At 39.0% G+C, this 72089-nt stretch overlaps 1 protein-coding gene and 1 long non-coding RNA gene across 2 annotated transcripts; both read right to left on the bottom strand.

Moving 5' to 3' along the window:
* Window positions 1-33100: 33100 nt before the first annotated feature.
* LOC137622102 (uncharacterized) lies at window positions 33101-36085 on the bottom strand. Its single transcript, XM_068352570.1, has 2 exons — window positions 35842-36085; window positions 33101-35705 (listed from the first exon to the last, which is right to left on the bottom strand). The coding sequence occupies exon 2, from the start codon at window positions 34889-34891 to the stop codon at window positions 33101-33103; it is 1791 nt and encodes a 596-aa protein (XP_068208671.1). The 5' UTR covers window positions 34892-35705; window positions 35842-36085.
* Window positions 36086-37952: 1867 nt separating this feature from the next.
* On the bottom strand, window positions 37953-48880 carry LOC137622101 (uncharacterized). The gene is made up of 3 exons (XR_011040363.1): window positions 48742-48880; window positions 39368-39442; window positions 37953-38530 (listed from the first exon to the last, which is right to left on the bottom strand). It is a non-coding gene; the product is annotated as an uncharacterized lncRNA (long non-coding RNA).
* Window positions 48881-72089: the final 23209 nt, after the last annotated feature.

Genomic DNA, 72089 nt, shown 5'->3' with positions numbered 1-72089 from the left:
AGGAGGTTGATGTTGTGTTAGGGAATGATGTGGCTATGAAGAATAATAATTGTCCGATATTGATAAACCCTGATAGTGAAGTAGCAGCAGTTACTCGTTCTAGTGCTAGAATTGTTGACGCTGCAGAGTCAACAATTGATGTAGATTTAAGTAGTTTAGATCGTAGTGATAGCCTAGCTGTAGATCTTGGAATGTTAACGGACAAGTTAAATTGGACCACTGAAGAGCTAATCAAAGCCCAGAAAAAGGAGTTTCGGGAACTCCCTATCGAGTCAGGGGAGGTGTCTGATATGACTGGTCCCAAATTTAAGATATTTAATAATATTTTATATAGGTTGAGTAGGCCTATTGGGGTGGATAATGTTGATTATGAAATTGTGAAACAGATAATGGTTCCTTTTGGTTACAGGAAGGAGTTAATGTCATTGGCGCACGAAAGTGGTCTGGCCGGCCATTTTGGAATTCATAAAACTTCTTGCAAATTGTTAGGGAATTATTATTGGCCGAAGTTGAAGGCAGATGTAAAGAAGTTTGTCAATAGTTGTGATGTGTGCCAGAGGGTCGGTAAACCCAATCAGCGGATTCCAAAATCGCCTCTATGTCCTATTCCCGTAGTTTCCGAACATTTTAAGGAAGTCATTATTGATGTGGTTGGACCATTACCGAAGACGCGTAGTGGTAATGAGTATATTTTGACAATCATGGATAGGATGTCTCGATATCCCGAGGCAATACCACTACGTACAATAAAAAGTGTTAAAATTGTAGATGTACTAATTGACTTTTTTACCAGGTTTGGGATGCCTAAGATTATTCAATCGGATTGTGGTTCTAATTTTGTTAGCAGGTATTTCAGAGATAAAATGGCAGAGTTAAATATAAAACATGTGACCTCTTCTCCATATCATCCGGAAAGCCAGGGAGCTCTGGAGAGATTTCATCAGACCCTGAAATCCATGGTAAAGAAATATTGTTTGATTAATGGTTCTGAATGGGATAAGGAATTACCTTGTTGTTCGCTTTTCGTTCTGTCCCAAGTCAGTCTTTAGGTTTTTCGCCTTTCAGCCTTGTGTTTGGCCATTGTGTTCGAGGTCCTCTTGATGTGGTTCGTGAGTCTTGGGAGGGAGACGTCCCTGAGGTTAATTTATTGGATTATGTGTCTAATCTAGGCGATAAATTAACCAAGGCTTGGAAATTTGCGGGTGAAAACTTATTATGTAGCCAAAAAAGAATGAAGTTTTTCTTTGATAGGAGGTCCAAGGCACGCGACTTTGCGGTAGGCGATAAAGTATTGGTTTTGTTACCCTTCCCAGGGAATCCATTGAAAGCTTCTTTTTCAGGTCCTTGGAAAATTTTGAAAAAAGTAAGTGAAGTTAACTATTTAGTGGAGACACCTCAAAGAAGGAAACCTTTTCAACTGTGTCATGTAAATATGTTGAAAGCTTATATGGAACGGGAAAAAGTCATTCCTGTGGCAACTATTGGGAACACGGTAGATTCTGAGAACAATAACCATTTTTCTTTTTCAGAGGGGGAGGGTATTGATGATAATTGTTTTAATGGATGTGAATGGCGGTCGGATAATAGAAAGTCTTTGGAAAAATTTTCGGGAGTAATTTCACATTTAGGTAAGGAAGAACAAAGGTCTTTGAAAAATTTAGTATCTAATTACAAAGAATTATTTTCGGATGTACCGGGTAGGACTTCGGTTCTTGAACATGATGTAGAGGTAGGTAGCGCCACTCCTGTGAAACAATCTCCTTACAGGTTGAATCCCTTCAAAAATGAGGTTGTAGCAAAAGAAGTGGATTATATGCTAAAACATGACCTAATTGAACCTAGTCAAAGTCCTTGGTCATCACCTGTTGTATTGGTCAAGAAATCCGACGGTGATTTCAGGTTATGTTTTGATTACCGTAAGTTGAATGAGTTATCTAAATCTGATTGTTATCCATTACCTCGAATTGAGGATTGTATTGATCGAATGGGGAAGGCCAAATACATTAGCAAATTCGATTTGTTGAAAGGTTATTGGCAAGTTCTCTTTCAAAGCGGGCAAGGGCCCTGTCTGCTTTTGTAACACCACAGGGATTGTTTCAATGTAAAGTTATGCCGTTTGGTATGAAGAACGCGGCTGCTACCTTTCAGAGGTTAATGAATACTTTAGTCCATGGTTTAGAAGGATGTGTTGTGTATATTGATGATATTGTTATTTATAGCGATGATTGGGAAACCCATTTAAAACGTATTAGGGCACTATTTGAGGTGTTGAAAAAGGCAAATTTGGTAATTAATTTAAAGAAAAGCGATTTCGCAAAGGCGAAGGTGGTATATTTGGGTCATGAGGTTGGTAATGGTAAAGTTGCTCCTAAGCAGGCCAATATCGAAAGTATTGAAAATATGGTAGTCCCTAAATGTAGGAGGGATGTCCGAAGATTCCTTGGTTTGAGTGGGTACTACCGAAGGTTTGTTAGGAATTTTTCGGATATAGCCGATCCGTTAACAAATCTCTTGAGAAAGAATGTAGCATTTGTCTGGACGAATGAAACGCAAAGGGCTTTTGATAATTTAAAAAGAGTTTTAATTAATTTCCCTGTCTTGAGAGCTCCTGATTTTGACCTTCCTTTTTCTCTTGCCACGGATGCAAGTGACGTTGGTGTGGGAGCGGTGTTGTTGCAGAATGACGAGCAGGGAGTTTCTCATCCTGTCGCATTCTTTTCAAAAAAATTGTCCTCCGCCCAACGTAGGTATTCAACTGTGGAGAAAGAGACACTTGCGTTAATATTCGCTATTAATCATTTTCAGGTTTATCTCTCCTCCTCAGATACACCTATTAAGGTCTTGACAGACCATAATCCCCTGACCTTCATCAGCAGATACAAAAATAAAAATCAACGATTGATGAGGTGGAGTCTCATGCTGCAAGAGTGGAATTTAGAATTTTCCCACATCCCAGGAAAAGATAATATTGTTGCCGATTTTCTCTCTCGCAGCGTTGAATATTAGTTGATTGACAGAGGGCTATGCAGTTATTAAAGGTAGTATCTGTATCGTTCTAATTATGGTGTGTGTGCTGTTGAAGTGGGCACGTAGTGAGTAGAAGTAAATGTATATTTAAGATTTATTAATCATGGTTTGTTTACAGAAGACTATAATGTTCTGGGTATATGATATATGATCTTTAAGGTTAAAAGGTGAGGGTGATCACTGGTACTTTCCAATGATTGATTAATTAGATGGGTCATGGGCTCACGGGTCTGTAGCACAACAGCCGTTTTTTAGGCGCTACAGGCTGGTGTATGAGTGGTACCCTAGACTGAGTTAAGGTTAATCTACTAAGGTTTAGAGGTGTCAGGTACGATAAGGTTTATAATAAGCTAAGAAAAGAGATAGGCACTAATCTGGTATTCTGTATTTTCAGGCTAATAATTACGCTTCATCGAGTTTGTTTGTTTGTTTGTGCAGGGGAGTCTTGTGGTGGTCTTCTCTGTGTCGTTCGGTGTGTGTGTATGTATTGGACACTATGGTGATAAGTGTGATATATAACACTGAAATAGACAGTGGTTTTTGTGATCAACATTTAATGATAGTGAGTGATGTGTATCCCTGAAAATGAACAGTGTATTGAGTGTGGAAAATGTTATAGCTTTTGGACTATAATTACAGAATCCGGTTGTTAGTGCAATGACTCTTAATTAAGTTTATTAACGATATGAGTGATGTGAAATTTTTAGGTTGGGTACCTATTTATCAGATGGTGATGTTTTGGTTTTCTGGTTTTGGAAAGTTTACTTGTGATTAATTTAGGTTCAAGATTTTTTTTAGTATCGGTTATATATTGCTATCCTTGTGAGCTGCAAACCTTGGTACTTGCCCCCCTCTTTCCTTTTGTTTGTCATGTTTTTGCAGTTTGTTTAATAATTATTTTTGAGTGTTGGTTTAATATTTAATATTTTTGAGTGTTGGTTTAATATTTCATAATGTGATAACCTGTATGTTGTAATTCAAATCGCTTAAGAAAAAAAAAAAAAATTGGAAATTTTTTTTTTGGTTGAGTGAGGAGGTGCAACATTATTGCTTTAATATTTCTAAATTATTTAAGTTTTTATAGATGTATAAGGTTGAATATACTGTAGAATTATTGTTTGTCTTTGCACTGGTGGTTATGTTAGTGGTTATAATGGACTAACGGCTGTTTTATATTTTCAAGTGGTGTTGGTTACGTGGCTGCGCTCCTGCGTGAACGGAGTTTTGGAGGGGCTTTTTTTGAGGACGGTTCCTTAGTGTGTTTCTGAGCCTCCAACATTGAAGGGCACGACTTTTGCTTCTGGATTATATTTACTCCTCGCCATTGCAGAGCTACAGTGTGAAGCTATTTAGCTTTTTGGATATCCATTCTCTGCAGCAAGGATCCAGTTCATCTTAACATTTTGTTACTGCCCTTGGTTCAGTAAAAGCCAAGGGGACCTCTCTGTCCCAAGGTAATAATATTTATGCCTATTTAAGTATCGCGATCACGACTTGTCAGCTGACGTCATTACTGGAGCTTGTGAAAGCCTTTCAATCAAACCAGCCATCGTCCACTAGATAGGGATATTTAGTTTGTATTTGTTAGGTTGTTCTCACTTTTCGTTGGCCTTCTCCTTTCTGGACCCTCTCTCCATTTAGTATGCATGTGTTGCTGACCTTTCCGTAATTGTATAATTGTTTTCTTTTACAGGGAGTTAAGATTGAGTGTGTATCATTTATTAATGTATTATTGTGGTTCAGGTGTTATTTCTGTCTAAATATTATGTATTAAAATTAAGGAGATTTTTGTGGTATTTTCTTTGTCCCCTTGAGTTGACTTTGCACTCGTATTAATGTGTGGATACTATTCCACCTTTAGTGGACTTAGTACGTTATGGTGGTGAATACTATTTGATAAGTGTAGTGTTTTGTGTGGTGGTCAAAGCCAGCCATCACAGTATATATATACATTATATACATATATATATATATATATATATATATATATATATATATATATATATATATACATACGTATATAGTATATAGTATACACACATATATATATATATATATATATATATATATATATATATATATATATATACATACGTATATAGTATACATATATAAATACTTCAAAAATACTAAATGCAGCAATGTGAAATTGGATAAAACCAACAGTTTTCATAAAGTTAAATATAATTATAACGTCATATGCGTTATTTTTGTCTCTTTTGATGTATTACTGCAGGAGCTTAATATTCTGTGATATTCTATTTTCAGGTTGGCCAAAGTGAAGTACTGATAACTATGGATGCTGACAAGTGTGCTATTTGCAACAATGAACTGTCCAGTAATGAAGAAACATTCATCGTCAGCCAGACGGGAATCTATTCCATTAGCAGAGCTTCTGAACAACGTTGAGAGAAGATCATAATTCAGATTGGTCAACGTCTTCACAAGAAATGCAGACAGCGTTGGATCAACCCCAAATACATAGAAATTGACCGTAAAAACAGGTCTACCCATGATGAAATGCCATCCCGTGCAAGCCGCTCTATTTTGTGTTCAACTTTAAGGAACATTGTCTTTTTTTGTGGTTCTTGAGCAAAATCTGATAGAAAGAAAAGAGGAGTTGATGTTTCCCATGTAGAAACTATTGAGTTTAAGGACAGTGTTAAAAGTTTGTGAGAAAGTCCTAAAAAATGATGGCTGGGCATCCACTGTTAAAGGTAAAATAGGTTATGTAGCTGACCTTGTTTCAGAAGAAGCACGTTATCACAGAACATGTTTTGCAAACTTTGATTCCAATAAAAACATTCCTAAGGTATTTCCTTTTGCTGATTCTTCTAAGAAACAAAACCTTGATAGACCAGAGGATTCAGAGTTGCTAATTATTTGCAGCAAAATGACGAGGAGCAAATCACCATTATCGATCTTGTTAAAAAAAATGGAGGAAATTCTCGAGGACACTGGCTTTGAACCATACAGGCTCTCATACATGAAATATCGATTGCTAGAACATTTCAAAGACAAAAACATTGTGACTGAAATTAATGGGAAACATAATGTTGTTACATTCTAAAGTACAGCAAAATTTATTCTCCATGAATTCTATGCACAGAGCCGCTCAACAGACAATTCAGAATCAGAGGCCATTAGAATCATAGAGACGGCAGCCAAGCTTATCAATAATGACATTAAAGGTATCCAGACAAGTTCAGAATATTACCCGTCTAAGAATGATCTTAAAGAGGATGCGATTCTTGAATATGTTCCTAAAACATTGTTGATCTTTCTCAGGTAGATATTTGCAGAAATTGCAGGCAAAGACAATGATTTCAAACTTGCATCAGTTGGTCAAGCTATAATGCAGGCTGCTAGACCCAGAGTTCTCCTTGCACATTTACAGTTTGGTTTAGCAGTGGAAATGCATGACCAATTTGGATCGAGGTTCTAAATTGACACTCTGAATAAGCATGGCTACTGGGCTGGCTTGTCGACGGATCTGGTTATTGAGCAGGTGCTAATGAGAAGCATGAAGACGTCTGGAGGTCTTACTCATGGCAGAGGAATGGACGAAATTCAACAATTGGTTTGGACACTATCACTGCCAGCGTGCGCTGAAATCAAGTTTACAATGCAAGAACTAGCAAGCATTCGTTATGGCACTAGTATCCACCACCAGGAGGCTACTTCAGCAAGAAAAGTGAGAGATATGAGGGATACATGGAAGCTCCTTGCGTTTCTCCGGACATATGACCCTTTCACGGAAGATCCGTCCATTCACAGCTTTTCAAGTGGAGTAACTGGAGACAAAAAGATGAACGTGGACAGACCAAACTCCATAGGAGAGGCAATCATAGCTTCAATGGTTGGAGAAAATGTCCATGAGTAAACTTTTAAAAGAAAGGATCAGGCAATTACACTTGGGTCAAAAGTTTCGCTCCGCAAACATGAATCAGTTGAGACTGATCCACAACTCCTCTTCCAGAGACTGTGTGTGCTATATACCAATGAACCCTTAACTCAGCATCAGCAAGAACATTTTGAGTATGAGCATTGTGGTTACCCATGTCACGTACACCCTGTTTGTGAATCTCTATTTGAGGTCATGTGAATGACCTCTGGTCACCGGCTCGCTTGGGGGGAGTGTGATTTATCAGCATCCACTGGAGAAGAGGTTGTCTCCATGCCAAACTGCCAACGAATGTTTTTCTGCCTCCCTCTTTATCTTGCAGATTTTGTGGGGGAGCCGTAAGGCGGGACTTGAGGGAACAACGGCTCAGGAGGGCGTAGGCCTACCGGTTGTATCTGGATTGCTGTGACGATTACGGCTATGATTGGTCATTCTCTTCTGACGTCATGAGGTCACACCCTACAATGCCGGTGAAGCCTTACAATGCCCGCAGGACTTACATCAGTCGGGCCTAACATATCATACGGATAAGTTGTAACAATTATTGCCCCTTTGCCATAACCAAAACCCTCATTTTTATACAGAAATTATTTTGGACTTTTATACTGCCTTTGAAAACTGTACTAACGTAAATGTTAAGTCTTCGTCCCCTGACCGTTATTCTCACAAGTTGTTTTTTGTAAATCGCTACCATGAAATGAAGAGCACGTATTTTATTTAAACATTAAAAGATTGAAATTTATAGACTTAATTAACAGTGCTCAGACCTGTGTATGATTTATTGTGAAAATACATAGCTCAATACAAATTAAACTTTGTCTAACCCACCTCTTGAATATTAATGATTTAATTAATTACCATTGTCGTGACACCCATCTGCACTTTTTGATTCTTTCAGACTACTGCGAGAGGCAAAAAAACCGGCTTTGGCAGACGCAATATGGGAACTGACTTCCCCTGTACAATCAGATCCACAGTCTTCAGATCCACAGTATCTCTTAGATGGTGGAGCACTACTTCAATGCCTCCTATGTCAAAAAGGTCACACAATTGATGAGATCTGTGCCCAATCCGCAGATATGTCACAGCTAGATACGGAAAAGCATGCATTGTCTTTGATGGGTATGAAAGTGGTCCATCCATAAAAGATGCGACTCACCGACACTGAGCAAGGGGTTCTCTTGGTCTTAATGTGTCACTAACCCCTTTAATGGTGTTCAAATTAAAAAAGGATATTTTCCTAGCTAATCAAGAAAACAAACAATTGTTTATCAAATTGCTGGGAAAGAGTTTGGAAGAAGCAGGTTGTAAAGTAGTCCATGCATCTGGAAACGCTGATGTATTGATTGCGAAGACTGCTCTAGAACTGGCACAGACAGGAGAAACCATTTTAATAGCAGATGACACTGACCTATTGGTCCTTCTATGTTATCATGCCAATAGAGATGATGGTTACAACATCTACTTCACGCCACAACCAAAGAGTGTGAAAGTCTGGAACATCAAAGAGATGAGGACATCTTTGGGAGATGTGGTCTGTTCCAGCATTCTTTTCATCCATGTGCTACTGGGTTGTGATTCTACATCCAGTGATCATGGAATTGGGAGGGCAGCGTCCATTCGAAAGGTGATGAACAATAGAAACTTCCTTAAACTGGCAGAAGTGTTTGGCAAGGATAGTAGTGCAGAAGAGGTTATTGAAGCTGGGGAGAAGGTTTCAGTGTGCTTGTACAACGGTAATGATGGGGAAAACATCAATCTTCTCCGACTGAGGCGCTTTAAGGAAAAGGTTGCAAAAAGCTAAAAGTATGTTGAGGCCAAATCATTGCCACCAACAAGAGCAGCTACGAAATTCCACAGCCTTCGAGTTTACTTCCAAATTCAGGAATGGAAAGGTAGAAACCAGCTAAAACCTGACGAGCGGGGATGGAAACTTTCAGATGGTAAATTACAACCAATTAAGACTGATTTGCCGGCTGGTCCTATAAATTTGTTGGATATAATTATGTGTAACTGTACTTCAGGGTGTACTACAGAAAGATGCAGTTGCAGGAAATATGGCATTCACTGTTCAAACTTGTGTGGTAATTGCAAAGTCCTCCACTGCACCAACTCATCACAGCTAGATCTTGATGGTGATGAAGTTACCTTTGACTAGTTCTTGACAAGAAATGTTCTTTGGTCCGTTCATGAACTTGTTCCATGGTGATTATGCAAGAGCCTTGCCCCAGCATTCGACTAACTGACCATTCCTTTATTGTAAATTGTACATATTTTGTACTTATTTTTTATGAAATGTCAAGAATTAATGTGAAAATTGTTGCTATGAAAAAGGCTACTTAGTCTGTCTTTTTACCTTTTATATTCATATTTGTATAAGAAATAAAAAAAAACATAAACAATGGCAGGGGCTAGTCATTTTCTGGTGTTGGTTTATTATCAAGCATATAGCTACTTATCATTACAATTTATTACAATTTAAAACACCAAGAAAATGTCAAGCTGGCTTGAGGTAGACCCTGTGTGGGTTTTCATGCAAAAATATTTTTCTATTTCTAATTTAACAAAGGGTTTTTTTTTGTCAGGAAAAAAACGTTTATTTTTGTCAATAATTGTCAGGAATAATGGACATACTTGTCAGGAATTGTCAGGAATTTTATGTCTCGAAATTTTAATATTGTTAAGTTGGATTTTAAAGATGGCGGCCGTTGACCCGTTTCCGCAAGGTTTATTTTGGTAAACATTTTTCTTATCTGAAAGAGAGGTTATTCATGCCCATTATGCAAATTAAAAACCTTTGTTAGCAATTTGTTTGAGGTTCAGCCACATTTTGACTGGACTAAACGTTCTCTCAGTCTTGATTCAAATAAGCTTAACTCTGTATGATAAAGTCCCTATTTACAGTGATCAAGTGCCCGAATTACCACAGCTATGTAGTGTTGGATATGGGCTCTGGACCGGGTGAATTACTCTAGGTATATGGGCGCTTAACGAGAGAAAAACACATCACTATCCGTGAACCTCTAGTTCGGAGTGTTCGAGCAATAGCCATCCATACCAGCTCCTCCGCCCATCAAGATATAGTAGTTGAACCATAATTTATACAGCTGATGCAGTAAGAGGGAAAGGGAAAAACCAAATATTAAAATATCCCGAAATTAAATGTTTGATTGTCCTTTTAATCACTAAATCACACAGCTGAGGAGCGATACCCTTGGATTCCTAGATATTTTCTCTCATTCCTCAGATTTTATTTTCTGAGCTTCTTCCTCTATCCCTTGACATGTCTTGTTAGGTATTTATTCTTTAACATTTTTTGTTCTCCTTTTTCATCCTTTATCATTTGTGGTCCTTTCTTTCATTCTTTAATCATATATTTATCAAATATTCTCATTATTTTCAAAATGAATGGCCTTCCCCTCCAGAAAAGAAATCTCCCGAGCGGCAGCATGAAACACCTTCACTGGACCATTCCAACCTAGAATATTAACAAAGATCATGCTACAACGAATAGAAAGTCAGCTAAATTTCATTAAACCAAGAGAGTAGTTAGGCTTTAGAAAGGGTATTCACCAACTGACAAGCTAGTGGAAAATTGAAGACAGTATAAGAAACCACTATATGTGACATTTCTATGCTCTGTCAAGCTCCAGTAGTAATTAAAGCTCTTGAAAGACAAGGAATAGATAAATCTCGTGTTAGAACACTTAAGGATATATATACGACAAATACAGTAAAACTATAACTGCGTAAAGATAGTGATGAAATTCCGATTGAGATGGAGTTAGAGAGAGAGCCCCAGTCTCTTCTAAATCATTCACAGCATGTCGCCAAGATATAATTATAATTTAGGTGGCAAATTTGTAGGAATTAACATAAATGGGAATACTTCAACAACTTAAGATTTGCAGATGAATATGATAAGGAGTTTGAAAATTAATATAAGTAAACCTAACATAATATACAACAAAAATGCAGAGAGAGAAAAATAAGGGTTATGGAGTAACCTTTAAAAATTGGTAATGAAAATATATACTTAGGATTGTCAGTGCTTTCCCAAAATCTGAGGCTAAAATTATAAAAAAGGATAGGCATGTTTTTTGTGAGCTTTTGTGATTATGAAAGATAAAATACTATATATATGTATATATATATATATATATATAAATATATATATATATATAAAAATATATATATATATATATATATATATATATATGTGTGTGTGTGTGTGTGTGTGTGTGTGTGTATACGCACATATATATATATATATATATATATATATATATATATATATATATGCATATATATACATATATATGTACACACATATATACAGTATATATATATATATCTATATATACGTGTGTGTGTGTGTGTGTGCAGAATTTATCATATATATATATATATATATATATATATATATATATATATACAGGTAGATAGATATATATGCATATACACATAGATACATACATAGTTGTCGTACAGTTTGGAGTATTGGCAGTAGCCTACTAGACACAGATCCTGATATAGCAAGGATAAATTGACCCTCAAAGGGCATATGCCAAGCAATATTCTAGAAAAAAAATCAGAATCTCGATGCTGTAATTTTCAGCACAGTTTGAGGGCTCTATGATGGTTGGTTCTTCAGGTCGTTTTCTCCGGTAGTATGGTGGAAACTCTTAAACTGCACTTGTAAATCTTCTCAGGAATGGGTTCAGTCATACGAGGAACTAAATTCTGGCCATCATCTTTACAGAATCCAAATTCTTTCTCGTAGATTCCAACTGTGCTTTGAACTGATCCAGTTCCATTAACATCAGACACCAGCAGATCAAAGTTGTCTCAGTCGCCATGAAACACAGTTCCTTCAGGTTGAATCTTAACCAGATCACTATTACTGATTAATGAAACACTTTCAACCATGTACAGTATATGCCAGGACAGTTTCCAATTCAATAGAAAAAGCATAAGACTCATAATTACCTAGTTTGTTTAGGAAAGTAGTTAATTGTTTAAATTTGAAGAGATGGCGGAGTGTCATACATAGTAGAATATGCGTTTTCATCTTCCACTGTCCACCTGTTGCTGCTTTACACATATCTTGACTAACTGATAGTACTAATATTCATTCTCGATCTGATGGGTCCCTCTTACCATACATTAGTGTAAATACAGATTGTAGAACAAAGGCAGGAATTTCTTATAGTGGATAAGGAACGTCACTAGATTTGGTGGGCCATAGAAGTGTCTTGGTTTCTTTGAAGGCATTGAGTAATCTAGTTTAAAGCTCAAGACTAACTTTTTTGATCCAGTTATCATCTCACATATCATGAGCAGAAAGAACAACTGTTTTCAGTGATTCCAAAGATTTACAAAATATCAGTGTGTCTTTATATGAGGATGATCAGAAATTGATGCTGTCTTTCAGGTCAGAAGTGTTCAATCTTCAACCTGAGATTGACTAGTTATTTCGCAAGCTTGTTCATTATTGTTATTGTTGCATAGATTCTCATTATACACATTTCTAAATGACAAAGTTTTAATACCCGATCTTTGTGAATAACTTTTTTTTTTTTTTTTATAAAATCATAGATGAGAAAGAATGCTTTCTCTACAAATCTTTTCTTGTCTGGTGTTTCCTCAGTTTCTGTGATGGTGTAACACTGCTGAGGTATCCGTCTCACTGAAAACTGTTTGGGTTGGCACTCATGAAATTAGGTCTCCCTTGCGAAAAGATCTAGTCCTATCATCATTTAGTTAAATTTCCTTTTCTTCAATGTTTTTATACGCAACTGAGTGGAACTTCTGCAAGCTATGTATATTACCAGAGTCCTTTACCTTGTCACCTTTACAAAATAAATAGTATTTACCAAATATCACTATTTAACTTTTTTTTTTTTATTGGCGACTTGTTCACTTACATTCAAGCATTTGTTTTTATGCTTAATAATGTGTGGTGACCAATTAAAAAACACTCTCGTCGGCAACTTTCTAGGTAAACAAGTAAATAAACAAACGAACAAATAAGTAAGAAAAATAATTAATATTAACTTCGAACTACATTTGAACAAATACCTTTAAATTTTCTATAAAAAAACATAGGCACTTTATCTTTTACAATAAGTTTGGAATTTGTCAGGAGAAAAAATCATCATTTGTTTATTTGGATTAATCAGTTTGAAACGGATAGAAAAGTTTTGGTATCTATTTCGATATAACGTAAACTGGCTAAAAAAAAGCGTATGTAACAAGGACGTATTCATAATGCAATATGTAATTATAGATTAGTTATTTTTTCCTGAGAGGACTTCGTTTGTAAAGAGAAAAATGTTAAAATCAAGATTTTTTTCGGTTTGTCTGTGTACATTTTGTATTACTTTAGAAATATATATTATACTATTGAAATGTTTGCTTTTTACATATGTTTCTTGATATATTGCAATAATCCCTGAAAAATTTCTTGACAGTCTGAATATGTTTGACCGCCCATATAAAAGCTTAATGTAGATTTATGGGAGGCAGAGTTGAGCGTATGTGAGAACGGCCCTGAGTTTAGAGTGGTCGCTATGTTCTTAACATAGCCCAAGACATAGGTTATCAGGAAATGTGAGTTAAAAAGTTAGCAGAGAATATCCTAGGGAGGTCCTGGCACCCGGCCTAAAAGGATTACTAAATATTCTAAACACCATGCACACTGAGCCAATTGAACATTGGTGTCAGATACTTATATGAAGATTATGAACATGGAGTTTAATAAGCGCCAGGGTTTTCTCCATTAGTTTAGGATAAAAGTCAGATTCTGAAGGACAACATGTGACAATTTTCAAAGTTCTACCAACCTAAAATGCTTGAAATAACTTCCTTAGAAATAAAAGGTCTCCAAAAATTTGAATAAAAAACCTTCTTAAAATTTAATTATTTTAACGATTTTAGATGGGAGACTGCCTGTTTCTCGAATTTCTATAAGATTGGTTTCATCCTATAGACAACATGAAATAACTACACGTTGCTTCTGGTCTCCTTCTGGACATATACTGTATATCAGAGAAATCAGTAGGCTAATATCACCCAATATCAAACCAAAGAAAGGTAAATTCCAGAGAAACCGATATTTTTAAAATCAATACTGGTAGAAATGCGATCAGAAATAACCATGGTTTTCTATCTAGGTGCCATGTCCTCGACGTGGGCTGTCAATTGCCTCCACCTGGTTCTGTCTCTAACTCTGTATAAATTGTCCAGCTGCTACATTCTCATTTACACCTTCCAGTAAGCTGTCCAAATACAAGGGTAATAAAACTAGAAAAATTATTATTATTATTTTATATCGAACCATATCTGAAAGTACTTTTTCTTTCATCGGTGACTTGAAAAAAACTAATGTCAAAACAATCTAATGTAGCTGTTAACGGAAGGAATTGTTTAGCTGCGATACTCCAGTAAATTCTACATGATTTTGTGGATTCATGATAAAGATATATATATATATATATATATATATATATATATATATATATATATATATATATATACACACACACACACATATATATATATATATATATATATATATATATATATATATATATATATATGTGTGTGTGTGTGTGTGTGTGTGTGTGTGTAATTCAGTATTTGCAGTGAATATTCGAAACGTCAAATGATAAAACAAAATGAAATTTGTAAAATTTTAATGCTTTTACTAGCAAAAACACCCCTTTGTTGTCTTTGATTCGCTAAGGTTGGAGAGGGTTCCGCCCATTTCATAGTAGTAGTAAGAAGAGCAACACCTCTGTTTTGTCATGGGTACACTAGAGACATCTGACGAAAGATTTCCCCCGAGTGTCTGCGTTCTTTTGATTCTAACTGTACCGTTCTGTTTAAATAATATTTTCCAATTTGCACAGTAATTTCTGTCAATCTAGAATTTCTTAAGTATTCAAAACCCTGATCTTCAATACCAATGGACCGTAGATTATTTAGTAGCAGTTCCTGCACGACTGTATCAAAAGCAGCACTAAGATCGAATAATATTAAAATACTACATTTGTTTTCACCTACCATTTTCAGCATATCACTTACAACAGAACAGATGGCTGTCTCCGTAGAGTAAATTTTTCTGTAAGCAGATTGGTTGTCTGGCAAAGCTTCTATTTCTTCTAACTGACTAATTAGTTATTCAATAATTATGTATAATAACACTTTTAAAATAAAGGATAGATTTGAAATAGGTCTATACGAGTTTAATTTCTGATTATTTAAAGCACTTTTATGAACCGGTGTAACTATAGGTATTTTCTCAGATTCGGTAAACTTACACTCATCGATGCTTGTATAGTATTTGCTATTGTCGTAATTATACCAGTGAACTAGAAAAGTTTCTTTCTCCAGTTACTTCAGATTTTCGCAATGGATCGATCGCACAGTTTGTTTTCCTTGCTCTTTCGATAATCCCGATGACATCGTCTTGTGTTATATTATTGAATCTCATTAATTCTATCTGTGTATCTGGGGTAGCAGTAATCTGATGAATATTTGTAAATAACCTATCTATATTTTCTATTTTGTTTTCAAAGAATAGTAGCAAATTATTTGCTATATACAGTAGTTCTTGGTCACTGTACCCCTCTGGTAGCCCTTTTTTTTATTTAAATTTCCCATCATAGGTAGTAGGATGGTCAGGGCACCAGCCACCCGTTGAGACACTACCACTAGAGAGTTACGGGATTCTTTGACTGGCCAGACAGTACTGCATTGGATCCTTCTCTCTGGTTACGGTTCATTTTCCCTTTGCCTACACAAACACCAAATAGTCTGGCATATTATTTACATTTTCTCCTGTGTCCTCATACACATGACAACACTGAGATTACCAAACAATTCTTCTTTGCTGAAGGGATTAACTACTGTTCTGTAATTGTTCAGTTGCTATTTTCCTCTTGGTAAGGGCAGAAGACACTATTTAGCTATGGTAAGCAGCTCTTGTAGAAGGACACTCCAAAATCAAACCATTGTTCTCTAGTATTGGGTAGTGCCACAGCCACTGTACCATGGTCTTTCACTGTCTTGGGTTAGAATTCTCTTGCTTGAGGGTACACCCAGACACACTATTCTATCTTATTTCTCTTTCCCTTCTTTTGTTAATTTTTTTTTATAGTTTATTTAGGAAATATTTATTTTAATGTTGTTACTGTTCTTGAAATGTTTTATTTTACCTAGTTTCCTTTCCTCACTGGGCTATTTTCCCTGTTGGAGCCCCCGTGCTTATAGCGTCCTGCTTTTACAACTAGAGTTGCAGCTTAGCAAGTAATAATAATAATAATAATAATAATAATAATAATAATATACAATTTCCTTCTTAATAGGTTATTATATTGGCACATTGCAGTTATAATCTACCCATGTACTTTAAGTTTTTAACCGATTTCACTTTCTTTCTTTACGTCTTTTCTCTTCTTTTTCTCTAAATAATCCCCATAAAAAAAAGAGATCGGTCTTTTCCATCAGAGGACACATGGTATCATATTCACTTTTACTCACTTAATAATACTGTATATGGTCATAAGGTAGTCAACACAAATAGCACCCAACAAACGTTGGTTATCGTGATCACAGGGAATACTAATAGCATCATTCATATTCTTTGTAACTTCTTCAATAAATAGAAAAGGAGAGAAGTTTGATTTATGTCTTAAGTTTAATTTCTTCGGTACGGCGTGATTCTGAGGAGGTAGTCTAAACGCAAGTTTGTGCATTGGAGAGATAGCGCACTTCTCTTCTACATTTATATCAGATACAATGTTATTCATTTCATCACTTAAAGCTAGGTCCAAAGTATGCCCAGTCAAAGTAGGTGTACAGTCAACATTATTCACCAATTTATTGATTTTAATAACTCACTAAATGCTGAAGCATCAAGATTTGGTGCGTCATCCATCCAAAAATTGAAGTCTTCACAAATAAGTAAGTCATTATCTTTTTCCATGATAATTATCTCAATGAGTACACAAAATTATTCAAAGAAGATACTGGTATTTGTTCTCGGAAGTTTGTAAACTGTTACAATGGATTTTTCTTGTCTTTGTGCATAAAGTTTATTTTTATATATTCAAAGCTTGTTACACCAGTTCTTTTCATCATCTGGAGATGTTAGTAACCCCTATGAATGAAGAGCCCGACCCCCTACCAGACCTGCCCGCTCTCGGAATATGAAAGAAAGCATGTGTATGGGGGTCATTTCAGCTATATTAGCCTTGTCAAAGTTATTCAACCATGTTCCAGATAATGCTAGTATGTCCAAATATTTCTCATTTATCAATTCTCGAATTAGAATAATTTTATTACCAACAGATTGTATATTTACATAGCCACAGTTTATGTCGTCTTTAGTATCCATGGCTAGTATTTTTCTGCTAGTCTTTTCAATTCCACATCTAAAGCTTTGCAATTTCTTGAATTCACTGTATGGTCATTTGGTTTGTTTAACTTAGTGCAGTTTATAAATTTTACCTGTTGCGAATGACATTCTTTAGTGGAATGTTTTTCTAAATATTTCCCGTAGACTTTATCAACAGTCTTAAACCTGCAATCTTTTTCCAAATATCCATACCTCTGACAGTGGTCGCAGGTGATCACGTGGAACCTATTACGTATGTTATAAGTACCCCATCGCAATAAAACTTTGTCACCATTATCACGAATAGTTTCCGAACTTCAGGATCACGTTTCAACAAGTAGTGGGTAGTCCCACCTGCAGCGCTTTTCTTGAATACCAGACTTTTCTTCTCCTCAATCTTTTGGATATCGTCCAGGCAACAATTTCTTTTGAATCAAAGCATTTACTAAAATCATCTTCATCATTGTATACATTGCATATCAATATTTTAGGTTTTAGTTTTCCAATTTTCCTCGTTTGGGTATCGGCAACCATGGTTTGAATTTTGTTTGCTGCTTCCTCTTTGATCTTTTCGTATGAAAAGTTTACAACAACATTTCCATTTGAAGTTGACCTCGTATTAGGAATTGGAAAGTCTCTAGGTGCATGTTCGATCTCATTTTTTGTCCTGTCGGTGATATTAGTTGATGCTTTAGTCGATTCAATTAATGGCAGAATTTTTCCTTAACTTTGACAGCATATGTCATTTTCTCTTGTTTTGGGTCCATCAGTGTTTGAAGTGTTAACTTAATTGATTCCTTATTCCTCGCGAGATTATCAACTTTCTCAGTGAAATCAGTGACCTGGGTGGAATTTGCTGCATCCACAGTGAGTTCCACAATTTGATGTTCTAAGTCAGCGATTTTCTCTTCAAGTCTGTTTATATAGAGTTTTTTCATTTTTGATTCCTCCTCCAATTTCAACATAGTTGTCTTGGCCATAATGGCTTCATCTACACAGAATGGACAAATTCATTTCAAATTTGCTATGTTTTCATCACTGATGCTTGCCTCTATAAACACACAGTTCTTGTGGTAGTACCTGTTACAGCTACATCTTATCCACGTTTTTCCATCTTGCCTCAAAAATCCATACACGGGGAAACCAGCCATGGTGTACTTTTCACTTTAGTCTCTCCATAAGATTAACTAATATTTTCAAAGCTTTCACAAACGAGAATGTAAACTGAAACCCAACTCGGGACGAGAATTTAACGAGCACCGCGATAATACGTTTTCACTCGACAACTACTACTTCAAGGGGAGAACTATAGGGGCTGTTAGAAACCAAAAATAAATTATAGAGGTAAGAGTTGCAAAAGAAATGGAAAGCAAAACTGTTTCCTTATAAGGAATACAGTTAACGTTAAATTAATTAATTCAATCAGAAAGAATTGATATTTGTGTCCGACTGTGGGGAATAGCCGTTCGGTCGTTAGCTTGACTCGAAGCTTTACCTATTTTTCTTAATAAATTAAAAGTAAATAACTTAATGCTACTTAGTATAATAACTATTAACGTTAATGATAAGTAAAATGAATAATAAAATTAAACTTATGAATTAGAATAAGTTCCAATAAAAAGTACTCAGTGAAGAGGCCGGCATCATCTTAGGAATTTAACTCCGAACAAAACTAAACGTTCCAACTCCAAGACAACGACAATTTTGGAACACGTCAACCTTTGTGATAAGTGATCTATATTATTCTGTATCTTAGGACATGTCTAGAGAAAAGGGTAATGTAGGGCAATGTCACAAAGTTTTATTAGTGGATCTACTATTTCATGTAAGTTGTTTTGGTTGTTGAGTAATTGTTTTGTTCATTAAATATAAGGTTGAAATTAAAATAAATTCCCATAGGCATCTTCTATGAAAACAAATGGTGATGGATGGGAAGCTGCAGGAATAAACTGTTTTTTTAGGAGAAGTAATATCACCATTAGTTAATCAGATTAAATGTAAATTGCTAAGCTGTAATTGTATTTTTATAATAAAAGATAAAAAAAAAAGTTAATCAGATTAAGCAACTAAACTTACGGGCAAGTAAGGACGAACATATCAAGTGAACAGCAAGAAAGAGAAGCAAGTTTTGAAGTGAAGAACACAATCTGAAATCGGAAGATCGGAGAGCACTCGGAGCGCATGAGTTTTTTACCTAGTAGCATTTTAATAGAGATTGATTATATAGTATATAGTATATTGAATCAAGGATTAACCATTAAGCAAAATAAGCAAGTGCTTAGGGCAAGGACAGAAATTGATTGTTGAAAGTTTTCGAGGAAGTAATGAAAATTACAAAGTAGAATATGCTAAGTATTCCAGTATTGATAGTGAAGTCAAAAGAAAAGCTAGGAATGAATGGAGAGAATATTTAGGCAGGAAAGCAGATGAGGCTGACAAAGCTATAAATTCAGGGAGTGGCTATGGTGTAAGAATTTCTCACAGAATTATTAATGAACTCTCTGCTGGGGCAAAGAAGTAAAAGCATATTCCTATAAAAAAAGAGAGATTGATCTATTATAACAACAGAACATGAAGAAAGGAAACGTTGGATGGAACAATTTAGTGATGTCATGGATAAGAGATATGAAGGGAATAATTTGACTGATATTCTTGAACCTGAGGAAGACCTTGATGTGCCCGTAAATTAATTCAGTGTGTTTGAAGTCAAAGCTATCATATAAAAAATCAAAGCCCCTGGATGCGATGGAATAACTGCTGAGATGATATTGGCTGGAAATGAAGTGACTGGGATACAAGATTATTTTGTAGAATGTGGTGTGAAGAGGCAAAATCTGATAAATGGGAGCTGGGAGTGTTGGTGAAAATGGAAAAAAGGGAGATCTGACTAATTGCAATAATTACAGAGACCAAGAAAGAGATGGAGGGACTGTGTCAGAGGAGATTTACAGGAGAAGGGGATTGATGAGGCAGAAGCGCAGAATAGAAAAAGATGGAAACGGCTCATCCGCAACGGCGACCCCATATAGAAATGGGAACAAGCTGGGAAGAAGAAGACAGAGGCATCACACTTACGTCAAGTGTCATGAAAATATATACAGTAGTATGCTCATTCTAAAGAGACTAGAGAGAAAGATTGATGAAAAGCTGAGAGATTAAAAAGCCTGATTTTGAAAAGGTAGAAGTTGTACTGACCAAATTTTCATTTTAAGATATGTGGTACAGCTATGTGTAGAATATAGAAATCCACTTTTGATGGCATTTTTTGGACTATGAAAAAGCCTTTGATAATGTGCACTGGCCAATTTTGTGGAGAGTCCTGCGTTAGTGTGGAGTTCCTCTTGAATATGTAAATTTGATTAAGTCTGTTCATGAGCATAGCAAATGCAAAGTTATTGTTAGTAGACTCCTATCAAATGAATTTCCAGTGAACAGTAGAGTACTCCATGGGAATGTGTTGTCATCTATGTTGTTTATCTTCCTTGGGGATTTTGTGATGCAGAAAACAGTTAGATGGTGGAGAAGGATTGGACAGGATTGGTAACAGGAAATTTGCTGACCTGGAGTATGTTGATTTCACTGTCCTTAGTAGCAGCACACCACAGGACTTGCAAAGCATGCTTACCAGAATGCATGAGATATCACATGAGGTTGGGCTCAAGATATATGAAAGAGACAGAGACTATGAGAACGGAATATGTAATGGAAGATGAAATATCATTGGAAGGAGAAAGGGTTAATGAGGCAGAATCATTCAAATATTTAGGAACTATGATCTCTAATACAGGATCTTTAGAAGTGGAGTATGATGAAAGATTGAAAAAAGCAAACCAGACAATGGCTAGGTTAAGTCAAATTTGGAAATCAAATTGCCTGAAATTGCATATAAAATTCAGACTATATATCAGTTTAGTGAGATTGGTGTTACTGGATGGACATGGGTCGTGGTATGCCAATGAAACAACATCCAACAGATTTTGTAGATTTGAGAACAAAGCCCTCAGAAGAATATTGGGAGTTAAATGACAGGACAGGATTAGAAATGAAACTATAAGAGAGATTACTCGAGTACTATATGTAGATGAAATCATGGTAAGGGGTGGATGGAGATGGTTTGGGCATGCTCTTCACACTCCCTAAGAGAGATTAGTTCACCAAACTTTCAACGAGAGAGAGAGAGAGAGAGAGAGAGAGAGAGAGAGAGAGAGAGAGAGAGACTCCTCAAGGCACTAGAAGTGGTGGAAGACTCAGGCCTACATGACTGAGGACTATAAAGCGTGAAGTAGGAGACGATAAATGGAAAAGTATTCATTTAAAAGCTCAAGATAGAGACGACTGGCGAAATCTAACCGCGGACATTTGCATCAATATGCGTAGGGGGAGATGATGATGATAATGATTACGATGATGATTATGATAGGGCATCAAGGGAAAGGGGGCACCACAGATTCACCATTCATGCAGATTCAGAAATCAAAAATCATAATGATACATGTTCAGTTAAGTGGTGCACAAAAGCAAACTAGCAAAAAAGAATCAAGAAAAGACTTTCGATTTAGTGGCCAAGACTGCAAAGCTGACTTCTTTCTCCACACAAATTCTACGACATGATATACCGATTCCGGGTCAAAACCAATCTCTATCATCAGAAGTGTACACAAATACGATGAATTCCATTTTGATTACTTCAGAATCAAAATGTGACGATAGGTGCAGGTAGGTTCATCTAGCACATGTGCTTCAATAGAAATAACCAACACTAATGTTGAAATAATAATTAAAGATATCAGTTTAGTGGACCATGATGGTGGTGAAAGTAATCTCTCTAAAAATGATGAGGTAAATCACAATGTAGCAAAGGATCCAGGCTGTAGCCAGATTTCTTTGCTGATGATGTGGCTTATTGGATTGATTGTGGACCCAATGACTATCATCACAATGGACCATTTGAAAAGTTTAACCTACATTTCAGTGGTGACAAAACAGTAAAGTTTTGTTCGCAGACACTTTCTTTTGGAACTAAAGCCAATATTGAGGAATGTAAGAGAGGGGGATTAACGTATCCACCATCAACAGGATCAGTTTATTGCATTGTTTTTTAAAAAGTTTGCTCTAAAAATTGGCTCTGATTTTGTTCCAAGAGAAGGATTCGGTGACTGGCGAATTACTATTGTAACATACTTAACTTGCGGGCAAGGTGCGGGTTATGACAACAGTTGGAGAAGTAAATTCAGGAAGATTGTGATTAATGGGAACGTCTTGAGGCATGTCATAGCCATTATTAGTACATTAGCTGAACGTGACTTGGCTTTTCGAGGAACAGAAGAAAGGTTTAGTGAAGTAAAATCTTCTAGTTATTTTAGTTTGTCAAATGATTCAATACCAGATCTATTACATATCAATCAGTTAAGGGTTATAATTAGTTACTTAAAAGATGGAGAGTCCATTGAACACTTCTTAACTCTTCTGGAACTGGAAAGCGATACCGGTGAGGAAATGGGAAATCGGGTGTTGCAGTGCAGTGCAACCTCTATAACGTTTACAATGCTTCCAGAAAGCTAAAATTACTGCCAGATCTTTGCTCAGACAGCCTCTACAACGTTTGCAAAACTTGCAGGTCAAATTTATAAGCTAAACTTTTCAACATGTAAAGGCCAGTCTTATGACAACGCTGAGAGCATGTGTGGGCATTAGAAAGGAATACTGCAGAAACTTAATGAAATAAACCAGTTTGTTATATATGTGCCCTGTGCAGCTCATTACATAAATCTGGAAGGCAGAAGTTCAGTTTGCTGTTAAGAGACACTGAATTTTTTTTTTTTTTCTACAGCACAATTACTCTATATCGTTTTATCAGCCTCAACCAGCCGGTGAAAAATTTGTAAAAGTTTTATTGGAAATTAAATTGTCTTAAAATCCCTCTCTGATACCTGATAGCATGAACATGCTGTGACAACAGCAGTAATTTTGAATTCTTTCTGTAAAATTTTAGAAGCACCAGAGTATATAGTGGAAGACCAGTAAAAAATGGAGACACTAGAAGAGAAGCAAATGTTATAAAATATAAAATGTAAAATCTAAAATTCGTTTTCATGTTAAATTTTTGGAATGTGATTTTGCAGAATTTTCCCAGAGTAAGTCACGCTCTACAAAATGAGGCTGTGGACTTGAAAACATGTGTAGATCTGCATGTATCATTAGGTGACCAACTGTTCATTTCACAAGATGCATTTAAACGTTATGAAGTGCTGCAAAGGATATGCTATCAGATGTAAATTACAAGATAGCTAAAACTCGCAGACATATCATAAAGAAGGTACTCAATGAAGGAGATGCACCAGATGTATCAACATATTTTATATAATTGTTGACGTACTTGAAATACATGAAAAAATGAGGAGGCTATGTAAAGAAATAACAGAGTCTTGGGGTCGAAGAAGAAGAGTCGATGACGATTCATTGTTTATTAATCAGATACCCAGATTACAAGTGCCTGCAACAGTTGTTGTTGTTGGTGTATTAAAGCCAACACTTCTTGTTGGCACGGGCCTTTTTATTGTTAGGCCCGTAGGAGGCTCCGCACGTCTTTATAAATGCGCGGGAAAACATATCGTACACACGGATCCCACATGCCCCTCCAAGATTGACATGTAATAATTACAACAATTACACTGCAATCTGATAATTATCAAATGGGGTAAATCAGTAACAAAACAGATAGGATGCACAATGTAGCATCTAGCTACACAAAAATAATCAGAGTAAATAAATCAATAATCGCTTAATAAAAATGGGTCGAATTGGCATAATAGAAATGGATCAACTGTATACTGCAAACATAGCCATACAAGAAAAAATTAAAACATTCACAGAACAAAGCAATGTGAGCAACACTATCAGATGTATAGTATAGCATGAATTTTCAATAATTCTTTAAAAAAAAAAATCCATAATAACACGTGGACAAGGAAATCATCTATTTATAGGCTAGCAGTACACAAAAGCAATGACAATTACATATTATTTAACAAATTCAGTGAGCCAGCCAGGTTCTTTCCTGGAGCGTTGCGGTCTCGTAGCACGGGGTAGACTGGGTGTGGGGGAGCTAGACCTGGGCGGGCTCTCACTGCTGCTGTCAGCTGGTGTGGTGCTAGGGGTTGGGTCAGACGGTGGGCTGGGCGTGGGACAAGCTATCTGTCCCTTTAAAGGTTTTCTGTTGCGCAATGATAACCTTCCACTCCCGTCAAGCCTTACTGTGTACTGCCGGTATGGGTGATGGGAGATGATGACACCTGATCTGTCCCACCTTTTAGTCCCGGGATCTTGAATCCTAACCTGGGTGCCCTCATGCAATGGAGTCATGTTGCAAGAGCGTTGTCTTGGTGATTGGGGAAATCTGTCACTAGACGATGCCATCAATATTTCCCGCTGTCGAAGGGTTCTTCTCCAGTGGCGATCTACCTTATACTGCTGTCATGCTGTAGGAACACCATCACGAAGTGCTCTTCCTGTTGCTAGTTGAGCTGGTGACTTGCCTATCTCTCTCAAGGGCGTATTCAGGTATTGCAGCATTGCCTGTGTGCACCTGTCGTTGTCCAAACTACCGTTGGCCCCCGTGTTCGAGCGGATGATTCTTTTGGCGGATTTCACAGCAGCCTCTGCCCTCCCATTTGACTGCGGATAATGAGCAGATGAAAGGCGGACAGTAACCCTCCATTTCTTAAGAAAGTCCATCATCTCCTCACTAGCCAAGTTAGTGCCTCCATCAGTGGAGAGTTGCTCGGGAGCCCCCCACCTGGAAAAGTAGCCACGTAGTTTCGCTATAATTTTGTTGGAACCAGTTCCCTTGGGGAAATGCGCTATTTCTAGCCAACCCGTCAGTCTGTCAGCGTAGGCCAAATAAACTTGTCCTTCGAGTTGAAAGAGATCAGCCACCGTCTGCTGGAAGGGGTACTCAGGGGGAGGGGTAACAATCATGACTTCTGGCGGTGAAGAGGGCGTGTGCAGGTTGCAGACATCACAGGAAGCTCGGCATTGTTCCAGGTCGCCTGCTATTCCAGGCCAATACACGGTTGCTCTTGCACGACGTAACATCGAATCTAGCCCTTGATGGCTGGCATGCAGGTTCCTTGCTACTTTATTACGTAATGAGTCAGGTACCACTAATCTCACTGCCCCCTCCTCATGGGTATATGTCACCATACTTTGTGCAGCAGCCAACCTGTCCCTTACGCTGTAGAAGGGTCGAAGACACTGTAGTTCTTGGGATTTTTGCTTAGGCCAGTCCCCAGCACGGACTCTTGCAAGCAACAGCTGGTATACGGGATCATTATTTGCTGCGTCCATGACCATCTCTTCGTCCATTGTAATACCGTCATCTTGGCTCAATACAGCTACTGTTGCTGCTGCTACCGCCGCGGAGATATCTTCTTCTTGTATGGTGTCCTCCTTATCTGGGACTGCCATTAGGGAGGGGTACCGAGATAGAAAATCGGCTGCTGAATTCCACTTTCCTGGCAGGTACTTTATTGTGAACTTATATTGCAGAGTCTTTTCTTTAAGGCGGAATAACCTTGGGTTCACCACATCTGTGAGGGCCCTATCCCCCAAAAGCTTCACTAGTGGGCGGTGGTCTGTTACGATAATGAGGGAGGGGCATCCCAACAGAAACAATCTTGCTTTCCGTAGACACCAGGCCACTGCCAAAGCTTCTCCTTCCACTGCTGCGTATCCGGATTCGGCAGCAGACAGGTGACGACTCCCACACAGAGCCAGCCGCCAACCCCCTTTGCAACAAAAAGGGGTCTCTAGGGAGGTACAACCACAGTACTGTTGCAGGACAACGAAACCTATACCTTCCCTACTCCAATCTGTGATTACTGCTGTAGGCCTAGTCTTGTCGTAATACCGTAGTCCATCCTTTGCCAGCCGACAAATAATATCTTGAGCCTGTCGGAACTTGTGTTGCAGTTGTTCGTCCCAATATACCTTCTTTCCTGTAGATTTCTTCAGTAGTTCCCGGAAGGGCTCCATGAGGGGCGCGGTGGCCAAAAAGGGTGCCAGCTGGTTGACGAAACCATACCAGGATCTGATATCCGTAACTGATGGTTGGGCTGGCATGGGAAAGTCTCTTATGGCAGCCAACCTTTCACTTGTAGGCTCATACGAGTCCCACCCCAGGTGAAAACCAACAAAGGTAGCCTCTCTCCTGCAAAATGAGAACTTTTCTGGTTTTAGGGTAATGCCTTTCTTCGCGCAGGTAGCCAGAAAATCAAAGGTGTGCCAAAAGGCTCCCTCAACACTTATGTCATGCAGAAGGGTGTCGTCTACACACTTGTACTTGCGAGGAATATCCATAATTGCGTCATCAAACCGTCGAGTGTAGGCATCGGAAGCTGCACAGTGGCCCATCGGGGTGCGACGATACTGGTACCTGCCCCATGGGGTTATGAAAGTTGTCAGTCTTCGGCTGTCCTCATCCAACTCCACCTGGTGGAAACCCCAGAACGCATCTGCAAGTCTTATAGCTTCGAACAGGTACACCAGATACTATATCAAAGGGTGCTGGTGTATGGTGCGTTTCCCTCTTGCAACATGCATTTAAGCGCTGATAATCCACTGTCCTCCTCGGGTGGCCATCCTTTTTGGCCACTACTACCATTCTGGCGCACCACTCTGTGGCCTCCCCCGGTGGTACTGGCTGGATGATGCCCCTACGTACGTCCTCCTCCAGCTGAGCCTTGACTTCATCTTCCCAGTGCTTTGGGACCGCTGCAGGTGTGTGGCAAGCATAGGGTATGGCCCCGGTAATACTGTCGGACGTGAGAGATCCACCTCCTCTACTGTATCAACGGTGGCAACACTGGCGAGATGATAGGGGAACGTAGCTGGGACTAGACCCAACTCTTTACACATTGACAATGACAAGTAAAAATTTGTTGCAGAATTCACGAAGAAAATCTCCTGCATAGAGGATCGACCATTTAATGATACACAACACTTAGTTGCCCCTAAACACTTCAAACGAATGCCTGCAACATCTCTCAGCGTCTGCTGCTTTTCAACTTTCGCGGGGTCGAGGTGCAGCAGCTGCAACAGCTCGCTGCCAGCGACGCAAACCTGGGCCCCCGTATCGGCAACGGCGGTGGTGGGTACACACTCCCTCCCCCCCGGCACTGACACTGATACATTTAATAACGGTTGTCCCGCAACGGCGGTAGATGCAATCACTACAGCACTAGATACTTCTGGCAGGACCTTACGTTTGCCCCTACAGCATTTCTTCAAATGCCCCACTTTCTGGCAATTATAACAAGTAACACCTTTGGCCAAACACGAATTCTTATCAGAGTGCGAACTGCCACAGTTGCCGCACCTCGTTGGCGGCGTACGATGCACAGCACGGTGGATAGGGGCGGCTGCACACTCCCCCTCCTCCGTGACATTGGCTGCCTCGACTGGCGGATAGCTTGCAATTTGGCGGGAAATTTTCCCGCTCTCACCTACATCCCTAACCGCAGCTTCAAATGCTATGCACTGTGCCCTGAGGGCGTCTACGCTATCATACCTATGATAACTTTGAAAAATTTCTCTTTTAAGCACTAAATTATTCAACCCTACCATCACTTTACGCAATAGCATATATTCAGACAGATCGGAATTACACTGTGGGCACTCGAACTTGCAATCTAGAGCTAACTGAGAACACCTTTGAAAATACACATTGATAGGCTCATCCGTGGCCTGAACATCATTAAAGAATTCGCTTCATAGCACTGCTTGGTTGGATGACCGTAGTACTAGCTTTTCAACGCTATCTAATGCCTCCTTGGGGCTCACACATGACCATTGGGCCGCTGAGAACTTTGCATCTAAAGCTCTCTGTAGAGCTGGCACACACAGAAGACGGATGTGCATGACGGCCTCCAAACTAGGCCACCTGTTCAGGTGAATCCAGCACTCCATAGACCGCCTCCATGTCCTGAACGCCGCTGAAGACATTTCCACATCACACTTCTCAGGAGCTGAAGCATTGGACACCCGTGGCACTCCGGCTACCGGCAGGTTAGCCACCTGGGTTTGCAGTGCAGTGATAGCTCGTTGCTGGGACATAATGGTGTCGCGGGCCTGACGAAGTGACGGAGTTGCGATGGCCCTCCTGGAGGGCGTTGCAAGACGAGGTCTAATAGGTGGTGCCATCCTGATCTACGCTCCACAGGCGTAGGTTCATATCTCACTGCGCCATCTTGGGGTCGAAGAAGAAGAGTCGATGACGATTCATTGTTTATTAATCAGATACCCAGATTACAAGTGCCTGCAACAGGCTCCGCACGTCTTTATAAATGCGCGGGAAAACATATCGTACACACGGATCCCACACAGAGAGATTGCCTTTCTAAGTGATGTACCTCTACCACATAATGTCACTTCATCTGTTAATACTGAAAGATATTCTCAGTGCTGTCAAAATCTTATTGATGCTTATCCAGGGAATTTCAACGGTAATTTCTCAGGTGAACTTCAGCAATTTCATTCAAATGTTCACCATAATTCAGCGAAAAAAAGTAGAAACAAGATTGAGTCATAGTGAACTTTGTAAAATACTTATAGAAGATATCATTGAGTGAGCCTTTGCAAATGTAGATATTGGCTTTTGTATATTCTTAACATTAATGGTTACAAATTGTTCAGCTGAACGCTCATTTTCTCAGTTGAAACATTAAAAACCCCATCAGAACAACTTTATTGAGTATAGAAGCAGATTTATTATTATTATTACTAGTTAAGCTACAATCCTCGTTAGAAAAGCAGGATGCTACAAGTTCATGTGCTCCAATAGGGAAAAATAGCCCAGTGAGGAAAAGAGATAAAGAAATAAATAAACTACAGGAAAGGTATAGGACAATTAAAATATTTTAAGAACAGTAACAACATTACCATAAACCTTTCATATATAAACTATATAATTTCAAAACAACAAAAGGGAGAGAAATACGATAGAATAGTGGGCCCGAGTGTACCCTCAAGCAAGAGAACTCTAACCTAAGACAGCGAAAGACCATGGTACAGAGGCTATGGTACTACCCTAGGCTAGAGAACAATGGTTTGATTTTGTAGTATCTTTCTCCTAGATAAACTGCATACCATAGCTAAAAAGTCTCTTTTACGCTCACCAAGAGGAAAGTAGCTACTGAACAATTATAATGCAGTAGTTAAACATTTAGACGAAGAATTGTTTGGTAATCTCAGTGTTGTCAGGTGTATGAGAGCCGAGGGGAATGTGGGAAAAATATGCCAGACTATTTGGCGTATGTGTAGACAAAGAAAAATTGATTGATTGATTTAAAGTTTTCATGCATCCTGAGGTCATTGACGCCGGCAAAGAAAAAATGATCCGTAATCAAAGAGGTATACAATGTAGTACTGTCTAGCCAACCAAAGGATCCAATAACTCTCTAGCAGAAGTATCTCAATGGGTGGCTGGTGCTGTAAGATCAGTTTTGAGGATCTGATTAAAGATTGCAATTTAAATAAGCTGGAGGAAATTACTTCCTATCTTACTAACAGTTTTGTTTCATCTCGATAGATAAAATTTTGTGTTTTTTTATGTTAAAAAGGTTGGAGGAAACTTTTCAAATGTAAGTGAAAATATATAAAAAATAACATTGTTTTCTTTCTTACTGTTAGTTTTGTTTGATTTCGATGGATAAAATTTTTTTGTGGTTTATTATGTTTATATTTTGAATTACACATGTATGGAGCAACAAAGGCTAAAGTGATTAGGGCCTCTATTATTATTATTATTATTATTATTATTATTATTATTATTATCAACCAAGCTACAACACTAGTTGGAAAAGCAAGATGCTATAAGACCAAGGGCTCCAATAGGGAAAAATAGCCACGCGAGGAAAGGAAATAAGGAAATAAAAAAATTATGAGAATGAATTAACAATTTATCATTCTAAAAACAGTAACAACGTCAAAACAGATATGTCATATATAAACTATAAAAAGACTCATGTCAGCCTGGTCAACATAAAAACATTTGCACCAACTTTGAACTTTTGAAGTTATACTGATTCAACTACCCGATTAGGAAGATCATTCCACAACTTGGTAACAGCTGGAATAAAACTTCTAGAATACTGTGTAGTATTGAGCCTCTTGATGGAGAAGGCCTAGCTATAGAACTAACTGCCTGCCTAGTATTACGAACAGGATAGAATTGTCCAGGGAGATCTGAATGTAAAGGATGGTCAGAGTTATGAAAAATCTTACGCAACATGCATAATGAACTAATTGAATGACGGTGCCAAAGATTAATATCTAGATCAGGAATAAGAAATTTAATAGACCGTAAGTTTCTGTCCGACAAATTAAGATGAGAATCAGCAGCTGAACACCAGACTGGAGAACAATACTCAAAACAAGGTAGAATGAAAGAATTAAAACACTTCTTCAGAATAGATTGATCACCTAAAATCTTGTAAGACTTTCTCAATAAGCCAATTTTTTGTGCAATTGAAGAAGACAGACCTAATGTGTTTCTCAAAAGTAAATTTGCTGTCGAGAATCACACCTAAAATTTTTAAAGAGTCATACAAATTTAAAGTAACATTATCAAAACTGAGATCCGGATGTTGAGGAGCCACCGTTCTTGACCTATTTACAATCATACTTTGAGTTTTGTTAGGTTTCAACTTCATACCCCATAATTTTAGCTAAATCTCTATTAAGGGATTCACCAACCCCAGATCTACATTCAGGGGATGGAATTGATGCAAAGAGAGTAGCATCATCTGCATATGCAACAAGCTTGTTTTGTAGGCCAAACCACGTGTCATGTTGTGGCGGGATGTTGCAAAAACAACCCCCACACCCTTGAATCTTACTTACTTACAATGGTCTCCACAAAACAAACTTTCCCCTTACGTAATCTACAACCAGACTCTTGGACAAAAGGACAAAACAAAACAAAACATAACCTTAAAACTATAATTCTTAAACCTTAAAATAAATCATAAACCATCAACATTCAAAATAAATACTTTAAACCAATCAAAACTTAACACTTTAAACTAATCAAAACTTAACACTATAAGATAAATAAAACTAAATATATAATTAACAAAAAAACCTTTCCGCAATCCAATAAATCCTAACGAAACTTAAAACTAACCGCAACCCAAACATGAAAACACAAAACACATATATTACGAGTTCAACACCAAAATTTGTATGCTCATATATATTATTTGCAACACAGTCGTTCACAAACTGCCGAACTGTCTTTCACGGCACAACCCTCAATCTGTGATTAACAGGTTAAACTGTATGGCAAGTTGCCACCACTGCCTCCCTAATCGGGGTCGTAATCATCATCGTCATCATCCTTATCATCATTATCATCATCAATAGCAGCAATCAAAGTAAACAGGCCAGGTCATCGACAATCGTTAATCCAAAAAAAAGCAGTCTAAATATGATCAGTTCCAGGCCAGGTCATCAACAGTAATCCACTTTCTAGAAATTTAGTCACTCCAAAGGAGGAATCGCAGCCTGCCAAAATAAAAAAGAAAAACACTTACGAACACTTCTAGCTAACTGAACTATCGCACTATAATCAAAGATAAATAATAAATTGTTCCTATCATTCACAATCACGACAAGCAAAGATAAACAAAACTGTACTTACTTTGAAAATCAAAAACCACTTCCACGCTGGTCAGAAAAATATAAATGTAATCCAGCTCTCACACAACTGCCTTATGCTGCAGTCAAATAAAAAAGCATTCGCTCCGAAACATTCACCACTGTCGTAACCTTACTAAAAATGTAAACAAACAATCTCATTTATACCAACAGTCTTCCTCACCACAAACGATCGTTACACTAACTACTTTCGCTCGCTAACACAATATCTCTAGCTCTCTCTCTCTCTCTCTCTCTCTCTCTCTCTCTCTCTCTCTCTCTCTCCCTCACACACACACAGGATTTGGCAAAACAAAAATAAAAATAAAGCAAAAATAAATCCTCCACATTCCTCCCCCCTTACTTTGCCAAATCCTTCTCACACAACACTTACATTATTTTTTTCATAACCCAGTCGTAGTCGGGAACGGGACCTCTACTCCGAGTAACTGGGCCTCCATATACTCTCTCATTCACTTCTTCCTTATCACAATCATTAGCTACATTAACACTATTCCTATCTAAATCCCTATCATCTAATATATCATGTACAATCATATCTACCTCGTTCTCATCTGGCCCTATAATTACACTCATTTCTGTAAACAGTTCATCCATTTCATCAAAAACATTCTCAACTTTAGTAAAAGATTCATTCATACTACTAATCATTCTCCTATCTCTCACTCTCGCATTCGTCATCCTTTCTTTTACATCACCTAAGGAAAAGCCACACACACTATAGGTATCATTCATACTCAGCCATGATTCATCTGTATTAATACATTTATCCTCCACACTCACTTGCACATTTACACCCTTGTCATACTTATTCGTATTCTTACCTATTCCTATAAATTTCCCTTGCACTTTCTCCTCACTTAAAACTTTCAAACGCCTCTTTTTCCTATATTCAACTAACACTAATTGTTTATTTTCCAGCCCTAATTTCTCATGCATACTAGGTTCATACTTGCTCATTTCCAACCAATTACTCATCCCATTCTCACAAACATTGATCTTATTCCTTCCACACACACAGGAGGACTCACCCAGCTGAACCCTCTTACACTCTAGTTTCCCGAACATCCTGGCTGACTTATTCCCTTCTTCCTACATACCCTAGCTACATGCCCATCTGCACCACATTCAGTACACTTACCCCGCGGCTCCTTGCACATTCTAGCATAATGACCATCCTTACCACAATTACCACAAATTACATTCATATGATTACTACGACATCCATTCGCTATGTGCCCAGTCATACCACACCGATAACATTTTATCCCTTTCTCTTTCTTGCACTCGCTAAGTCTATGCCCTACCTGACCACATCCAAAACAAGCACCTAGAGCCCATCTACATTCATTCTTCTTATGACCAACTTTCCCACACCTATAACACTTCTCTTCACGGATACAACTACCTGACCTATCTTGCGGCGCACTAGCACTCCTATCCCTCCAAACCTGATTCCCTTGCCTAAACCCTTCATTTGTCCTTACAGGTATTCCCACATTACTCGCCCTAACACTCCTATCTACTACACTATCAGCTACCCTCATCGGTCTTCTCATAACAGCATCTCTAAAACTAACAAATTCTGGCACACTTTCCTCCATTCCAGTTCTTACACTCACATATTTACTTTCTTTCATACACCTATCCAACTCGTAATCCTCAACTATCTCTAAAATATCATCCCATGTCAATCTTTCTTTCGTCCACCTCATTTTCTCCTTCCGTTTCAAATTAACAAACTCAGCAACATTCTCGGGTACAGTAGCCAAAAACTTCCTCATTAACTCCTTATTCTCATTTATACCTTCATCCCCATACTTCTTCCTAGCTAAAGTTTCCAACCTACATACGTACATTGATATAGCTTCTCCTGCATTCATCCTTGCCTCATCAAAATCATTCTTACGCTTATACTTAACACTCCCTTTCATACGTTTTACCTGCTCAATTATTCTCGTTTTCACACTTTCATAATCAACGTCCCCTACACTCATTATCACTCCATACATCGTCAACAAATACCCAGTCAAATATTCTCCTAACTCCCTAGCCCAAACTCTTTTACTATCACCATACTTATCCTGACAATACCTCTCATACTCCTTGAAAAAATCATATACATCCCTACTGCTATGCTCATTGAACCTTTCACACCGAGGTACCTCTCTCATAAACACAGTCTTACACACATCACGTTCATTCTCACTGCTATCATCACTGTCTACTCCCTTGTTACCTTCTTCCTCATTCGAATATAATGAATCCACTTCCACACTTAAATTCCTATCCTTAACCATTCCTTTCTTACCCTTTTTCTTACTTACCACTTTCACCCATTCACGATCGTCCTTGCTATCAGCCTGATACTTTTTCTTCTCTTTCTTCACATCACTTTTACCTTTCCTTTCATCTTTCCTCTCCCCTTTCTGTTCATCCTTACTATGCCTAATTCCCTTATCTTCAATATCACCATCACTATTACTACTATCACTATCACTTCCTTTCCCATTATCACCTACCTTAACCTTCTCTTTCACTACCAACCCATTACCCGAAGCTGAGGACACTCCTCCGACTGCACCTTCACCCATTATAGTTTTCATCATCCCCATGACTTGCCCCATCATATCTTCCATTCGTTTCTCCATTCGTTCTTCATTCTCTCGCATCCTCATCTCAACACATTCTTCCACTCTCTCTACTGTCCCCTTTAACTCCCTAAGCTCCTTCTGCATCGCCGCATTCTCCCAGTTCAACCTCTCATTCTCTATTAGCAACCTCTCCTCACGCTCCTTACTCAGCCGCAATTCCTCCTTCAGTAACTTGTTGTGCTCTTCCATTTTTCATCAACCTTATATCTAATATCTTATCCTATCAGTCCTTCGTCCAAGAGTCCAGCTATCAGTCCCGCCTCAGCAGTCCCTGTTCGGGCGCCAAAATAATGTGGCGGGATGTTGCAAGGACAACCCCCACACCCTGAATCACACTTACTGACAATGGTCTCCACAAAACAAACTTTCCCCTTACGTAATCTACAACCAGACTCTTGGACAAAAGGACAAAACAAAACAAAACATAACCTTAAAACTATAATTCTTAAACCTTAAAATAAATCATAAACCATCAACATTCAAAATAAATACTTTAAACCAATCAAAACTTAACACTTTAAACTAATCAAAACTTAACACTATAAGATAAATAAAACTAAATATATAATTAACAAAAAAACCTTTCCGCAATCCAATAAATCCTAACGAAACTTAAAACTAACCGCAACCCAAACATGAAAACACAAAACACATATATTACGAGTTCAACACCAAAATTTGTATGCTCATATATATTATTTGCAACACAGTCGTTCACAAACTGCCGAACTGTCTTTCACGGCACAACCCTCAATCTGTGATTAACAGGTTAAACTGTATGGCAAGTTGCCACCACTGCCTCCCTAATCGGGGTCGTAATCATCATCGTCATCATCCTTATCATCATTATCATCATCAATAGCAGCAATCAAAGTAAACAGGCCAGGTCATCGACAATCGTTAATCCAAAAAAAAGCAGTCTAAATATGATCAGTTCCAGGCCAGGTCATCAACAGTAATCCACTTTCTAGAAATTTAGTCACTCCAAAGGAGGAATCGCAGCCTGCCAAAATAAAAAAGAAAAACACTTACGAACACTTCTAGCTAACTGAACTATCGCACTATAATCAAAGATAAATAATAAATTGTTCCTATCATTCACAATCACGACAAGCAAAGATAAACAAAACTGTACTTACTTTGAAAATCAAAAACCACTTCCACGCTGGTCAGAAAAATATAAATGTAATCCAGCTCTCACACAACTGCCTTATGCTGCAGTCAAATAAAAAAGCATTCGCTCCGAAACATTCACCACTGTCGTAACCTTACTAAAAATGTAAACAAACAATCTCATTTATACCAACAGTCTTCCTCACCACAAACGATCGTTACACTAACTACTTTCGCTCGCTAACACAATATCTCTAGCTCTCTCTCTCTCTCTCTCTCTCTCTCTCTCTCTCTCTCTCTCTCTCTCTCTCTCTCTCTCTCTCTCTCTCTCTCTCTCTCTCTCTCCCTCACACACACACAGGATTTGGCAAAACAAAAATAAAAATAAAGCAAAAATAAATCCTCCACAATGTGTATATAGTATGAAAAGTAATGGGCCAAAAACACTACCCTGTGGTACACCGGATATCACATTCCTATACTAACTATGATGCCCATCAACAACAACTCTTTGAGATCTATTACTTAAAAAATCAATAATAATGCTAAGAAACGACCCACCCACTCCCAATTGTCTGAGTTGGAAAACAAGGGCCTCATGATTAACACGGTCAAAGTCAGCACTAAAATCAAGGCCAATCATATGAACTTCCTGACCACAATCAAAGGATTTCTGTATAGGATTGTAGATTGTAAGAAGGGCATCATATGCTCCAAGGGCTTTACAAAAACCAAATTGCAAACTAGGGAATAGATGATTACCTTCAGCAAACCTATTAAGACGTTTTGCCAGAAGACGTTCAAAAACATTAGATAATATGGGAGTTATGGATATTGAGCGGTAATCAGTGGGACTTGAGCTACTACAAACACATTTACATAGAGGAGTAACATTACCAATTCTCCAACAAGTGCTAAAAGCTCCTCTTCTTGCTAATTTGTGCAAAATAATAACTTTGGAACTAAGAAATCTGCTGTATTTATAAAAAACAAAGGAAAAATACCATTTGGGTCTACACCTCCATAAACATCAAGGTCCATCAACAGAGCTTTAATCTCACGAGATCAAAAAGCTAACCTAGTTAGTTTAGCCTCAGGAAAACAGGAATGAGGAAGTTCAAGTTTTTCATTACTCTGTTTACTGTCAAAAACATCAGCCAAAAGGGTTGCCTTTTCCTTTGGACAGTGAGTGACTGAGCCATCTGGTTTAAGTAAAGGAGGAACTGTTGCATCTACACCAAAGAGTGCAGCTTTAAGAGTAGACCACCATTTATGTTCCTGAGTTGTACCAGAAAGGGTTTCTTTTATGGTTAAATTATACTACTTTTCAGTTGAGGCATAAACTCTCTGAGCAAAAGCTCGAAGCTGAGTATAGTTGTTCCAGGTCAAATCTGATCTGTGACCCTTCCAAAGATGATGCGCCTCCTGCTTCTCCAAATAAGCACGTCTACAATCATCATTGAACAACGGTTTGTCCTTCACTCGGTACCTTAGCACACGAGAAGGGATACGCCTATCAATTATGTTGACTAGATTCTCATTCAAAGGGACAACAGGATCTACACTACTATATAATTGTGATCAATTCAAGCACAAAAGATTATGCAAAATCCCATTCCAGTCTGCTTGGGATTTCATATAAATTTTACAAGAGTATGATATATCAGGGACAGGCTGCTCAGTCTTCACCACTAATGAAATCAAGGCATGATCAGATGTCCCGACTGGAGAACCAACCTTATTAGTTATAACGCCAGGGGAGTCAGTGTATACGAGGTCCAAGCAATTACCAGACCTGTGAGTAGCTTCATTTATGATTTGCTCACGCCTGATTCAGAGGCAAAGTCTAAAGCTCTTAAGCCATGGCAATCGGTAGGAGAGATAGAATTTAACCACTCCCTATGGTAAGCATTAAAATCACCAACTAAGACAAAAGAAGCCTTTCTATCATCTTCTTGTATCTTAGCCATAATGGTAAGAAGACAATCGAAGACCGAATCATCCGTGTCTGGATTCCGGTATATCGAACACAAATAAAAGTTGTTATGCCTGTCACAAAATTTTATTAACTGAATCTCTAAAGGGCTTAATCCGGCCATGACTATACAGCTGGGCAATCTTTATAATTGGAAGTATATTTGGTAAATACAGGACGATCAACGCCTGTCACTGTTCTTAACAATTTTAATTGAAAATAAAATAAAGTTCAAGAGGCGGAGTACGACAGAGTCTAATCTGTATTTGACAATATGTATTTCATTAAGAAGTTATTACAGAACTCTAAGCACATTTAAGTTACTTGATGTCTGTGCAATTATCAGTGTAATTCATAAAAATAAGTGCTCTTTATCAAACAGTGGCTTAATACAATTATTCTTGGGAGAACAATGGTCAGGGAACGAAGGAATTCTTACTTTACTTTTAATACAGTTTCTTCACTTCTCTGTAAAATTTCTAAGTCCAACAGTTTCAGAGTAAAAATTCTAAGTACAAAAAGGTAAGAGTATGGGTTGTGGCGAGCAATGTAACTACGATAAAATCTTATCTGCTCCTTGTGAGATCTCAAGCCAAACTGATTCATAGGCCGCGGGCGTCGCTGGGAGTGACCCCATGGTTCCTGAGATGAAGACCAAATATGGTCGTATACGTTATGGCAATCTGGATCCATCCGGTAGTCCTTCGCTCTCCTGAGCCGTTGGCTCCCCCCCAAAGAATCTGTGAAAACAAGGAGACGGTAAAAAAACCTTCGTTTGCAATTTGACATAGAGATAGACTCTTGTCGCCAGTGGAAGCAGAGAAAGCACGCACTCCCAAGCAAGCCAGCGAACTGAGGTCATTCCTATAACCTCAAACAGAGATTCAGAAACAAGGTATACGTGACAAATCCCCCCCCTACCAAGTTACTGTTACCCCTGGAACTGTGATAAATTCCAACAAAACAAGGAAAATCTTGTCACATCACCATTTACTTTAAATTCAAACCCCAACATTACTATTCAGCCGGGTGTGCAAAATCTCAACTTCCACAAAAAGAGAAACTCAAACAGCAACAAACTACAAAACCTTAACAAATTAAATTCACATAATTCATCACAGTAGTTGTGCCTTCTAATATGAGCAAAATATGAACTATAACTCAAGATATACATAATGTGACTAAATGGAGCCCAAAAAACAAACTAAAACAAGATTACATATTCAAAAGGATTATATACTAAAAAAAAGATCATATATTTAAAAAACGATTATATGCTCAAAACAAAAGGAAAAGAACAAAAATGGCAGTAAATAACCCTGAAAACCAATACACATGGGTAAATGTGAGTAAATATGAGAAAACAAATTACTGAAAAAGGTTACACAGATATGTAGTAAAAATTATGGCAAATAATTCTGAAAACAAGGCATATCTTGACAGCTTTAGGCAAGCAAGAACTAAGAACAAAATATCCAAAGGTTACACATTAGCAACTGAAATCCGAAGATTCCCTTGAGCAAAACAAATCATATAAAGAAAAATACTCAACTTAGGATTTTAATCCTCAGGCTCACCTAAGCAACAAATTCACTACTCTCAGATCACAGGAGAGGCGTTACATGGTTCAGTCTCACTCTCCGCCCTGGATTCTGTAAGTAGAGACATGGTATAATAACAGTTGACAAAATATCATAGTACATAAAAACAAACCATTCCCTATGGTAAAGAAAAAAATATATATAAGTCCACAGAGACGTCATAAGTAAAAAGAGAGACATATAATTATCAGAAAAATTAAAATTAAACATACAGGTTGGCCAACATATATCCAAGAAAAAATTACCAAAAAGATCATCGAATATAATCTTCTCATATAGCTATATCAATCTAGCAAAGCGCTTACAAACTCAAAAAAGTACCACTACATAAACGCAGAACACACAGTAATGCGTATAAACACAGAACACATCTGTGTGCGTACTCAACTTACAGGTGAGACCAGCTGAGTTGGTACGTCTTCAACCCGTGCTCGTGACGGTATATCCATCCGGACATCTGTGGGCTCATTGGGACACACCCAAGCCCCACCCTGAGTAGGAGTGTTCCCTCGACCTTCACCGGCGTGAGACACCTGGCTGGCGGTCCTCCTTGGAGCCTGTGTTTCTACAGTCAAAGTTTTCCTTACTGGCAGAGGATCTGTCAGCATGACTGCTCTGACCCCCTCTTCCTTCCACCATCGGATACAGGTAGGACCACAAATCATTGGCCTACAACATACAACCAGCTTTTACCTCGAACTTACAACTATGCACAAAGCTAGGCTGTTCCAGGTACACATCAAGCAAACAAACACGGGCGGCAGGCACGAAAAACGCATACACAGGTTCACACAACACATGTGTTTTCCCTATCCTACACCTATCTAAGTTAGGCAAAGCCATAGCCCAAGTGTCCCTCTCATTCACAGCAAAATATGGCAGATCCATGGATACTCGAGTTACGAACTCCTCTGTTCCGGTCTGGGTCCACAGTGACTTTACTTCAAACAAACGAAAATCTGAATCCTCATTTTTAACAGGTATCTCTACAGAAAAACAAAACTTGCCCTTTAACTTAGTAACAGTCACGGATGACATCCGATAGAACTCAGCTAAATTTATCTCTACAGGGGGAATAAACATTGGCACTACTTCATGAATTTTTTTAATGATCCTCAGAAACTCCCTAGGAGGTAAAATGTCGGATGTGATTTCGCCCGTGGTGGCCACTTGTTAAATTTGGTTAGTCACATTTTCTAGGTGAAGAGTTAGCTCACTAGCTACAAAAGCTAATTGTGCAGCGCTCTCCACATAAATCACGTCCCTTCGGATTTGTTCTAATCTCTCCTCGAAGTCGTTAACTCTTTTCGCTAACATACTTAGTACCTCCTGTCCTTTAGCTACCGTCATAAAAACTGTCTTCAATTTATCATCTAAAACACGTATATGAGATATTACCTTATTTATCATGACCTGCGTATTTTTCTCTTCATTTGTCAGAGCGGTCTCTAATTGATCGAGTTCCGACCGGTTAATTAGCCCAGTCCAACCTCCTATCAATTCGCCAATCCAATCAGCCGCACGTTTCTTTCTTTCCCCTTTTGGAAGCACGAAGTCTTTGAAGGCATCTAAGGAGCTACCAAGGGCTCTTTTTACGTTATCAAGAATCGCTCTTAGTTTAAATACTGTTATTCCGTTTTCAACCTTTTTCAATTGATCCTCTAACTTGTCAATCTAATCCAGAATCGTAACTAGTGGACTCGCAACTTCCTCGGGATCATAACTAATCAACAACACATGTACGTCAGACGTGAAAGACAACTTAAATCTCTTATCAAAGACTACGCCTTTACGTACTCTCACTTCACTGTTCACACACACGCAAACAGCTATCAAACATACTGCTGCGAAAAGTCGGACACTTCCCATGGCTAATTAATTAACCTAAGCCTATCACTAATCCCGGCTAACTGACACCAAGCTCAGACTCACTGCCTCTTAAAGGGGCCGATCGCCTCTCTCTCTCTCTCTCCCTCACAAGTTCTCTCTCTCTCTCTCTTTCTCTCTCAACAGAAGAGGGAGTTCGAGGAATGTGCTGAAATTCAGCTGATCCATCATTGGCATCCAGCACAGGGTATATTGCTGACACATTCCGATTATCTGAATTCGTAACTCATTTTCTGGCACGATCTTGACGATCGAAGCATGAACCTTGTATACATTACCTCTAGCTATACTCTTCACAGTTATTTTATCATGGTTAGTATAAATTACCCTGAACGGACAAATAAAAGCTGATTCGAACTTATGCTCTCTACCCTGAAGCCGTTTTACATACACACGATCCCCAATCTGAATTTCGTGTGATTTCGTTTTAAATCTCCTGTTGTAACTACGGATGTTCCTCTCCTGGGCTATCTTTAAAAGCTTATTCGTAACTTCAAAAGCCCTCTTATTTACGTTGGCAACATAAGTACAAAAGTCTTCTACGTTATACACAGGCAGTTTCTCCTTTTTCGTGAAAACATCATACGACAAATTTGGATCTTGACCGAAAACTAAGTAATAAGATGTATCACCAACACTCTCATTATATACTGTGTTTAAGGCAAATTGAGCTGTAGACAACATCTGTGACCAAATACTCGGATTATCTGCTACGAGGTATTTAAGCATACTAATCAAGACCCGATTTTTAGACTCTACTAATTCATTTGAACTAGGTCTATATGCAAGAATAGGGGAATGCTTAATGCCATACAACTCAGATATTCGACTAAAGACTTCATTACAAACTCGGTTCCGTGATCTGACACAATTTCTTTAGGAGTACCGAACAGTTCAATGAAAGCTCTTAATGCTCTAGCGACTTCCTGCGCAAACTTGTCAATCAAAGGTTGCACGAATGTATATCTAGTTGGCGCGTCTACTAGTACAAAAATATACTTATGTCCTGCGTGTGATACAGGCAATGGGCCTATCAAATCAATGTGTACACGTTGCCCTTTCTCTTTAACTAAAGGCCAAACTCGAGTGGGAGGTACATTTAATCTATGTGATCTGAACAAGTGACAAAGATGACACGCGTACGCTTTATCGTCTGTTTCATGCCCTTCCAATAAAAATGATCAGTGGCCCTTCTAAGGGTACTCGCCACGCCTACGTGACTGGACACTGGTGACGAATGCGATAGTGCCATGGCATTCCTTATGAAAGGAGTGGATAGCACAGTTCGATAAATCAACTCATTTCGTTTCAAATCAGTGACATACAAAACATCGTCTTCTATTACAAATCTATTAGATGGAAGCGAGATATTAGTGGGGAATTCTTCTGTTTCTCCTCTAACATAAGCCTTAACTCTTCCCCATACAGGATCTTCATTCTGGGCCTTTATTAGCTGTGTTATGTCCCATTCACAGTCATCATCACAGACATTATAAGCTTCAAGGGCAGGTTCATTCATACGCTGGGCATTTACTTCATTCATTCCCTCACTGGGCCCGACAAACTCACGTACACACTCCGCCCTATCAGCTGAGTTCTCTCCCAGCGTGGAGGGGTCATCGGGTACCGTCGACTCGCGTTCCCGCGCAGCCGTGACGCACTCATCGACCTCGTTATAGCGGCCACAGAACGGGATAAGGCATCCGCTACAACATTAGTTCGTCCGGGTATATATTCGAACCCGATGATGTCAAACTCTAACAATGCTTCCAACCATCTAGCCTGGCGACTTGATAGATCCGATTTCCTAAATATGTACGATAGGGGTTGATGATCAGACCTAATACAGGTTTTATGTCCCAGTAGAAAATAACGATTTCTTTCTAACACCCACTTAATGGCCATTGCCTCTTTATCTAACACTGAATAACGGGTTTCCAGTCCCTTCAATGCTCGTGAAGCGAATGCTACACGGAAAATTCCATCGTCATCCATCTGTTCTATAACTCCGCCAATGGCAACATCGCTAGCATCGCATGTCACGTAGAACTCCCGATAAAATTTAGGGAAGACTAAGAAACTATTTTCAGATAAAGCTTGTTTCAATTTTTAAAACGCATCGTCGTGTTCTCGAGTCCATTCAAAGTTCTCTGTTTTTCTAAGCTTATCTAAGGGTCGCGAGATCTTTCCAAAGTCTTTAATGAAACGTTTGTAATAGGACGCTAATCCTAAAAACGTGCTAACTTGCTTAGGGGTTAGAGGCTGTGGAAATGTTCGAATAGCTTCTATCTTATCCGCCATCGGGCTTACGCCCTTGTTAGTTAACATGTGACCTAGAAACTGAACCTCTGGCTGGAACAGCTGACGCTTTGCTAGGTTGACGTTCAAATTATGACGTCTCAATGCTTCAAGGACCTTTTCAAAATTTGTCATGTGCTCTTCTACCGTATTTCCCAAAATTATTATGTAATCAAGGTAGATTAACACTGCATTGCCTACCAATCCAGAAAATACGCTCATCATTACGCGTGAAAAATGCGCGGGCGCATTCTGTAACCCAAAAGGCAAAGTATTAAAGGAGTACAATGAGTCACCAGCAATAAATGCGGTTTTCTCCCCACTCTTGGGATTGAGTGCTATTTGATGATACCCAAACTTAAGGTCCAACGTCGAAAAGAACATGTTATTCCTAACTTTACACAAGATCTCCTTTATTGACGGGAGAGGGAATAAATCACCTTTCGTTACACTGTTCAACTTACGGTAATCTACACATATGAGTAAAGCGCCAGACTTTTTCTTTACTACTACGATAGAAGATCGCCAGGGGGAGTCAGAGACCGAGATTATGCTATTCTCATTTATCTCTGCTAACTGTCTATTTACTTCTGTCTGATAAACAAAAGGTACTCTATAAGGGTACGTTACGACTGGCGGACTGTCTCCCGTATCTATCCTAAAGGGCATAAAGTCACAATAACCCGGAGGTCCTTCCTCTAAAACAAACACGTCTTAGGTCCCAAGAAGACAGGTTGGTAATTCACGTACTTTATTCTGGTATATCAAATACAAGTAAGCAGACCCATGCTTCTGCTGGCGTCACAGTTCGTGGATGGCGGGGAAGACAACAACAATAACTCAAAGGTTCAACATAGTAGAATGAGAGAGTAGTGTTTCTCAATACATTACACTCCTCCCCCCTTAGGTTAACACACAAAAAAAATTAAATTTGTTCAATGAGTCTCCTAGGTTCTTTACTTACTCTGGTAGATTTTCTTACAATGGCACCAGTTTCACAATTACTGTTCTCTGATCCTACTACTTCTACATTGGGATTACAAATCCTACTTGAGTTCTGAATAGGGTTATTTGTTTCTTCTAATCCTTGTACATTATTGGGAGAAGAAACTACAGGAACAGAAGGAATCATTGTATCTTTTAATAGTGATGATTCATCAGTTACTCTAGTATTATACATTTTTCTCTCAAATAAATGTGATAGGTGACGCTTCCAAGTCAAAATACCATTAACATCTACAGAAACTAAATAATTCCTTTCACCCAGAACTTTGATAATCTTAGCTTCTACCCATTCTGGTCCTTTACCAAAATTCCTGGCATATACTGCATCACCAACTCTGAATTTAGACTCATGAACGTAAAACTCATCTCCTTGTTTAGGCATTATAACATCTAGTGGACCCTTTAATTTCCTTCCAAATAATAATTCAGCTGGGGAGCTGCCAGTAGAAGACTGTACAGTACGTCTATAGGTATACAAAAATTTTGTCATTCTGGTTTTTACAGGCAATTTACAATCAAACTTTTTGAAATTAGTTTTGAATACTCGGACAGCCCGTTCTGCAAGCCCATTTGTACTTGGATTATATGGTGCTCCTGAACAATGTCTAACACCATTTTTCTGAAAGAAATTCTGAGTCTCCCTAGCCATAAAACAAGTTGCGTTATCAGATACAATTGTGTCAGGAATACCATAATTAACAAAACACGACCTTAAACATTGTATGGTATCCTCTGAAGTTATATTCTTACAAACATAGACATCAATAAATTTAGAAAAGGAATCAATAATAATCAAATATTGCATGTTGTCAATGGGCCCACAATAATCTACATGCAAGCGGGACCAAGGTCTATCTACTGACGGCCAAGATAAAGGTGAAATGGCCTTATGTTTGAGATTTGTTATACATAATGCACAGTTAGAAGTTATTTGTTCCAAATCTTGGTCCATATTAGGCCAATATACAAAAGACCTTGCTTCGGCTTTCATGGCAACAATACCCTTGTGGCCCTCATGAAGCATTTCCATAACACGCTTTCTCAACATTTCAGGAACCAAAATACGATTCCTATACAGTAATACATTATCATGCAAAGAAAGATCATTTCTCAATTTATAGAATGGTAACATACAATTTTCCATCACATTTTCCTTGGGGAACCCCCTCCTTACATAATCTCTTACTCTGCATAAAACAGTGTCTCTTTCTATACATTCTTTTACCATTGTAACATCAAAAGAATTCTTATCCAAAATATTAATCAAATTTACATATTCTCCTGGTACATGAAAATCAGTATCATCTCTACATAATGGTAGCCTACTAAGAGCATCTGCCACTGTATTATGCACTCCCTTAATGTGCTCAATTTTAAAATCAAAACCTGATAGGAATAAAGCCCACCTTTGAATACGAGCATTAGATAATTGTGGAATACTCTTACTAGGGTTAAATAGATGAGTCAAGGGTTTATGGTCCGTCCTAATAACGAACTTCCTACCCAAAAGGAAATCAGAAAACATCTTGACTCCAAAAATAATGGATAAAGCCTCTCTATCAATTTGAGAATAATTACACTCAGCATTAGCTAATTTTCTACTTTTGAACGAAATGGTAGAAATTTTACCCTTATATTCTTGTTTAAGAACAGCTCCCACTCCTACAGGGCTAGCATCAACTTCTAAAATCATGGTAGCATTGGGGTTAAAATTATCCAAAATATCAGCTCTACCCAAGGCTTCCTTAATACTCTGAAAAGCTTCTTCATGAACTGCTGACCAATGAAACTCAACATTCTTTTGTGTCAAATTATATAAAGGACATAAAATAGAACTGAACTGAGGTACAAACCTATTGTAGTAAGTGCATAACCCCAAAAATGATTTCAAAGACTGGACAGACCGAGGGGTTGGAGCTTCCAAAATTGCTTCTATTTTCTTTGGGTCAGGTTTAATTCCCTCACAACTTAAAATGTATCCTAAATAAGGTACTTCCCTAGAACCGATAATACATTTATCTTTATTCAATTTAACATTTCTCAGTTGCAAAATTGATAAAACCTTACATAAACTCCTGTCATGTTCCTCTTTGGTAGCTCCGACAATCAATATGTCATCTAAAAATACATGAACACCCTCAATATTTGCCAATAATTCAGAAATAAACCTCTGAAATATACCTGGTGCTGACGACAACCCAAAAGGCAATCGGTGGAACTTATATAATCCCAAATGAGTATTCATAATTAAATATTGTTGAGAATTTTCACTCACAGATACCTGTAAATAGGCATTTTTCAAATCCAATTTTGAGATATACTGACAAGAACCTACATTTGCCAAAATATCATCCAATCTCGGTAATGGAAAGGTATTAACACTTGTTTGGGTATTGAGATACTTAAAATCTACACAAATCCTTATTTCACCATTAGGTTTCATTACAGGAACAATAGAACTGGCCCAATCTCCTGCATGCTCGACCTTGCTCACTATATTTTTACTTTCCAGTTCTTTCAAACTATTCTCAATTTTACATTTATAATGATAAGGCACAGATCTGGCTTTAAAATACTTAGGCACATCATTTTCTTTTAACATTAATTGACATTCATAATTTGTAATGGGTGATCCTTCCACCACCTGATACTCATTGAACATTTTTACACAATCAAGCTTAAGCCTAGATGCACTACTTGGGGTAATAAGAGGACCTTTAAATTTATCATCACTCACATTATCAACTTGTACCCACTGGTATTTCAATTTCTTCATCAAAGACCTGCCTGCTAAATTTAAATCATTATCTACAACAAAAAACTTTTGTCCCTTGACCATTTGGCCTTTAAAAGAAACATCACAATTTATTTTACCATACACCTGCATTTCCGCTTTATCATAATTAGCTAAGCGTTTCCTTGTTGGTAATGGTGTTAAATTCAATTTATTAGCATCATGCCGTGAAATAGTGGATGCACCACTGCCAGTGTCTAATTCAAATTCTAGGGGAAACCCATTTAACCTTAAAATTTCTCTATATGGTTCCTCATAATCATCGACAAAGTCAATAGAATTCACATCAAAATCAAAAAGTTTCAATAAATCATAAGAATCATGAACATTTTCATTAACAGGAATATGCTTACTAGTAGACTCGTCTACATCATGCACTGTATTAACATTCATAGATTTATTTCTAACCTTTTTATTGGAACACACTGTACTCACACGGTCTTCCTTGCCACAGTAATAACATTTAGCATTCTTAGATTTACAATTATTAGCTAAATGGTTATCACGCCCACAATGAATGCATTTACCTTGAGCTTTACCATAATCACTTTTACCTCTCCCTTTAGAGTCTGCACTAGAATTAGGCCTAGGCCTAGTTACTTTATGCCTAACCTTGTTAACGGTACCTGATGGCCTATTATCTGTAAAAGAACTTGAAGTAGGACTACACTCGGTAACATAGGCAGTTTCTAAATTGGTAACCTTAGCAAGTAAATCACGAGAGGAGATGGATTTAAACTCAAAAGGATCAGCTAATAAAACCTTAAAATATACTTCATTATCAATACCAACCAATAACTGTTCCTTCAACCTTCGGTCAAACTCATTATTAAATTCACACTGTTGAGCTAATAATTTAAGTTCTGCATAATATTCCTTCACTGACTCACTACTTTTCTTCTTCCTCTGTAGGAAATCACATAATGCTCTATGATAACTTGGTTTCGTTATGAAATGAGACTTAAGTTGATTTACTAGGTATTCAAAAGGAACTGCAGACGGCAATTTCGGTGCTGTTAACTTACAGATCGTGGAAAAAGTCTCTACTCCCACTGAAGAAAGCAACAAAGCCCTTTTTGGTGTCGCCTCGGTTACTTCGTTTACTTCACAATTCATGGAAAATAGATCCAACCATAAAGATAATTCCAACTTATCTGGATTGAATTCGGGAATTGCCGGTCTCCTTGCTGTTGCCATCCTTCCTGACTGGGTATGGAACTTATGGAAAATCGGTAGTCCCCAACAATTACAGCTGAACTCAGGCTACTCACTGGAGTCTGGACGTTGGCCAGGCCTAAACTGGGTGTGCTAGGCTAGATACGGCCGGCTGTCGTTGGTACACTAACTCTGCTTCCATATGACATACCTCTTTGTACACTGGGTTCTTCCTCGTCGCCACTGTTGCATCCTCGTCCCTTATGGTAATTCACGTACTTTATTCTGGTATATCAAATACAAGTAAGCAGACCCATGCTTCTGCTGGCGTCACAGTTCGTGGATGGCGGGGAAGACAACAACAACAACTCAAAGGTTCAACATAGTAGAATGAGAGAGTAGTGTTTCTCAATACATTACACTATTCTTCCAAAATTTGGGCTATATGATAATGATATTGAACAGGTGTTAAACTATATCCCAACTCTTTTAATGCGCATGCGCGATCTGATGAGGTATCTTGCTGAAAGGCGGCGTTAAACACTAAATCAACATTCAGTTCTACCCATGCAATTGGCGTATCTTCTTTGATTAACACTGGCACTGATGAAAAGTTGTGGAATAATATTCTTACCTTCCCTTCTTGTAACTGCATTATTGAGTTCTGCAACAAGTTATCTTCAAAGTTTGCATGCGGCACAAGTACGCCCTGCGCTTTTTTAACATTTCTGTTACACATATACAGTTCAATCACCATTGCAACACAAGGGTCTATACACACTTCTTGTGTAAGTCGAAGGTCCCACTTATCAGTTACGTTAACAACAGGTTCTATTACAGGTGCTATTGATGCGACTGTCCCTCCAATGGGTAGGATTCGATCCCTCAAAGTTACAGTTAAACCCTCAGGATATGAAAGTACATTTAACCCTAATAACCAGATCACATCTGAACCAAAAATAACATCTATCCCCGTAATTCCCAACTCAGGAACAACGTAGAAATCGTGAATGAATTTCTCGTCTCCCAACTCAAAAGGTTGCGAACAAAAACTATTTATGAGAACTTCTTTTCCCCCTAGACCTTGACATTTTAAAGGAACCTCGTTTTGCACCTGACTGACTGTAATGTGTGTTTCTACAATAAGTGATACAAATGCCCCTGTATCAATCAAACATCTCTTAAAACCAGAAGGGAACTTAACTTTGATAACAGGTTGCTGGGGTGCAGTCTTTGGACTTCTTCCTATTGAGTCGTCCTTGGCGCCGCTGGCGCCGCTGAAGTCGCTGGTGCCGCTGAGGGTCGTCTTTGAGCTTGCGGCATCGGCCAAGCCGCAGGCGGCGGTAGTTGTGTCGCTGGGGGACTCCATCCTGGGGACGCCTGCGTAAACCCCACTGGATGATTAGGGTAATATGACGTCGTTCCCATCGTATGCGCTGTTCCTCCAACTGCTTGGGGCGTTGCTGTTGTTTCCGCGGTGGGGATTCGACCCGCATTGCATTGGCTCGCGTAGTGTCCCTGCTGTTTGCAGTTAAAACACTGCACCGTCTTCTGGTTTTTGTTCTTCGGTCTTGCTCCTTGTCCCGACGATTTCTTCGGTCCTCCCGGATGGCGTCCTGACGATGACGACGAAGGTTGAGGTTGTCCTTGCAGCTGGCGTGCGGCAACCATGGTTTCTATCAAAACCCACACGTTTTCCATCGCCCTCTCCACAGGTAAGGGCTGCATCAGTGTACCCCATGCATATCCGGGTACATGCATAGCCATAATCTTCTTCAACCAGGGGTTTTTCACGCCTTGCAACACATCATGGCCGTCCAAAAAATTGTCTAAGTCTTCTGCTATCCGCTTGAAGAAATCGAAGTAATGTTCGCCTTCCCCCCGAACAGGACCATAATTGCAAATGTACTGATGCAAACTGGCCGTACCTAGGCCTAGTCTTCGTTGTAAGTGTTCATTCAGGTGTTGCCATGACCTGGGCTCCATGAATTCAATGTCCCCTTTTACCCTCCTACTGGCTTTTCCTCTAATTCTCTGTTTTGCATAAACAATTCTCTTACGTTCTGACCAGCATCGTTACGATGTCGCTGCTTCCATGAATGCGAGGAACGCTTCGATTGAAATATATTTTCGTCCTCGTCGAGGCACTATATCTTCAAAGATGGGGACATACTCTGACAGTAGCGGGAAACCACTCGAGTCGCTGTTGCTTTCATCTCCTTCGTGCCGGGATTCGAACCCATCCTCCAGTGAAGGGCTGTTTTGGTAAGCTCCCTGCTGTGTTTGTCTCTCTGCGCCCCTCGACGTTCCCCTGCGTACAGGCTCTCCTCGTGCTTGTGTTCCTACATAATGCTGTAGGCCTCCGACAGCTTCGTCGATCTCGATGTATAATTCTTCAAGTACCTGTGTGCTCATTTTGTAATCTATTAATTACTTTTCACTGATTGCCAAATTATTCGGCCGGGCTGCCACCATAAATTGTCACTCATCTTAACAATTATAATTAAAAATAAAATAAAGTTCAAGAGGCGGAGTACGACAGAGTCTAATCTGTATTTGACAATATGTATTTCGTTAAGAAGTTATTACAGAACTCTAAGCACATTTAAGTTACTTGATGTCTGTGCAATTATCAGTGTAATTCATAAAAATAAGTGCTCTTTATCAAACAGTGGCTTAATACAATTATTCTTGGGAGAACAATGGTCAGGGAACGAAGGAATTCTTACTTTACTTTTAATACAGTTTCTTCCCTTCTCTATAAAATTTCTAAGTCCAACAGTTTCAGAGTAAAAATTCTAAGTACAAAAAGGTAAGAGTATGGGTTGTGGCGAGCAATGTAACTACGATAAAATCTTATCTGCTCCTTGTGATATCTCAAGCCAAACTGATTCATAGGCCGCGGGCGTCGCTGGGAGTGACCCCATGGTTCCTGAGATGAAGACCAAATATGGTCGTATTCGTTATGGCAATCTGGATCCATCCGGTAGTCCAAGGAATCTGCGAAATCGAGCAGGAGACAGAAAAAACCCTTCGTTTGTAATTTTACATAGAGATAGACTCTTATCGCCAGTGGAAGCTGAGAAAGCACACACTCCCAAGCAAGCCAGCAAACTGAGGTCATTCACATGACCTCAAACAGAGATTCACAAACAAGGTATACGTGAACGCCATTGTTCACAAACTCGGGACTCTAAAACAGTATTATTATAGTAAATTACGGAAAAACCTTTGCTAATAAAGGGATGCAGTATTATATAAAAAAACTATCGTTTTCTTCAAAAATGACATTTATTTCCGTCGCAAATAAGTAATTAATAAGATATACCCTAATATATCTTGAGGTAATGAGGGCCACCCAATGGGAACCAGGGGTTTTGGGTGAAGAAACCTTACTGGCGAATTAATTAACAATGGTAAAACTAACCTTTTCTTCTCTTTACATTATTCTCTGGGACGCATAATAAAACCACAAATAATTACACAAAATATGGAGATCCTTTTCCCTTTAAATATTTATTTCACTCTTTTGTTTACATTTTACAAATCTCACGTATCTGCTCCAGTTCGTGCGTTTGTGCATAGCTTGTTGGTGGTAGGTTGGCCAGAGCACCAGCCACCCGTTAAGATACTACCGCTAGAGAGTTATGGGGTCCATGACTGGCCAGAGTATTACATACGATCCTTCTCTCTGGTCACGGTTCATTTTCCCTTTGCCTACACATACATCGAATAGTCTGGCCTATTTTTAACATATTCTCCTCTGTCATACACCTGACAACACTGAGATTACCAAACAATTTTTCTTCACCCAAGGGGTTAACTAGTGCACTGTAATTGTTCAGTGGCCACTTACCTCTTGGTAAGGATAGAAGAGACTCTTTAGCTATGGTAAGCAGCTCATCTAGGAGAAGGACACTCCTAAATCAAACCATTGTTCTCTAGTCTTGGGTAGTGCCATACCCTCTATACCATGGTCTTTCACTGTCTTGGGTTAGAGTTCTCTTGCTTGAGAGTAAACTCGGGCACACTATTCTATCTTATTTATCTTCTTGGTTTGTTAAAGTTTTTATAGTTTATATAGGAAATATTGATTTTAATATTGTTGCTGTTCTTAAAATATTCTATTTTTCCTTGTTTCCTTTCCTCACTGGGCTATTTTCCCTGTTGGAACCCCTGGGTTCATAGCTTCCTTCTTTTCCAACTAGCGTTGTGGCTTAGCAAGTGATAATAATAATAATAATAATAATAATAATAATAATAATACGACTTTATACTTCCTGCGCACTATCCATCCTTTCTTTCCACCAATGGAATTACTCCTGTTCGTTCATTTGTAAGTAGCTCCTCCTCATACTTTTTCCTATCGTATGACGAAGTTTACCTTATTTGGGCATGTGACAAAGGCAGTTATGTGACACACGACCCATTTTCTTAGGAAGACTCCCCAGTTCCTTTGTGGTTGCCTTATGTTGTGGCTGTGCATTATGGAGCCCAACGTAACAAGTGTAATGGCTGCCATTATGGCTATATGGATGCTATATCCAAGTATTACGGTACTCCTAGTGTAGTGAATAAATTTCTAAAAGATCATCTTGTTATCCCTCAAAGTTTCAAGTTTTCAAGTGTGATTCTGAGTTATCTTTTAGGGAGGACCAGCACATTTTCTACAGTAACTCGACTGCTAAAAAAAAAAAAAAAAAAAAAAAAAAAATTATAAAGAAAAGACATACGTGTCAATCATAAAGTAAAAGATAATTTGTAATTTACATTTAGAATTTGTGACATAGGTAGGGGATTCTGGAGGGCTTGCTTGATGGGTAAGTCTGTGACCTGGATGGCTTGTGACCTGGGAAGGGGGATCTGGGGGGCTTGGCCATGGCTAAGTCTATGACTATTGAAGGTTTGTGACCTGGGAAGGGGTGTCTGGGGGGCTTAGCCCATATTTACATCTATGAATTGGGAACTACTAGGTTACGTTAGGTGGGTTTGTTAGGTTTTATGGCCTGTCACAAATCTCGAAAGTGTTAATTAATGACGTTTTTTTGGGCTCGGCCATGTCATCCTGATGGAAGGTTCCTTTAGGTAGATTTCTAAGGGATATTTGCTACAGTGATACTCCCAGAGAATTAACCCTAGGTCTCCAGAATTCTAACTCTTGGCGCGAGTATCCTTACTATATCTTTAAGGATATTGCATAATATCAGGGGACATATTTTTTGATATGACACATAGCAATCTTCACCCCGAATTGATTTAACTCTTTGAGGGGAAGAGTGTCGAACGAAAGGGGAGCCATTATCAAGGTACCCGGTGGACCTCCTCTCCGTACTACTACGGCCCACCATTCCTTTGAACTGTAGCATTTAAGCTAATTGCGCTCCCACGTTTCTCTCGGTGTTGTTACTGTTTCCTGGAATATTATCATGCAATCTCCAGCATCTTCATGCTCTGGAAAGTTGAGTATCTGATCTTTCCTGTGTATAATTCTAAGGCTCCCTTCTCATAGTTAAATTCGTATAATTTAAGTGTGTTTAGTGGAGCATAGCCGACACTGGAGGCGGCCATTTTGAGACTGCTGTCGCACACCATAAATATATTTTATTTAGTCAGTAGTGCGACGCTCCCGGTATTTAGCTATAAAGAAACTTTATACCTAGTTAGGCAAATTATATTAGTGAAGATTTGCATACATTATGATATTTCCTCTTCTAATATGTAACGTTACTTTCGTATACGACTGGGACCCCGGTGGTACCAACCCCACCGGAGTTAGGCTAGCCTAACCCGTTTTGTGTACGTTAGTAAAGTAATTCCCATTGTTTAACCTCCTCGTATCATTTCCTATTAATTCGGCTGGGGATATATATCCCCTAGAATACATGGGTATAATTCGATACTTTTCTCTTTTTGAGAAAAGAGGCTAAACCCTTTCTCCCTCTGAGCGCCGCCATCACAAGCGGCAACCCTATCTTTCGTCATCGCCACCAAGTAGTATACTCCGGCTTGACTTAGATAGTATTTTACCGTCTATCTTCTTTACTGCCGAGTATCCCGGCTTCGAAGCATGACGGTAACTCAGGGTGTACTGTCTTGCAGCCGACAATGTCGCCGACAGGGGATCTTTGTTCCTCTACCGCCCATGATGTTGTTGGCATGAAAAGCTATGCTTCCTTAGTTTACAGCCGAAAGTAGGCGGCATACCTGCCGTCGCCTTTATCCCCTGTAAACTATAAGACACGTCTTATAGCCAACAATGTCGCCGACAGGGGAATCTTTGTTCCTCTGCCGACCACGACGGCGTCGGCACAGGAAGCTATGCTTCCTTAGTTTATAGCCGAAAATAGGTGGCATACCTGCCGCCGCCTTTCTCCCCTGCAAACTATAAGACCCTTTTCCCTTCACCCTCTGTCCTTTAGTGTCGGCCTAGCCGTCACAACATTCTTTCGCCGGTATTTTTCCAGTCATCCCGGCTTGCTGGGTTGACTAAGTTGCTGGCCGGGACCCTACCAGCGGCGGTTAGGTTGCCGCCTCGGCCAACTCCTCCTTATGTCCTTCCTTCACCGGAAGCGAATGCCCCGGGGGGAAAGACTGAGCTGGCCCTGACGGCTGGTGGTGGAAGACCCATTATACTGTTGAGAATTCTTCAGTCCTCTCTTGGACTGCCATCCACAGACCTTGCAACTGGCAGTACAGTTGGCGGCAAAAGTTGTGGCTGGATGGAAGCTAGAATCAGATACATTCCTCCCCTTCCATTAGAACTCTCATTCTGGCAAGGAGACAGTAGGCGCCAGTAGCCCTCCTACACTTCCAGTTATTGTGCTAAACCATAATAATAGGAAATCCTCCTTTGCATTCTTTCTCTCTTTCTATCAGTTAGTGCTGCCAGGCACTAGCCTAACCCCAGTAGAGTACTGGTAAAACTACAGTATACAACAATACAATAGCCAGTAAAACTACAGTATATAACAATACAGTAGTTAGAAAACTACAGTATATAACAATACAGTAGTTGGTAAAACTACAGTATACAACTATACAGTAGTTGGTAAAACTGCAGTATACAACAATACAGTAGTACAAGTATTTCTAACGTACTCTGTGTATCCTTTCACAGTCTATTGTTGGGACCGCATAACATGTTGAGGTTGAAGTATTCCCTTAACACCCTGATGAATCCTTTGATTATCGGGACACTTATGAAACACCATTCAGTATTAATATTCTACAGGTGGAGGAGTTAGTATAAATATTCACTAACTCCGGCTCTACGTATTGGAGTTATTCCACCCTGTATTTTCCCTTATAATGAATTTAATTATTAGTATTGATGGAGGTCTCAGCGATTGCCTGGGAGAGGAAACACAGATATGCGTCTTTCCTATTTCCTTCCTAGCTTACTATCCTAAGCTATTAAATATAATAGTAAGTATTACTATTTATAAGTATGCATTTATATCAATGATATAAACAACTGAATACTCATTTCACCCTTTTTTTCCTTAAAGGAGGAGCTAATGGTGAAGTGTGCAGTTGTGTTCTGTAACCACAAGAGTAAGGACTTTCGTGGGCATACAATGTGCAGGCCTCATGCCCCCTGCTGCATCGTATCTGGATCCCTGAGGTATTGGGACCCAAAGGTTTGCTCCAACTGCTTGACCTTGCTGACCGACGGCTTCGGGGAAGAGATCCCTGACACTACGGAGTCAAGAGATACAGCAAGGGAAATCCTTCGAAGGTGGGTAAGAGGGTTCCAGAAGAACTCTCCGGGACCTTAGCTACCTAACGAATCTCTAAGGTGCCTTCTGTTCCCTAAGGCTCAATCCAGTGTGGTTGTGCCCCAGGTACAGGTCCAGTCTCCCTTCATCCAACTGACTGTGGACACGGACATCAACGAGGCACTGCAAGGCATGGACATCCACCAAGAACGAATGTCAGAGGTGTCCACCGACACCGAACAGGACATACTGCAAGAAGGCCCTGAAGAAGAAGTGGTTCAAACACCCACGGAGGATGAAGGATCCATTTCGACGGTGACTGAGGAGCCTCAGTTCACTGTGATGGCATATCAACCTGGGCCGTCAACCTCTTCAGCCCCAACTCCCCAACCGGCTATGCAGGTCGGCAGGAGTGACGCGCTCCTAGAGTCGATCTAGCAGATGTTGGCAGTGTTCAGGAAGGAACAAGAGGAGATTAAACAAGATCTCAAAGACACAAAGAGAGAGATACAGGAAGGGAAACGCCCTGGCGCTTCCAAGGGCTCTGCTAAGCCCCTTAGAGTATCTGACCTCCCTCACTGCTCCGAAACCAACCCCTGGAGGTATACGGAGCACATGCCCATGATAAATGGGAAGCTTTATATCTCCGAGAAGTTGGGGGCCAAACCTTTGAAGATCTCCAATTCTGGCCCAACTTTTCAGCATACCCAGATTGCTATGTGAAACTGCGAGATGAACCAGCATCCCGCGAGAAGACGGTACCTAAGGAGCTCATTGTATTCGAGCATGACATGGCACAGGCTATCCTAACCAAGACCCTGAACGGAGTTGGATATACCAACTCCAAAGTCTCGGCATTGAGCAAGAGGCACCCAACCTTCATTGCTCCTTCCTCCAGAGCTTTACCCTTTTTGGTGAAAGCCCTTGACTGTGTCATGAAAGCAGTCAATGAGGGCAAACCATGCCCAGTCCTAGAGGAATGCAAACCATTATCTCTAGCCATGCCTACCTGCGAGGATAAGTGGAAAGAAGTACATCTAACCTTCTCCGTTTCTAAGTTGGATCCGGAGATAGCAGGCCAGCAGAACCTTCCAAAGTTGCCAGAACATCTTTTGAGAAGGGTACAGGAGACAAAAGAAAGACTCGCCGCTTCTTTGTCTCATCAGAACTGCCTGGAAATGTGTGCAGGTCTAACCAATGCCCCAGACATGTACATGGACTTAGCCAAATCCCACATGGGTACCCTTGTGAAGGACTTATATGCCTTCGTCAGGTTAAGGAGGATCTGTAGAGAACATGTGTTTGCCGCAGCAACGGTAAAACACGAACCCAGGAAGCTGATCACATCATGCATCTGGGGCAAATACCTTTTCCCACAAGATGTGATTCAAGAGGTTATTGCCAAAGCTGCCACGGAGAATAGGAACCTTCTCCAAAAGTGGGGCATGTCTTCTAAGAGGAAATCATCCTCAGACAGTGGTTCCCAGCCTAAGAACAAGAAGGCAAAGAAACCACGTAGACCTGCACAACTTCCGACCATGACCATAGCCAGAGCGCCTAAAATGGTAACCCAGCCGCAAACCACCTTTCAGATGGTCCCTCAGCAGCTGGTGGCCCAATTACCTGTTCTCAACCCAGGTTTTGAGAGGCACACGACTACCTTTCGGCCCTACAAAGGTAGAGGCCCAAAAAGAGGCTTCTCAAGAAACCCCTCAAGGGGTAGAGGAGGACGCGGTCACGGAAGCAAGTCCTCAGGTACCTCTAAGCAATGAGAGTGTCAGACAAATTATTATTATTTGGATAAATTTCATATGCAGAAGGTTTATGTATGTTATTGATGCCTTTATTCATGAGTTTTATTAGTTAATAAGAAATAGAGAGACAAATGCAGTTAGTAGTAATTGTAAAGATATAGAAAAAATTATGGAGAGACATGAGAGTGAACGAGAAGTTAGGTAGGTTGTTTTCAGTTAATTTCGCTGAGTCTAGGGATACTTCCCGTAAACATCTCCCGAACGTCCTGTTCCTTTCTTGAATGACTCATGGGGCCCAGACGAATGAGGCGCGAAAGCCGGCAAAAAGTCACGTGATTAAGGATAGCTTGACACGCCCAGGACGACGATATATAAGCAACTGTGAGAGGTGATCTCTCTCTCTCTCCTTCCTAGTAAGTCACTCTGTTTACCAGGTCTAAAGACCTACTTTAACTTGCCGGTCTCGAGGCGAACAACGAGTTGTGGCTGTACATACATTAACTGAAGGCCGGCGTATATTCAGGATCGTTTAGCATCCGAGGAATTGAGGGGAACCATTTATCCCTTGAAACGAAGGACGACGAACAGAACTATTACGCCCGCACCTGATCGACTGTGAGTGTGTTTGGCGTGATGTCCCAGAGTCCCAGAGACTGAGGTGACTAGAACATCGCGCCAGCCTTCCCAACACCTGACGATGGCTCCTAATTCATCGACGACAGAAGGCCTACGATTGACGTATAGGCCCAATTAAACAAGGATACATCCAACTCTTCAGCCAGTGTCAAGACTTCTGAATTCAACACTACAAATTTATGTAAAACCCATTCTTTTTATGACTTCTTTGTAAGTGACTGTTCAACCCTTTTTTATGTCTAGTAAAGGAAAAACTCGGCACTTGTATCCCTCACCCACATAACTTTTCTTATGTTAACTCCTGAGAGAATCATTAAGTATTAAACAAGAATGGATTAAAATACAATTAAGAAATAGTAAGTAAAGGTAAAAATACTAGACAATTAACAAGAAGATTTATTGAGAAGCTTTATTAAAGAAAGAACCAAAGGAATCATCACTAGAGGTTCCAGGTAGGAGGCAGACTATTCCACTTTCAGGATCGTTGGACCTTCAATCCCTGGTCCCACAGCCTAATCACTAATGGACTCGGCTGAAAATGGAACAAACATTCCACCCCCTTGGAAGGATATACCTCAGAACTCTTGAACAAGAAGGTAATAAGGTAAGTGAAGTCCATCAGATTCCAGGGAAGGCTGTTCTGTGTTCCCAAGAAAGACTTGGATAAACTCAGAGTCATTCTAGACTTGTCTCCACTCAACAAGTTTATTGAGAACCATAAGTTCCAGATGCTTACCTTACAACACATAAGGACTCTTCTACAAAAAGGGGCATACACAGTCTCAATAGACCTCCCAGATGCTTACTGGCACCTACCAGTCAATTGCCCCCTCTCCTCCTACCTAGGATTTAGGATACAGAAGACAAAGTATGTCTTCACAGCCATGCCCTTTGGAATAAACATAGCCCCAAGGATATTCACAAAACTTGCGGATACAATCGTCCAACAACTATGCTCAGAAGGAATTCAAGTAGTAGCATATCTCGACGATTGGCTGTTGTGGGCAGCATCCACGACGACTTGTCTGCAAGCGCCCAAAAGGTGATCCAGTTCCTGGAGCACCTAGGCTTCAAGATCAACCGCAAGAAGTCTCGCTTTTCTCCAGCTCAGAAGTTTCAATGGGTAGGAATCCATTGGAACTTACAGTCACACCATCTCTCCATTCCAATGAAGAAGAGGAGAGAGATAGTGGTATCTGTCAAGAGACTAATCAAACACAAGAGGATTTCAAGATGCCAACAGGAAAGAGTATTGGGCTCTCTCCAGTTCGCAGCAGTGACAGACCCAGTGGTAAAAGCACAGTTAAAGGATGCGTCAGGAGTCTGGAGAAGATACGCATCAAACGCTCGAAGAGATCAACAAAGGTTGACACCGACCCGATTGCGCATGCTATTAAGGCCGTGGTCAACAGCCAAAAGCCTAGCATGAACAATTCCCTTACAACCACCTCAACCATCAGTGGTAATACACACAGAAGCTTCCCTGGAAGGATGGGGAGGCCATTCGCAAGAAAGGAAAGTGCAGGGGAATTGGTCGCACCAGTTCAAAACCTTTCACATCAACATTTTGGAGGCTATGGCAGTCTTCCTAACGTTGAAGAAACTATCCCCTCGCAGGTCAGTCCACATCAGACTGGTCTTGGACAAATTGACAAGGCTTGAGATCACCTCACATCAATCACGTGATGTTAAAACATCTACCTGGCAAGGAAGAGAAAATGGCACTTATCAGCAGTTCACCTGCAAGGGTTCCGCAATGTGACGGCGGACGCTCTATTCAGGCGAAAGCCGATAGAGACAGAATGGTCCCTAGACGCAGACTCATTCTCCTTCATCTCGGAAAAAGTCCCAGAACTGAAGATCGACCTCTTCGCAATGAGCGACATTCAAGAAACTACCTCGTTATGTACCCCCTTACGAGGACCCTCAAGCAGAAGCGATAGACGCCATGTCTTTCGACTGGAACAGATGGCATCGATTCTACCTGTTCCCACCAACCAATCTCCTGCTAAAAGTCCTCGACAAACTAAGATCCTTTAAAGGAACAGCTGCAGTAGTGGCCCCCAAATGGCCCAGAAGCTATTGATTCCCTCTAGTTCTAGAATTGAAACTGAAGCTGCTTCCTCTGCCGAACCCAGTTTTATCCCAACTGGTTCAGAAGTCGACTGTTTACGCTTCATCCTTGAGAACCAACAACCTACATCTCATGATTTTCTCGCCCTAGCAGCCAAGAAAAGGTTTGGGATCTCAAAGGACAATATCGACTTCATTGAAGAATACAAGTCAAGTTCAACTAGGAGAAAATATGAATCGTCTTGGAAGAAGTGGGTTTCCTTTATGAAAGCAAAGAAACTGACAGAAATATCAATAGATTTCTGTCTCTCCTTCTTCATCCCCCTACACGAACAAAGCCTTGCTTCCACCACAATAACTGCGTGTAAGTTGGCTTTGACTAGACCTCTTCTGTACGCCTTTCAGGTGGACCTTTCAGGTGAAATCTTCAATAAGATACCAAAGGCATGCGCTAGACTCAAACCGGCAACCCCTCCAAAGCCCATAACATGGTCATTGGACAAAGTCTTGCACCATGCTTCGAATCTAAGCAATGAGGATTGCACCCTAAAGGATCTAACACAGAAAGTGATATTTCTGTTTGCTATAGCCTCAGGGGCTAGTAAAATAGTAGCCTTATCCAGAAATGAAGGCCATATCCAGTTTTTGGAAACAGGAGAACTGAATCTCTTACCTGATCCTACCTTTCTCGCCAAAAACGAGCTGCCCACCAAAAGGTGGGGTCCTTGGAGAATCTGCCCTCTGAAGGAAGATGTCTGTCTATGCCCAGTAGAGTGTCTCAAGGTCTATCTTCGAAGAACTTCAGACTTCAAGGAGGGACAGCTCTTCCGAAGCGAAACCTCAGGATCAAAATTATCTCTAAGACAACTGAGTGTGAAACTCACCTACTTTATTCGCAGAGCGGCTCCTAACAGCACACACGCAGGTCATGATCCAAGAAAAGTTGCTTCTTCGTTGAATTTCTTTCAACATAGGGACTTTGAGAGGCTCCACTCATATACAGGGTGGAAATCATCCAGAGTCTTCTATAAACATTATGCGAAGCAGGTGCACGAGATAAAACACTTTGTGGTGGCGGCAGGTAGTGTCATAAAACCTTTCGTCTAGTGCTGCGATGAACAGGGGACTGTTTTGGGACTCAACAGTGTATCGGGTGAATAGGTGTTAACATTTTCTAACGTTAATACCTTCTAGTGAAAATCACTATGGTGATTAAGACTGTTCTATACAGGTGCAGAATCTAACCAATAACACCAGTGCCGTGTGAACATTTGAACACAGTGTTAAAGCATATCTAACATCTGAGTGAAACTAGACAAGTTTAGCTTCACATTCATTGAGTGGCATTTTAAAAAATGAATTAATATATGTATATTCTTCCCTTACAGGTCAGAAATATATATAACCATGATGTTTATAAGTGCAAGGTTAGATTCCTTCTCATGATACATTATTAATTTATTTTGCTTATGAAAATAAAGAGAAAAAAGGTATCTGCGTCTTCTTTTCTCCTCAGTACATCAATAAAAGAATCCAGAGTTTTTTTTTTATTTCCTTAAATAGACACCTTGACGGTACCAATGTCCAAAGTACGAATAGGTAATCTCTAGAAAATTTCCCTTGCGTCCTTATGGAAATACAAACATTGAATCCTTATAGTCGAAGTAGACATTTTCCCTGCAGGGGGCAGGAAGCCCTAAGCTAGTTCAAAGCTTGGTGGATATGACAAATAACAGTAAGGGTCTAGGATACCATATAAGGAACTCATTCAAAGTAAAGGCACTTATACAAACCCACAGATATAGTACTTTCAAGTTAATTCTCTGGTAAGCTTCCATCAGGGCCACATGGCCGAGCCCAAAAAACGGATTTTGAGCAAAGCGAAAAATGTATTTTAGGGTGAGATAGCCATGTCGTCCTGATGGACCCACCCTTCTTTCTTAAATGACCCCACCCAAAACTACTCTATATGCGGCTATTCCTGCTTAAATGCAAACTAAGAATGATGGGCCGTAGTACTACGGAGAGGAGGTCCACCGGGTACCTTGATAATGGCTCCCCTTTCGTTCGAAACTCTTCCCCCTCAAAGAGTTAAATCTATTTGGGGTGAAGATTGCTATGTGACGTATCAAAAAATACGTCCCCTGATATTATGCAAAATCCTTAAAGATATATTAAGGATACTCACGCCAGGACTTAGAATTCCGGAGACCTATGGTTAATTCTCTGGGAGTAACACTGTAGCAAATATCCCTTAGAAAGCTACCTAAAGGAACCTTCCATCAGGACGACATGGCTATCTCACCCAAACATAGATTTTTCCTCTTTGCTCATAATCCATTTATTCCTGTATTTGCCCTACCAAAGTCCCAGGTTCCCACCTGTGTTTATCGGGTAAGGGGGTGGGGATAGCGGGAGAATGGTTGATTTGCTGTTGAAATCAAGGTCAAGTTCATTGAAAGCACATTATTTACTGTAGGGAAAGTATACAGTAGTTTGTTATCAATGTGGTTGAATAGTTACTACCCTCAAACATACCTGGAATAGTAATAGTTCATTAGTGTTGTATTTAACTATTGTCGCTGAATTGTCTTGGTGGGATCAATTACAGGCTTCTTAATTAGAATATGTTTAATTTGGTTCAGGCCTACATCTCTGATAAACTCTTACTCACTTGTGACTCTCGAGTGAGAGTATGTAAGCAAAACTCGTACACAAAAAATACAAAAATAACAAAAGAGCATCACTCTTAAAAAGACTGGATCCTACTGCAATACAAAAGTAGGAAGGATCACATTCTAACTTTGAGACAATTAATAAATAATAAAATCCTTCATAACATATGCTACACACTTATCGATACTGAATCTACACCTGATGTTTGAGCATCAATATTTGATTCGTTTGACTTTACTACTTCTGAAAACTTTCCATTTCTAACATTCACATGATCTACAGGATTTCTATTCAACTGTTGCAATTGATCAACATAACGTTTTGCAATATTTCCAACAACTTGAACATCATAATGTAAATTTCCTATCTCTTTTAGAATTTCTCCTGGTAGGCTACCCACTTTTCTGGAGTATTGTGTGATCTTACCACGACATTAGAATAAGGGGAAAATTTTCTTACTTTTGGGAGACTTTCTAATTGCTTATACCCTTTTTCCTCTAAATCACTTTGCAAACTTGGATACAACAAATCTAACTTACACCTAATCCTCCTCTCCATCAACAAATTTGATGGTATCACACCTGTTGTGCTGCACGATGTTGTTCTATAAGACGATAAAAAGTTTGACATATGAAAAAATGTTATTTGCATTTGCTTTTCTACTCTTCATGTTTTGCTTAAATGTTTGAACAAATCTTTCAGCCTCTCTATTCGTGGAAGGATGATACATTACTGAAAATGTATGTTCAATACCATTTACATTACAAAACTCATTAAACTCTAGTGATGTAAACTGTGGACTGTTATCAGTTACAATTCTTTCTGGAATACCATGTGTAGAAAAAATTTGCATTAATTCTTTTACAGTTGCGCAAGATGTTGTTGTCTTCATTCGAATTACTTCTGGCCACTTACTGTAAGCATCTACAACTATCAAAAAAAAAAATAACCCAAGAAAGGACTAGCAAAATCTATGTGCCCTCTTTACCATGGACACCTGGGTAACTCCCATGGGTGCATTCTAGCAAATTTAGGATTGTTCTATTGCATAACACAATTTATTACAAAAAATTCAATATCTTTATCTACACCTGGCCACCAGACAAAAGTCCTTGTAACAAACTTTGATCTGACAATATCTTGGTGATCAGCATGTATTTCAGACAAAACATTATTCATCAGTGAACTAGGAATACCTTATACAACCTTGTGCTATGCTCAATTCACTTCATATATATTTTTATAGTGTTTACAATTTGCTTCATTTCCACATAAGTCCCTACCTGTCATTAAACTCTCTAAAAACCTTACTAATTATTGGGTCTTTCTTGGTATTCTGTGCAATATCATTGGCTGTAATGGGTACATCATATACTGAAACTAGCAATATACTGTCATCATACTCTTCTGGTGCTTTGTCTACTGGAAATGTAGATAAAGCATCATTACCCATCTTTTATGTAGGACGATATTCTACATCATAATGACATAAGGTTAATGTAATTGCCCAATATTGTAGTCTTGCAACTACCAACGAAGGTAAACTTGCTTTTGGACCCAGTATTGCTAATAAAGGTTTATGATCTGTAATGAATGTGAACTTTTCCTTCCATAAAGATACATATGCATTGCAATTTCTTAGCTCCATACACTAATGCTAAACCTTCTTCTATTTGAGAGTAATTCCTTTCTGTCTTGTTCAATACTCTAGAAGCGAAAGCAATTAACTTTCCTGTTTCGTCTGGCATTACACGAGACAATACTACAACCAAACCTATGTTCGATGCATCACAAACTAGTCTAACTGGTAAATCCATTTGGTAATCCACTAGAAATGTAAGTGATGTTATTTCCTAATCCATTCTTTCAAAAGATTCCTGACAATCTTTTGCACAGTTCTACTGTATACCCGTATTCAACAAGTTATACAATGGATGTGGGATTATAGATAAATTCTGAATGAAATTCCCGTAACAACTAAACCTAAAATTGATTGTAATTCCTCAACATTTTCTGGTACCTTTATTGATTTCCCTGCTTTTATTTTCTCCTTATTCCTATGACTACCTTTGCCATTAATTACAAAACCTAAGTATTCTACTGAATCAACTTCTAAAATACATTTGCTCTTATTAACTCTGATATCATGTTCCTTCATCTTCTTCAGAACTGCCCGTAATCTTTCTCTATGTTCTCTTTTATCTTTATCAGAGACTAAAATATCATCTATGAAAATGGATACTCCTTGGATTCCTGAAAAAATCTTGTCCATAGTTTTTTGCTATATAGCTGGACTACTTGCTACTCCTTAAAGCAATCTGTTTGGCCTATACAACCCTAAGGATGTATTTACTGTACATAGTTCTTGTGAATATTTCATCCATGGGAAGCTGTTGAAATTCTTGTTTAAGATCTAACATAGAAAACATAACCTTTTCCCATGAGCCTTTACTTTCTAACCTTTTGATTTTTGTTTCAACTGCACTTTTCAATGCATATGGTACTGGTCTTGGAGCAAAAAATCTAAGAGGGCTATCTGATTTCAAAACTGAAATTGCCTTTGAGTTTTTTACTCTACCAACTTTCTCTTCAAATATGTCTTGAAACTCAGATTGAATATTATCCACAGACACTTTATTCTTGTGTTCATCTTGTGTATCTATAACCTTCAAAATACTAGCCCAATCTAATTTCAAATACTGTAACCAATCCAAACCTAGTAACGTTTGTCCTTTACCTTTTACTATGGCCAATGGCATTCTATCTAACTTGTGATCTTTATACTGTACTTCTACGTTCAAAGCACCTATTACCCGAATATCAACACCATTATAACCTTTCAAAACTCTATTTGTACCTTCTAATAACAAATTAGGAATGGTTTTAACTTTTCTCAGACATAATCGACATATCAGCTGCTGTGTCAACTTGCACTACAATTGGTTTACCATTTATGATCACTTCTACCAATATATGTTTCTTTGCCCCTTTTTTGACAGAATTAATGCAAAACGTAAAATCAGTTTCTGACCTATCCTGATTATCATGATAATTTTCCCCATTATTCTCTTGGCTTATAGTATCAACTTCTGCATCTATTTTCTATGAGTATTGTTTAGGGAATCTACAATCATTTGAAAAATTACCCATCTTTCTACAATTCTGGCATGTCTGTCCCATAGCATGACATTTCCTTGCTTCGTATGCAAGATGATCAGTTTTCCCACACCTATAGCATTTGGGTTTTGCCTGTTTTTTCTGCATATAGGTCTGATTCTGATATTTGTGAACATTAGAGTTCGGCAATTTCCTATGACTAGGCTTTGACGTATTCTTTCTCTGATTCTCATTTTCTTTCAACTTAGAGCCTATCGTGCTAATTTTAGAATTTTTCATTCTATTGCTTGTAAAATTACCTATTATATTACTTTGCCTATTTGATATTTCTGGAGCTCTGTCTATAATCAATACCTTCTATAGTGTTAAATCTTAGTCTTGCAGTAATTTTATTCTTAGCTCTTGTGATGTGCAATAGGCAATAACTTGATCTATAACATTTTCTAACTCTAAAATTTCCTATGAAACAGCTAAATTCTCAAGTCTAGTCACAAATGCATCTAGGCTTTCATTATCTTTCTGACATGCCTGTGCTTGAATTGATATCTTTAAAATTTTTTTATTGATCCAAGTGGCAAAATAAGTGGTAAGAGCCTTAATTGCAGTTTCACTACTGTCATGGGTACGTTGTAGTGTCCCAAACCTCTCTACCGGCTGTGTGCAGTAATAACGCCTTCACCTGTGCATCTATCTTACCAGCTAATTGTTCTAAATATATCTTAAATTCCTCACACCACTGTTGCCATCGTGTTGCAACATAATTGGGTTCAGTAACAATGCTGAATTTTTCTGGATGCTCTATGTCCAGATGCATTTTGACTTCTTACCTGAAATAGGTTGGGCAAATGAAATCTACAAAATAAACTTGTAACTTCCTAAACAAAGTTAATTTTTACCTCATTCCTATGTAGTTTATTGCTTTTTTGTGTGTGTTTGTGCAATCAACTTTGGTAGTTCTACACTTAATGATACTCCATGCAAAACTAACTCTGACTTACGGTAAATAATTACCTTTGCACCTATGCCTCTGGGGTAAATATATGATACTTTAATTTCTAGGGAAACTGGAATTTGCTATAAGAAATGGACAAGTGCTGGCTAGTTTGGTATTTTTCTCTTTATGTTTGACAGGGGCTGGGGTATAAAATGTGAAGTATGTTTTTCACTCTACATTGTTTACATCTGAGAGACTGAAGGGGACTTCTTGGGCATGCTTGGTTTCTGTGCATTTACAATGATGTATCTGTCAGGCGGTTATTTTAAACCAATTAACAGCTTACAAGTACTTCTTCATAAGTTCCCGGATGTTGTTCTACAACAGCCATTTTTTTCCACCTCCCCCTTCAGTTTCAACTTAACCACCATCATGTAAGACTTCTTCAATAGGGAACTTAGGGGAAGCACATCAATTTCAAAATTTAGTTTATGTCGGCAGTTGATTATGATGGAAATGCTCTCCGTTCAGTGTAAAGATATTGCTACCCATGTGAATTTAAGAAATAACGGCGAAATAATGTCTTACAGGTCTGATTCTAACTTAATTTTTAGGGAAGACTAGCACATTTTCTACTGCAAAGCTACTGTAAAGATTGCAAAGATAAAAAAGGAGACGGTGTCAATCAGAAGGTAAGGAAATATCTGTGATTTACTTTTTCATAATGTAAGGATTTATTTGTGATTTACTTTATCATTATGTAAGGATTTATTTGCTAGTGGTTGTGACCAGGGAAGGGGGATCTGGCTAGCGACTGTGACCTGGGAACAATTGTGACCTGGGAAGGGGGGGGGGGGGGGTCCGAGGGGCTTTCCCATAGGTAGGGGTTGTGACCTGAGAACTACTAGGTTAGGTTAGGTGGGTTTGTTAGGTTCTGTAACCTTTTAAAAATATCAAATGTTAAATAATCGCCTTTTGGCCTTTTTTAAGCCACTTACATGAACCATATATTTTTTCAAATGGTTATCTTGTGCTTATTTTGAATTTCTGACCCTTATTACTGCTGTAAATCACTCGTTTATGATATTTCCCCACCCGAAAAAACCCCGGTTTCCCACTTGGGTCCCCAGTAATTGTGTTTATATAAGGGGGTCCAAAACTCATGAACGGGTGGTTGGCATGAAACACAAGATAACGAGTAGGAAATATATATGGTTCATGTATTTGGCTAGAAATTAAAGTATCATATATTAATTGCCTCTGGTAACAAATTTTAATCATATCTTATCTGGTCCTAACAAACAAAATATCAATGTATGATGTTTGCTTGTTTCTTGACATCGAACTAGAATCTACACTGCTTGAGCTGTATTCCTGCTGCATGGGGTTGCATTCTTCTAGTTGGCATTTCTTCTTCTGCTGCTTCTCTGCATGTGTTCCCTCTTGACTATCACCAAATATACCTGGAATAATAATAGTTCATTAGTGTTGTATTTAACTATCCCAGCATTTTCAACAACTTGTCTTGGTGGGATCAATCATAGGCTTCTTAATTAAAGTATGTTTAACTTGGTTCAGGCTTACATCTCTGATACACTCTTACTCACTTGTGACTCTCGAGTGAGAATATGTAAACAAAGCTCGTAGACCAAAAATACAAAAATAACAAAAAGATCATCACTTATAAAGACTGGATCCTACTGCAATACAAAAGTAAGAAAAATCACATTCTAACTTTGAGACAATTAAAGAATGACCTTCCTAACATATGCTACTACACTTATAAACTATGCTAAAACATGTTTTATCAATGCAATACTGTGTAACAATACCCGTAACACATATAGTATTACAGTACAAAATACATAACAGAAAGTTGTTGTTTTTTTCTTGGAAATGTAGTTCCGCGTTGTTCTATAATTTTACCGCCAAAACAAGCGAGCAATTAAGGTTAGTTCAGAGTCAGAAGTTCCTTTGAAGCAGACAGTATTAGACTATGCCAGTATATTTAGCTTGAGTAATATAACAAAAGCAATATGGTTGCAAACAACAGTCATCAGGTTAGAACAAGGGGTAGAAATATGACAAACAGTGAAAGAGCAAAAATAGGGAAAGGTGTAATTAAGATAATCACAGGGATGGTGTAAAATGAAGAAAAGCAGGTCAAATCAGGATTAGGTCTAACTAAGAATAATGACTGATGTTTCATTGCTAGATATAGGATGCAATACCCAAGTGTTGAAGGAAAGGAGTAAGTTGATAGAATTAAGTAAGATAGAGGAAACTGAGTTTATTGCTTCAACTCAGGTAAGAGGAAATGAAGAGACAGGTAGGGAAAGCATTGACGAAGCTGCAGTGGGAGTGTCAAATCTGCATGTTGAAATATGTGGCTACTATAAGAATAGGTTAGGGATGATTGCGCATCATACGGCAAATGTGAATTGCGGACCTGCTTAGCATATCACGGACTCACAAAAAACCATTTAGTAGCAATAGAATCTAACGACAATATAACACGCTTATTCTGGTTTGTAAAAATTGTCACAAAGCTATTGATGAATAAGTAAAAGGTAAAAAAAAACTAGAAATTAATAAAAGTAAAGGACCAAACTATAAAGAAAAATACTCCCTGATGGATATAGTTGTAGATAGGTTAGCAAAAAAAAGAAAAAATTGTATAGTCTTGATAGGAGTAATGAGATCTATTTGTTACCAATAGTAGTTGTAAAATGGCCACACACACTCACCCGGAAGTAATGTCATGGCCGTACACACTCACCCGGAAATGAGGGTATGGCCGTACACACTCACCCGGAAATGATGGTATGGCCGTACACACTCTCCCGGAAATAAGGGTATGGCCGTACACACTCACCCGTAAGAAACCCATGGCCACAGAGACTTACTGTTGACGGAAGTGGAGTATTTTTAAAGAGTTTTGTTTACAAACATTGAGTTGGAGGACGTACGTTTCGACAGGAGCTCACTATTGATGGAAGTGGAGTATTATTTTTGTTTACAAAAATAGAGTTGAAGGTCGTAGGGTTCGTAATGACATACGAACGGGAACTATTAAAGGGAAATTGTTTACAGAAGTAGAGTATTACTTTAAGTTTTTTTTCGTTTATAGACATTGAGTTGAGGGCTGTACGGTACTGTGTTACTATTAAAGGGAATTTGTTACAAATATTGAGGGTGAAATCGTAGTATGGTGGTATTAAAGATAGTGTGTCACTATTTAAGGGTTTTTGTTTACAAAACATTGTTGGTGTTTTTTTAAAAAACGGGTTTATGGTGTTTTTTAAAAAACGGGTTTAATTTTCGTCATTAACGTAGTGAGAGTGCGTCTACAGTAATACCGAGTCCGCTTACCACCCGTTACGTTGTCCCACCTGGGCTATTTGTAATGATTAACTATTTGTAATGATAGGGGTAAAACACGCCCAGTCTCTACATTCGAGTCAAAGGGCTAACCCGCGGCTTCCGTTCTTTACCTGTTGATAGACCTACACCTGTCCCAGCCTGCACCGGACGCGTAATCACACTTAACCCCGAGTCTATTTGTAATGATAGGGGTAAAACATGCCCAGACAGTCTCTACATCCGAGTCAAAAGGCTAACCCGCGGCTTCTGTTCTCTACCTGTTGATAGACCTACACCTGTACAACCTGCACCGGACGCGTAATCACGCGTAACCCCGAGTCCCTTTTCGCACCGGTCAAAGGTCTAACCCGCACCGGACGAGTTCTCTCTCTCTCTCTCTCTCTCTCTCTCTCTCTCTCTCGGTACTTTCCACCTACTCATGGAAATTCCTCCGTATTGACGTGGAAGGTTAAAACAGGTTTCTCTCTCTCTCTCTCTCTCTCTCTCTCTCTCTCTCTCTCTCTCTCTCTCTCTCTCTCTCTCTCTCTCTCTCTCTTCAGAGAAGGTGTTTGACCTTCCAACTGTTACCCTGGCATAATTGAGGATAACACTAAGATGGCTTCACACACACACACACCAAAATACATGGGTAGATAATATAAGAAGCGTAGTACTTAATATTTGTTTATTTAAAGGAAGCATCAAAATTACTGTAAAATAAATACAGACAAAACATAGTTTAAATATTTGTTTTACAACATTTGGAAATCAACCTCATCGGGGTCGGGGAAACTGACTCCCCCGTATTTTATTTGAGGATATTGTTACTCTCACCCCTTTTTTTAAAGGGACGAGTTAACGATACCCTTAAATTATCCTTGGGGGTTTTGCATACCCCTTTGGATTTTTTCTTCTCCCGGCTCTCCTCCTCCACTTCCATTTCACAGCCCTTCTTCTTCCTGCTCTCCTCCTCCACTTCCATTTCGAAGGCTGTGGCTGCAGCCTGTGAATCCGAGAGAGTCTCTCCACGCTTCAGGGTCACGTCCCCGGAACAAGTCGTGTTGGCAGCCCCCACCACACCCATGGAGATATCAACACCCGTTGATGACGGCGTCTCGTTTATTACCGCAATTAAGTAGTCGACTGGTGTATCGTTATAATGCCCCTCTTCTTCCCGTCTCTTAATTGCTATTGATAAAAATCCTTCATAGAACTTCTCGCGCCGAAGACATCCTTTGAGAGCATTCTCCAGTAACTGTACTGTAGTCTCGTGATCTTTGAAGGTGTG

This window comes from Palaemon carinicauda, chromosome 28, assembly GCF_036898095.1.
Source record: "Palaemon carinicauda isolate YSFRI2023 chromosome 28, ASM3689809v2, whole genome shotgun sequence".
Classification (NCBI taxonomy): Eukaryota; Metazoa; Arthropoda; class Malacostraca; order Decapoda; family Palaemonidae; genus Palaemon; species Palaemon carinicauda.
The sequence above is the reverse complement of the archived record's forward strand: the minus strand, read 5'-3'. Positions and strand labels throughout refer to the sequence as shown.

Excerpts from the sequence above, each read along its gene's own strand:
- LOC137622102 (XM_068352570.1), bottom strand. The coding sequence starts at position 34,891 with ATGGAAGAGCACAACAAGTTACTGAAGGAGGAATTGCGGCTGAGTAAG.